Consider the following 72,089-nt stretch of genomic DNA (forward strand, 5'->3'; position numbering starts at 1 on the left):
ATCATTTATCTAACTTAAAATTCCAGCATTCTATAATTAAAATTCAACATTGAATACTCCCCTTTACATGTTTATGCATCAATATCCCACAATTCTCAATACTTGCAAAATAGCCCTTCTTCTATCTCAAGGTTCCAAATTGATCCAATTCAATCTCCAAAACATGTAGAATACATCTAATATCAATTCTAGACCATAGGAAAATTTTCAATAATTTTCCCCATAATTTTCCCTAATGGTCGAATGCTTCTTGATTCCATAGGGTAAACTTTTTATTCAATTTCAAGCATGAATTCAACCTCTTAACATTAAATTCATGCTATTACAATCATCATAACATCAAATTAAATCAAAACTTAACCAATCTCATCAAACCCTATTACGGCTGAACCTAGTACATGGCTTTACACAAAAGTTTAATCATCACACATGTTTTAGAATTAATCTACAACATCAAAAACATAAGAATCTTCCATCAAATCTTCAAAATCAAACATGTCATTCATAAACCATAAGCTCCAATCTCATCATATAAGCATGATTTCCATGTGTTTTTTATACCAAATGATAGACAATTTCATTTATATTAATTCACTATCTAATAGCTTAATCCAAAAATCAATCATGTAGCTTTAAAAATCAAAACAAAAATCCTTACCTTGTAGCTATGGTGAATTCAGCCAAGAGGATAGAGATGAGCTAATTTCTTGATTATTCTATAATTATCATCCTTAACAGATGACCTTAATATAATTTAATTAAAGTTAAAATTCAATTAAATGAGAAATTCCAAAATTACCATTAATGAATATTGATAATTACCTTATGCCATTGCAATATCTTCCATTAAAATATTCCTTAGTCAAAGATAAACCAATTTGACTTTGACTTTCTAATTTGGCTATGGAATATTTGAAAATTAAATTTTAGTCACTAAATTACCCAAATATGAAAAATTAACTTCAATTCCACTGATTCATGCTAAATTTCTCTGATCTAAATTATGGAAATAATATTTCCTGCCTTTATCTAGAATCCTTCAAATTTTCGTAAAATTATTTTTTGATCCGATTATTCGATTTTACACCAGACTTTACTGCTTTATAGCTTTTAATACAAATCTCGTATAAAAATTCTAATTCCCATGAAAATTCTAATTTCGAGACATACTATCCATTTACAGACTAAAATATATAACTTTTAAAAATTATATTTTTGGTCTTTGAACTTTTCAAAATTTATATTTTGGCCACTAAACTCTCAAAACTTACGTTTTGGTCACCACCCAAAATTTTGGGGTATTACACATCTTTTGTTTTCGTGCCCTTCTTATCTCATGTCTTGTTTCTTCATTTAAAATCTCATAAGAAATGATTTCTTTCTTGAATTATTGTTGCGGTCAGATATAGGAACTTGAAACCTCTTTTATCTTTTAAATCAATTACTCTATTAGAGTTATTTCTTCAAGACCCTATGGCCAAAAGATGAATGGATGGTTTGCTTTTCAAGGTAAGCTCTTATTATCTTCGTACCAACTGCATGGGCGCCTTGTGTCATTAGGTTCGTGTTCAGTTTATGTTTGAAAGAGAGCTTTAGAAGCATCATCCCATGCCTCATAAAGGATAGTCCCTTAGTGAGCTCTTCCGTGAGTGAATGGAAGTGTGGTTCTGCCCATGACATTCCAAATAGCAAAGTTATTTTCTCAATGTCTTCTTGATCTGAATCTTGTTATCTCAATATGATATGATTTTTTAGTAATGTCCCAATGCGGGTATTTTCATGGCTCCCTTGGTGCTAAAATTTTCAATTTTGAATGATCTCATCCTCAGTCATTTATTAACAACTCATACCATCAACTTGGGTCAACAAAACTATCATCAAATGTTTTCTTCCTTCTTATTCTAATCTAGTAGTTTAAGGGATTCTTTTTATGAGGTCTCATAACTAGATGGACAAATAAATGTCTTGAATCTTTGCTATGAGTTTAGATACCAGAAAATCTCGAAATAAAGTATGCCCCTTCTTATGAAGACGAAGGTATGCTTCATGATCGATTATTGATGTTGATGATGTCACAAAGGAGTGTGGGAAATTTTATGTTTAGTCTTTTGATCTTTCAGGCCTTTTAGTTTCAAAAGTCAGAAAATATCTTCACGGCTTTTAGATCGTCTATTCTTCATGCTTTGACTTTTTATTTGATGTCCCACTTCTTCAATTGGGGTAAAATGAGCCTCATATGATTCAAGGACCTTATTTATTCTCAAGAGACCATCTTGTTTGAAAGTGTTTTCCCTTTCTATTATTTTGAAAAAAGATGAAAGAATTTTATAAAAAAATAGTCTGTTTACTTCAAGCCAACAATTGAAGCAAATCAACAATTCAATGAATATCGAGTAAATCAAGAACTTTATTATTATTATTATTATTCAATAATTATAGCCTTTTGACAAGTGTTAAGATCAATGGGTTGACTTTTGATTGACTTCTTATTTTTATAAAGTTTCAATCATCGAGATATCCTTCATTTCTTTGTCCTCATGAACATTGTGACATGCCATTTTATCTCAGCTTAACATTTCAATTGGATGCAAATAAAATGAAACAACTAGTATATTCAATTGTTAGACCTTTTAGAGCTTTTTTTATTTCAGTTCTTTGAAATCTTCCATTTGTTCAAGCTTTATAGACTCCTTTAGCGGAAGTAATGCATAAATATTGGTAAAAACAAAATTCCAGAGTGGTTGTGTGAATTGTTTAGAACATGTGTTTCTCAACTCCCTTAGTCGGCCTAAACTCATTCTTAATCTAAACTTTAGGCTTTACTGATTTTATTTAATTCAGTTTGATGTTTTTTCATTTTGGTTGTATTGTGTTTTCATACTTGAGCATACGAGAGTATGTTAAATTTACCATAACATTATGAATGTTCAACTTTAGAATATCTTAAAATTGTCAAGAAGAACTTGTTATAGTTTGTGTGACATTGATAATCATAAAGTTTCATCTTTATATTTCAATTCCCAAGAAACTTACCTAAACTAAATTCATCTACTGATTCTGCTTCCACTTTACTACTCTTGACCATATATTCTTTATCATACATCTCTTCCTCCATATGGCCCGTAACAAACTTATATTAATCTTTTTTGTTGTTTTTGTTTTTGTTGCTTGCATAGCTGTTGATGGTTGTTGATGTGATTCACTAGAACTGATTGAATGCTCAATGAATGTTGTTGTGATCGAGATGAGACTGATTGACATCTCTTCCTCCATGTGACTTTGTTGGCGTGTTGTTTGTATTGAGTTAACCGATAGAAGGAATTGGCCAAGAGGGGGTGAATTGGCAATAAAAGTTTCGGTGGAAGCTTTTGCAGAAAATTGAAAATATTTTCACAGAAATTTAAAGTGGTTCGACTCTCTCAACCAAAGTCTACGTCCACTACCTTAGCTATCCACACTAAGGATTTTCCACAAAATCACTAATTTGTCTTTCTTTTTAGGACAAAGAGTAACCTTACAAATCCCTCAAGAATTATACCCCAAATTCTTGAGAACACTCTCTACCAAAGAGAACAATACATATTTCGTAAACTTACAGAAAAACCTCAGAAGGTAAGATGTTTGCACAATTCTAGAACAAAGAAAGAACACTCAAGAATAATACAATTGAGTACAATAAGTGTTCTGGAAAGTAAAAATGAATATTGAATAAAATCAGCTTGAAAATGCTCAAACTTAAGGTTTGATGCTTTCTCTTTGATTATCTCTCAATTCTTCTTAATTGTTGTTGATCAATGGCTTCTAAGTTTGTTTAAATACTCTTTTGTTTAAATACTCTTTGGATCAATTATGACATTGGGGATCATTGGTGGAGTCAATAGAGCCGTTATTGTGTGAAAATAATTAATAAAATAGCTTGGAGCATGGGGGTATCGGTACCCCATCATAGGGTATCGGTACCTGCCGTGTAAAATTCAAATATTTCGACCGTTATAAGACTGGGGGTATCGGTATCTCCTGGGGGTATCGGTACCCTCCGAGCATTCTGTTATTTCTTGGAGCCAAATCTTAGATAGGGGTATCGGTACCCTCTGGGGGTATCGATACCCTCTGGGCAATCTGCCTTTTTCGGTTTGAGATTATTAAGAATAGATTTTTGGCTCGATTAAGGCTCGAAATACTTTGTAAAATTTGTTTTAAAAATATTTTAAGATTAAAACACAACTTTACACTTAAGTAAGGATTAAAATTGTCATTTAAAAACTTGGAGTAATATTTTGATATTCAAATAATTGAATCGAATATACTATGAAAATGATTTGTAAATCTTAAAATTTATACTTAATTTGTTATATCGAAACATCAAAATGTTTTCAAAAATCTCCCTCTTTTTGATATAACAAAATATTTTAGTAATTTTAAGATTTTCTTATTTAAAATCATTTTAGAAAAAACTTTTTGAGAAAATTATTACTCCCCCTTACTATAACACTTCCCTTACTATAACACTTCTCCCCCTTTTTGTTAAATAAAAAAGAAGATTCTAAAAAGTTAAAAACAAGTTTTTTCCAATTGATTATAATCAGATATAGCTTAAGCTGCTTAGATCACAATCAAGAGAAATGTTAGCCATTAGTTGCATAATTCAATATTCAAAAATAATGTGAAATGGTAAATTGGTCATATTTACTAATATGTAAATGATGTAAATGATGCAAAACATAAATCAAACATATATATAAATAAGAATTTAAGTTCAAACATCCAAAACAAATTCAAACATTCACAAACATCCAAAATTTTAAAACAATAAGTTCTAAGTCCCATACAAGAAAACTAAAGCAAGGCAGGGTTCAAGCATCCGTAGGAGGATCGGGAGGAGGAAAATGAGCTCGCATAGCATCCATCTCATGTGTGAGCGCATTGATTCGATCGTTTTTTATTTCATTATTTGTGCGCATCTCCCTTAAAATTTCCAATTGTTGAGTCCCCATAGCTGTTAAATGGGACTCAATAGATGCAAACCTTAGATCGAACGTTTCCATAAATGACTGAAAAAATGGAGGCATTTGTTCCTCTTGCTGTGCCGGAGCTGGCTCGTCCTCGGATACGGCTTCATCAATATCTTGCATTAGTTGTTAAAGCTCGGGATCATCGTCCGTAGCTGGTACCGGTGGAGCTCTTGAAGAACTAGCTCTCGGTGTTTGCTCAGCGGATCGAACCCATTGCTCGGTTTTCTTATCCTTTATCCATCCCGATTTCTTTAAAGATGTCAAATTGATTTGATTTTTGAGAGGGATGGCTACATCGAGACTTACTCTAAGCTCGGTTTTGAGAAACAAATTACTAAAAAGACAACCATAAACTAGAGTTTCACAAACTTTCTTATTAGGAACAAGGTTTACGGTTTCTACGAGTTCGATGAAGATAATCTGAGGTAGGTTAATTTTCCTATTATTTTGGATACAATGTATCCACCAAAGGTCTAAGGCTCTAAAAGTGAAGTATTTCCCTCCAGATGGTCTAAACCACCAAGAGATCATCAGATGAAGGAAACAATCTTGGTGATCTAATACACTCGCACTAGACTTGACCTTGTAAGGAAAACCTACTGTTTCTTTTTTATATAAGTCGTCATTGTATAAACCAAATGAGTTTGCTATATACTGAGAGTCAATATAGATGAATCGTCCTATAAGATAGGATCGTATTCCTCTTGTTTCAGTTTTAGCTCGATTTTGAATACAAACGACTTGAATAGAAAATTTGAACAAGTTGTTGGTAAACTATTGGTTCGAGATGAAAAAGTTTATCAAATTTCCAATATTGAAGAGTAGGAAAATATCTAAAGTTTATTGCTTCCATAGCTCGAAGAGAAGAAATACGTTCTTATCAGATTTTGTATGACTCAAAATACTGAGAATACCTAAAGAAGAGATTTTGTCTACGACCAGGTTCGTTAAAGCACGAATTACGAATAGTCATATCAGGATCATCAGGATTAGGAATTTGTTGAATAGGAGGTGGATTTAGAGGTAGGTTAGGTGGTTGTTTGGAACAACTAGAGGATTTCCTAGGGCGTTTTTGAGACATGAATAAGAAATCGGAAGAGTAACCTCCAAATTTAAAACATATGTATACAATACAATCAATTCCCAAAACTCAAATGAGTCCTTAAAATTTCAAGGTTCTCTAAAATAACCCTAATGGGAAAATTTTGAAAAACTATGTTTGAAAATAATGTTTGAAAATCAATATATAGTTTTCAAAGATAACATAATTAAATAAAAACATAACAATTTGAAAATCAAAAACTTTTTTTTATTTCGAAAATTAACAAAATTTGATCAAATCTTGTGTTTTTGATGAAATTAGTTGTAGAATCTAGTTTAGAAACATTATAAAATCAAAGCCCGATATATAGTTCAACCTAGAACTAACCAAAACTAGTCCTAAGTTCAAAAATCAATAAAATAGAGTTTTTTTTTTGAAAAGTTACCTTAAAATTTAAAGATTGAGTGGATTTTGATATTGTTTGCACGAAATTAATGATGCTAGCAGGTTTAGGAGTTGAAAATTGAGTGAAATCCGTCATGAAATCGTTGATTTTAAGCAATGTATAGATTAGGGGTGAGAGAAAGAGTGAAACGGTGAGAGAGAGATAAGGAGAGGATTTTGGCAAAATGAGGTTCTTGGGTGTTAATAACCAGAACCCGTGGAGAGTATCGGTACCCTCACATGTGGTTATCGGTACCCATTCAAAGAGGGTATCGGTACCCATACAAGGGGGTATCAATACCTAGCGCTTAGAAAAGTTAAAAATTTGTGTTTAATCATTAAAATAGCCAAATTAATCTTTTCTAGTTGTATTGGCAACTCATATTACAAAAATTAACTATGTTCCATCAATCAAATCTATCCTTAAATTTTATTTGAACATATAATCAATTTTCACTAAGAACCATAAACTCCTCCTAACTAATAACAAAGAATGCAATCAAAAATATTATTTTTATAAGCATTTTCATTTCTAATTAAAAGTGCTAAAATTATTTTAAACACTAAGTGAAAATAGGTCAGTTAAACCTAATTCTCTCCTAAGTGTCCAATACATCTCTTTATATAAAGGTTTTGTAAAAATATCCGCTAATTGGTACAAAGTATCAACATATTCTAGAACTATATCTTCTTTTGTGACATGATCTCTAATGAAATGATGTCTAATTTCAATGTGCTTAGTTCTAGAGTGTTGGATGGGATTTTTAGTGAGACAAATAGCACTAGTATTGTCACACTTGATAGGTATGGTACCTAGTTAAATTTCATAATCTAAAATTTGTTGTTTCATCCATAAAACTTATGCACAACAACTACCCGCTGAAATGTATTTTGCTTCAGTGGTAGATAACGCAAAACAATTTTGTTTCTTTGAAAACCAAGAAATCAACATATTTCCTAGGAATTGGCAAGTATCGGAAGTGCTTTTCCTATCTATTTTGCATCCTCTATAATCCGTATCAGAGAAGGGATGCAAGCTAAAGCTATAGTTTCTAGGATACTATAATCCTAAACTAGGAGTGTCCTTAAGGTATCTAAAGATTCTCTTAACAGCTAGTAAATGTGATTCATTAGGGCATGATTGAAATCTAGCACATAAGCAAACACTAAACATAATGTCTGGTCTACTTGCGGTTAGAAAATGCAAAGAGTCAATTATTGACCTATATAATTTAACATCCACACATTTACTGTAACACCCATAACAATTCCATAATATACTCGAAACTCATTTTCTACCAAATATTTAACACTTAATAATTCCTTTTTAAAATTGGAACCAATTTTTCCAATTTACTCAAAATGGTCCTTCACCATTTTATTACTTACATTCTTAATACCAATAATTCCAGCATTGAATTTATTTCCATTCAAATGCTTTTAAAAAAGCATAACTACATTTAAGTACCCCAACTATGCAATTATTGTACTTAAATCCCAAACCTTTTCAAACTTCCAAAATAGTCATTTATCACATCTAACACTCATTTCAATTCTAAAACAACATTTTCCAGCAAAGTATATCAATTATTTACCACTTACACAACAACCCATCAATTTTCCAGAATTTATGAATTGATCCCCAACTTTTCAAAACTAACAAATTTATCCCCAATTTTTTTCTAAGGCTTATAGAATATTTCCTTCATCATTTCCAACCCATATATAATTTTTCCATAATTTTTCTCACTCAAACCATTCATGGCCAAAATTTAAAGAACAAGTTCTAGAAAGATTATACATGTTCTAATCATCTTTCATGCTTGAATATGAATCAACAACCTCTAAATCATCAAGATTAATCATCAATTTCATGATCCCTAATATGAACACAAACCCTTAAATTTAGGATCTTTGAAATTCAGCAAGATTAGAAAGCAATATTGGTATCAAAATGATAGCGTTTTTCAGTTAGATCATTTTCCTATCTCACGACATAACTCCAATTCCAAAGGAATTAGCTCAAAAATTGAAAATAAAATATTTTTCTTACCTTCAAGCTTTCTGACGTCCATGGAGAAGATAAGAACACTTTGGCATGATATGTTTGATTCATATCATGCTTATCATCCTTTAATTAATCATTTAATGAATATTAAATTCATTAATTTGGTTAAATACCAATTTAACCTTAATGAAACTTTCTAATTACCATAAAACCAAGATACATATCCTTATCATCTTTTAAAATGATATAAATATCAGCCTTGTCATCTTTCAATAGTCAAAGATGAATAAATTAGTTTTCCACTTTACCGTTTTGCCTTTGTAATTTCCAAAAATTACAATTCAGTCACTTTAATCAAACAATTCAAATTAAACATGAAATTAAATCATTAAGTATTATTTTCCAACATTTTAAAAATGTAAAAATAATATTTTTATTTCTTATTTCCGTGACCCATTTGTATTTTTTTCTAAAATTACATTTTGGTCCCTAAACTTTTTAAAGTTTATGCTTTGGTCACCAAACTTTACCAAATGTATAATTTGATCACTAAATAAATCCATTTATGGAATAACATTCTTTTTGAGAAAAATTACCACTTACTTCCTTAAACTTTTCCCAATTTTCTACTTTGACCATCAAACTTTAAAAATTTTCATTTTGGTCATCGTCTAAATTTTTGGGGTATTACAATTCTCCCCTCCTTAAGAAAATTCATCCTCGAATTTTAAGACTTTCAATAAAAACAATAACTCCCCTTTTATAAGGATTAAACTTTCAATTATAAATTTTGTAACCTTAATTTAGGGTTATACAAACTGGTAAGACATGCCCTCGCCTTATGCGAAAACCTCTTCTGGTCTTGCCAACTTCTTGAATTCCGATTTTCCCTCTTTAATTTGGGAATTTTATGAAGATCATGGTAATCATTAGATTTGGAAGATATTTAATCCAAATCTTCAACCTGATACGAAAATGTTATGAATATTATTTCTTCATATCATCCTCCCATTCACAAGTAACATCATCGACAATATGATTTTGCTAAATCACTTTAACTAGAGGAATCATATTGTTACGCAGTTCTTTGATTTATCGAACTAAGATCCAAATTGATTCTTCTTCAAAAATCAAATATGGTCAGATTTTAATTTCCTCTGATGCAATGACATGTGAAAGCTTTGATCGATACTTTCAAAGCATCGACACATGAAAAAAATTGTGTACTTTGTCCAACTCTGGATCTCAATTACCTCTAGAGTTAATTTTAACCGATAATACATCAGTCTAACTCTTTTTAATATCTCATAAGATCCAATAAATCTTAGACTTAATATTTCCTTTGTATTTTAAGCACAAATTTTTTTTCCAAGGAGATACTTTAAGAAAAACTTTATCACCTTCAATAAATTCAATCTCTTTTTTGCTTCATGTCTGCATAAGACTTTTGCCGATCAAATATCATCTTGAGATTATCTTTCCTTTATCTTCAACCTATTTCAATAAATCTAGGCCAACAAGATTTCGATCTTTTACCTCGAACTCATTCAATGGTGTTCGGTATTTTCTCCTATATAAAGCTTTATACGGAGCCATCTTGTTGCTCAATTGATAATTGTTATTGTAGATAAATTCTACTAAAAACAAATACTTTTTTCCCCTTGATTTCTTATAATCCATCACACATGCACTCAACATATCTTTTAATATATATGAATAGTACTTTCTGACTTACCATCCGTCTGTGGATGAAAGTCGTACTGAAATTCAATCAAGTACCCAAAACTTTATGCAATTATTTCCAAAATCTTTAAAATGAATTGTGGATCCCTGTCGGATATAATGGATACTGATACTCCTTGAAATCGAACTATATCCTTGATATACAACCCTGTATATTGATCCAATGCATAGTCTATTTGCATCGAAATGAAATATGCCGATTTAATTAACCGGTCACTATCACCCAAATGAAATCCTTTTTATTTGATGTCAAAGTTAGTCCTGTAACAAAATCCATAGTGATTCTTTACTACTTCCACTCTGGAATATAAATCACTTGCAAAAATTACGAAAGCACTTTATGTTCAGCTTTTATTGTTTGACATGTCAAACATGTAGCAACAAACTCAGTAATATTTCTTTTCATACTTGGCCACCCAAAATGACTCTTTACATCTTGATACATTTTGTTCCCACTTGTAGGCATAGTCAATAGACTATAATGTGCCTCAGAAAGAATATCTTTCTTCAACTCATCATCATGAGGAATACAAATTCTTTCTCGATAAAATAGACACTCATCAGAGTTAACTTCAAAGTCTTTAGTCTCGCATTTTTTTTCACAAGTGAAATATATATATTTTTTTTTCATCTCTCATTTTTTTCTCTTTCTCTTTCTCCTTTTCTTTTCTTTTCATTTTCTGTTTTTTTTTCCTTTCTTCTTTTTCTTTTCTTCTTTTCTCTTTCTGTTTTTTTTCTATTTATTTTTTTCCTCTACGTTTTCTTTTTCTTTTTATTCTTTTTTATTCTCTTATACCATATGCCGAGACTACATGACTAAGAAAATCAACTTCTAATAGTCAAAACTCACACTTTGACAATTTAGCATATAACTTTTTATCCTTAAGTATTTCAAATACAATACGAAGATAAACATCATGTTCTATCTTTATCTTCGATTATATCAACATGTCATCATTGCAGACAACCTCATATTAATCCAATTAGAATTGAAATACTCGATTCATCAAATTCATGAATGTTGCTTGAGCATTTGTCAAATCAAACGGCATTACTACAAATTCGTAGTGCCTATATCGTTTTTTGACAACTATCCTTGAAACATGTTCCTCTTTAATATTTAACTGATGATATCCCATTCGAATATCAATTTTAGAGACAATTGCTGCTCTTTTTAAGATGATCAAACAAGTCATCAATCCTCAAAATAGGATATTTGTTCTTGATAGTTACTCTATTTAACTATCGATAATTTATGCATAATCGCACATATCCATTTTTTTTATAACCAATACCGGTTTACCCCAAGGTATAATATTCGGTCTAAAGAATCCTTGATCTAGCAGTTCTTGCAATTGGTTCTTTATTCTCTTAACTCAATCGTAATCATTCGATACGAACCCATAAATACAAGATCAATGTCTTGATAACCACTAATATTGAATTCCACCTCTCAATCTGGAGGTAACCCATAATAATAAATCTAAAAAGACATATGGAAATTCGCAAGTTATGGAAATATCATATGATCTTACTTCAGATACTTGAGTATCTATCACCTTAGTTACAAAAGCTATGCATCCTTTTTACATCATGTTTATCGCAACCATTGCTAATATCACATTGTGAGGATTTCACCTTTTTATCAATCTTTAAAAAATTTAATTTCTCCGTATTTTTCTGAATTAATCGCTTCTTGCGACCATTAACCCAACCTTAAAGAAGAGACAATCAACTCATGATCAAAATGATCTTAAATTCGTTAATGATAATCCCATCAGATTCATCAATAACATAAGCTCCTGAATCTTTATTGGACATTTATTAATTGTCCATCTAACCCTTGTATCATGACCGTGACCTATGGGTCTTCCGCTATAATATCACTCGATATCAAGTAGACTTGAATATTTCTACTTTGGAAATCCTTATTTCATTCTTAAGGAAATCTGTATAATTTTTCCAAATCCAAAAATAATATTTTCAAACAGTTGAAACATTTTCAATCTCAATTGAAAGTCTCAATGTTCACATCGTTCAATAAGAAACTTGATAAATTTGTAGCAATAACTTTATAGCAGTTAATGCTAAAATCACACTAGTAAACAAATTTACTCTTTTTCTTATCATTACGAACTTGTTACTTTTCAAGTTCTTGAGAATCCATCTCATTCTAAACAATAATTCATTGTAACATGGAATGCTAGACAATCCATTTTCGCATATTTACCTTCACAAGGTAACTCTATCCAATTTAATGGACTTGATATCTATTCTCAATCCAACTCATAACCATTTGATTCACTATTAACTCAACTTTCTTTAAACTTTTAGCGGAAATCATATTTACCGCTTACCCAATTTCTCTTACTCAAATCAACAATGCTTTAAACAATTTAATGCTTAGCTTAAATATTTCTCACTTATTTAAGCTCACCTGGAGAAACATCAGAATCATCACAGATTCAAAAATCTCCTCTGGATCTTCATCCGATTCGACTTTACTTGTAAGTCGTTCAATTTTTTTAAATGATTCTTCCCATTCAGAAACTTCATTGAAAGTTGGGCATTTCTTCCACAAAATGGAGAAAAATCCTTTATAACATCCACCCTTCTAAGGTGTTTTACATAAGTCATGTCGGTCCCTTTTTTTCGATTTTGATCTCGACCTTCTTTTCAACAATTTTGACTTTATTACCTTTGTCTTTAATTCCAACATCTGAACATAGTCAGAATCATCATACTTTAGTAAAGAATAACTTTACTCCCAATAAGCATCATCACAGTATATATACAACTATGAGTAATTTTTGACATCCTAGTGGCATGTATATACTTTTTAACTCAAAACAACCTCAGTTTAGTCCTAGAATCGGCTAAACCTGTAGCTCTGATGCCAATAAATGTAACACCCATAACAATTCCATAATATACTTGAAACTCATTTTCTACCAAATATTTAACACTTAATAATTCCTTTTTAAAATTGGAACCAATTTTTCCAATTTACTCAAAATGGTCCTTCACCATTTTATTACTTACATTCTTAATACCAATAATTCCAGCATTGAATTTATTTCCATTCAAATGCTTTTACAAAAGCATAACTACATTTAAGTACCCCAACTATGCAATTATTGTACTTAAATCACAAACCTTTTCAAACTTCCAAAATAGTCATTTATCACATCTAACACTCATTTCAATTCTAAAACAACATTTTCCAGCAAAGTATATCAATTATTTATCACTTACACAACAACCCATCAATTTTCCAGAATTTACGAATTGATCCCTAACTTTTCAAAACTAACAAAATTGTCCCCAAATTTTTTCTAAGGCTTGTAGAATATTTCCTTCATCATTTCGAACCCATATATAACTTTTCCATAAATTTTCTCACTCAAACCATTCATGGCCGAAATTTAAAGAACAAGTTCTATAAAGATTAAACATGTTCTAATCATCTTTCATGCTTGAATATGAATCAACAACCTCTAAATCATCAAGATTAATCATCAATTTCATGATCCCTAATATGAACACAAACCCTTAAATTTGGGATCTTTGAAATTCAACAAGATTAGAAAGCAATATTGGTATCAAATGATAGCGTTTTTCACTTAGATCACTTTTCTATCTCACGACACAACTCCAATTCCAAAGGAATTAGCTCAAAAATTTAAAATAAAATATTTTTCTTACCTTCAAGCTTTCTCACGTCCATGGAGAAGTGAAGAACACTTTGGCATGATATGTTTGATTCATATCATGCTTATCATCCTTTAATTAATCATTTAATGAATATTAAATTCATTAAATTGGTTAAATACCAATTTAACCTTAATGAAACTTTATAATTACAATAAAACCAAGATACATATCCTTATCATCTTTAAAAATGATATAAATATCAGCCTTGTCATCTTTCAATAGTCAAAGATGAACAAATTAGTTTTTCACTTTACCGTTTTGCCCTTGCAATTTCCAAAAATTGCAATTCAGTCACTTTAATCAAACAATTCAAATTAAACATGAAATTAAACCATTAAGTATTATTTTCCAACATTTTAAAAATGTGAAAATAATATCTTTATTTCTTATTTTCGTGACTCATTTGTAATTTTTCTAAAATTACATTTTGGTCCCTAAACTTTTCAAAGTTTATGCTTTAGTCACCAAACTTTACCAAATATATAATTTGATCACTAAATAAATCCATTTATGGAATAACATTCTTTTTGAGAAAATTATCACTTAATTCCTTAAACTTTTCCCAATTTTCTACTTTGACTATCAAACTTAAAAATTTGCATTTTGGTCATCGTCTAAATTTTTGGGGTATTACATTTACCTCATTCATCTTTGTCAAGCTTTGTTGATGAGATCATTAGAGTAGCATGATGTTTCCCATTTTCCAATCCAAATTTCTTGAGCATATCCTTGTCGTATTTTGCTTGATTGATGAAGATACCATCTTTTCTTTGCTTGATTTGGAGTCCCAAGAAAAATGAGAGCTCCCCTATCATGCTCATCTCGAATTCACTCTGCATTAGCTTAGAAAATTCTTGGCAAAGAACATCATTAGTAGAACCAAATATTATATCATCAACATAAATTTGAACTACTAATAAATCTTTACCTTTATGCTTTAAAAACAATGTAGTGTCAACCTTCACTTTTGAAAAACCCTTTTCAATTAAAAAGTTTGACAATCTTTCATATCAAGCTCTTGGAGCTTGTTTTAAACCATAAAGCTTTTCAATTTAAAAATATAATATGGAAATTTTGAATCTTCAAATCCAGGAGGTTGTTCCACATACACTTCTTATTTTATAAAACCATTTAAAAATGCACTTTTAACATCCATTTGATATAATTTAAATTCATTAAAACATGCTAATGCTAATAACATTCTAATTGCTTCCATCCTAGCTATGGGAGAATATGTTTCATCATAGTATATGCCCTCTTCTTGAGTATAGCCTTGAGCAACAAGTCTAGCCTTGTTTCTCACTATATTACCACTTTCACCAAGCTTATTCCTAAATACCCATCTAGTACCTACAGTAGATTTATTACTAGGCCTTTCAACTAATATCCATACTCTACTTCTCTCAAATTGATTTAACTCTTCTTGCATAGCCATAATCCAATGTTCATCATTTAATGCTTTTTTAATATTCTTAGGCTCTATGCATGAAATAAATGCAACATAATTACATATATTTCTAAGAGAAGATCGAGTTGTTACCGCTTTGGATGGATCACCTATTATTTCACCATCCTTGACATAGTTGTACTCCCTTGGGTAAGAAACTTCCCTTTCTTCAATGATTAGATTCTCGAGAGGATCTTGAGTTTCCTCATCTTTCGTTTCTTCCTTTGATGATGGTTCTCCAACGTCATGTCTAACATCACTTGTGTTTATAATACCTACATCATCATTCACACAAGAATCCTTCCTCGGAAGGGGATTATCATTGAAAACAACATGTATAGACTATTCTAAAACTAAATTTCTTTTATTAAATACTCGATAATATTTAGAATTTAAGGAATAACCTAGAAAATTCCTTCATCACTTTTAGCATCAAATTTGCCAAGATTTTCTTTACCGTTGTTTAAAACAAAACCTTTACATCCGAAAGGATGAAAATAGATAATGTTAGCCTTTTTATTTTTTAAAAGTTCATATAGAGTTTTCTTCAAAATAGGCCTAATCATTACTCGATTAATAACATAACAAGCGGTATTTGTAGCTTTCGCCCAAAAATATTTTGGCAAAATTATTTTCACAAAGCATGGTTCTAGCCATTTCTTCTAGAGTTTAATTTTTCCTCTCAACAACTCCATTTTGTTGAGGGTTCTAGGTGCTGAAAAATTATGGCTAATACCATTAGAATTACAAAACTCAGTAAATCCAAGATTTTCAAATTATGTTCCATGATCACTCCTAACACTAATTATGGAGTAACCTTTTTCATTTTGGATTACTTTTGAAAATGTGATAAATTTTTCTAATGCTTCATCTTTAGTACTTAATAATAGAACCCAAGTATATCTATAATAGTCATATACCAAGACAAATGCATATTGTTTTCCTCCCAAGCTAGTGGTTCTAGATGGCCCAAAAAGATCTAAATGAATCAATTGTAATACTCTACTAGTGGATACGTCATTAATGGATTTAAAAGAAACTCGCTTTTTTTTCCTTTAGCACATGCATCATAGATTTTATCAATATCAAATTTTAGTTTAGGCAACCCTCGAACTAAATCTCCTTGAATTAGTCGCTGTAAAACACTCATACTAGCATGTCTTAGTCTCCTATGCCATAACCAACTATCATGCTCATCCTTAGTAACTAGGCATAAATTAATCATATCTATATAATCTAAATACAACATGTATATGTTTCCTATTCTATGACCGACAAGCATAATCCGATTAGATGCAATGTCAACAACTTTACAACCACTAGTCTCAAACATGACATTGAATCCCTCATCGCATAATTGACTAATACTCAATAGATTATGCTTTAATCCATTCACATATAATACATTTTTAATTTGTATGGAAGAGGTATTACCTATAGTACCTATACCTTTAATGTGACCTTTTGAATTATCACCAAAAGTCACATCTCCTCCATTTTTGGCGTTAAGCTCTATGAACCGGCTCTTGTCTCCAGTCATGTGTCTTGAGCATCCACTATCAAGGTATTATGAGTTTGAATTTGTTTCCCATTCCTTGTAGCAATGCTCATTTTCCTACAAACATACAATAATTTTTATTTTTGGTACCCAAATTCTTTTTGGGTCCATATTCATTAGTTTCCAAAATCCTAGTCCCCTTAGGTATCCATTTGTGTAGGATATCCTTATCTTTAGTAGTAATGAGTCCTTTAGGAACCCATATACTTCTAATGATTTTACCATTTGAGGTTCTTTGGGGACCTCTATGATTGTAGCTTTTAAAACTTTTTCTAACAAAGTTGATTTTTAAACTTTCTCCATTTTCAAAAAGTTTTGGATCAACTTTATTAAAAGAACCTTTAAGATCATCGATTTTCTTTTGATGATCCTCATTTACTCTTGAAAGTAAGTTATGCAAATCGGTGTTTTTCTTTTTAAATTCATCTAATTTGATTTTCAATTCTTTGATCTTACTTTCAAGATCATTGTTGGTTTTGGACATAAGACTATTTTCATTTTTCAATTTTGAAATATCATTTTTGTATTTTGAAAATAAAGTCTTATAATCCGAAGCCAACTCATTATAATCCTCTAATAACTCATCATAAGATAAATCATATGAATCAAATGAGTTAGAAGCTACCTGAGAATCCTCCCCAGATGCCATCAAGAACAAGTTTGCCACTTCTTGTTCATCTTCATCAGAACTTTCTTCATCACCCCATATAGCCATATGAGCCTTGTGCTTCTTTTTTGGATTGACCTTTTTTCTTCAATTGCGGGAAATCATATTTGACATGACCCGGCGTTTTGCACTCATAGTAAATAATAAGGTCTTTCTCATTCGGTTCATTTTTGAAGCCTTCGTTTCGTTTGAATTTTCTTCCTCGATTGGGCCTCATTAATTTTCTGAACCGTTTGGCAAATAATGCCATTTTCTCGTCATCTTCATCCGAATCACTCTCATCCTTTGTGGATTTAAGAGCAACTCCAACGTTCTTCTTCTTCTTCGTCTCTTTCTTTATCTCGTTTGTCTTTTTGAGGTCTAACTCATCTTGAAGCATCATTTCATGCGAGAGGAGAGAACCAATAGCTCATCGAGGGTCAAGGATTTTAAGTTCTTAGCCTCGATGATCGTCGTCTTCTTTGATTGCCAAGATTTTGGAAGAGAATAAACTAACTTCCTCACAAGCTTCTCATTTGGAATGATCTCTCCAAATAATTTGAGACCATTGAAAATCGTGGAAAATTTATCCGTCATAGCATTGATATCTTCATCCTGAAATTTTCATAGGTATGAGTTAGAAGACTAATTTTGGATTCTTTTACCTCGTTTGTGCCTTCATGAGTGACTTGTAGTTTATCATATATTTCCTTGGTGGTTGTACAAGATGATACTCTCTCGTATTCATCCAGTCTAAGAGCACAAAATATAATATGGATAACTTTGGAGTTGAGCTGGAATATTCTTGTCTCTCATTCACTCCACAATCTTGGATGAGTGGAAGTTTTGATATATTTGTCTTCTATGATATTCCATGCTCCCATGTCACTTGCTTGAATGAAGTATTTTATTCTTCCGATAAGCATAATTAGCTTTATTGAAGAAATGAGGCTTGTTGACGGGCAATGAATCAGACCGAAGTCGTGGTTTGAAGTGGAGGCCATTGATGACTTGATTATCGATATAACTCTTCCCGAATCAACTCAAGAGGCGATTAAACATTCAAATGAGTGAGGCTCTGATACCAATTGTTGAGTTAATCGATTGACGAAATTGACCAAGATGGGGTGAATTGGCAATAAAAGTTTCGGTGGAAGCTTTTACAGAAAATTGAAAATATTTGCACAGAGCTTTAGAGTGGTTCAACTTTCTTAACCAAAGTCTATGTTCACTACCTTAGCTATCCACACTAAGGATTTTCCACAAATTCATTAATTTTTCTTTCTTTTGAGGAGAGTAACCTTACAAATCCCTCAAGAATTATACCCCAAATTCTTGAGAACACTCTCTCCCAAAAAGAATAATACAAATTTCGTAAACTTATAGAAAAACCTCACAAGGTAAGATGTTTGCACAATTCTAGAACAAAGAAAGAACACTCAAGAATAATACAATTGTGCACAATAAGTGTTCTTGAAAGCAAAAATGAATATTAAATGAAATAAACTTGAAAATGCTCAAACTTAAGGTTTGATGCTTTCTCTTTGATTCTCTCTCAATTCTTCTTAATTGTTGTTGATCAATGGCTTCTAAGCTTGTTTAAATACTCTTTGGATCAATTCTGAACGTTGTGGGATCATTGGTGGAGTCAATAGAGCCGTTATTGTGTGAAAACAATTAATAAAACAACTTGAAGAGTGGGGGGTGGTATCGGTACCCCATCATAGGGTATCGGTACCTACAGTGTAAAATTCAAATATTTCGACTGTTATAAGACTGGGGGTATCAGTACCCTCCGAGCATTCTGCTATTTCTTGGAGCTAAATCTTACATAGGGTATCGATACCCTCTGGGGGGTATCGGTACCCTCTGGGCAATCTGCCTTTTTCGGTTTGAGATTTATTAAGAAAAGATTTTTGGCTCGATTGTGGCTCGAAATACTTTGTAAAATTTGTTTTAAAATATTTTAAGATTAAAACACAACTTTACACTTAAGTAAGGATTAAAATTGTCATTTGAAAAACTTGGAGTAATATTTTGATATTCGAATAATTGAATCGTATATACTATGAAAATGATTTGTAAAATCTTAAAATTTATACTTAATTTTTTATATCGAAACATCAAAATTTTTTCAACAGTTTGACTTGTTTGAAAGAGGGGACCATGCCTTGGTTGTTGTTGGTAACCTTTGTGACTTCATCATGGATGGGGAATCACCCTGGAATCTGGAAAGTCATCTTGGCAGAGGAGAAAGCGGCTAGGGTTCCTTAGGGTTTCGTTTCAGCCAAGGATGAGGGTCGTTGGACTTATTTCATATATAGGGCTTGGGTTTGTGGGTTGAATTGGTTGATTGTTTGTGTAATGTAAATGGATTGTTGTTTAGGATATTTAATGAATATTTGGTTTTAAAAAAAATGGGTCTATAATGGCCTGTAAATGTAATTTAATTTGGGTTTATCGTTTGTAATTAGTATCTAATGACAAAGCTTTAATTTGAATCTCAATTTGGGCTCCAAATTAGGATAACCCAACCCCCAAAGATCACAATTAAGCAATGATTTAAATTTATCACCAAATTTCTCAACGTTGCAAAATTAATAATTTTCCACTGAACCCCTTTACTCCAAAGTGGCCTCCGATCACCTTTAATTCGATTTGGAATTTTTTTGACAAAATTAGGACATGACACACTGAGCTGAAATTTTAAAATTATTATAATTTTATATTCTTTTATGTATTTTTTTATTAAAAATTTGTTTTTGCCTCTCTAAAATTTTAAAAATTCATTCTATAACATAAAATCTGATGTTTATCTCTGATTATATTATAATTATAATCTGGGAGGAACTGAGAGTGACTACTGGCCTCAATTGCCCTCTAAAAGTTTTAAATTATCATATTTTTAGATTTTTTATATATTTTATGTTGATAATATACTTTCATCCCTTATAATTTTATAGCTATGTTCCTTTTAAAATTTTATAAGTTCACTCCTTGACATAAAATCATGAATATATTCTTTATTGTAATAGTAATTATATTTCTATATTTTTAAAAATACACCATTTTTTAAAGTTATGGTACTATATAATAATGGTTTTATATATAAAAGAAGAAGAAGAAGAAATGCTCGTATATATTTAACAAATGGAAGAAATATAATTGTTACTATTAATTAAAGCTTGAGGTATAGGGGTTGCATTGAAAATAACTAGTAGAGGATTCCTTGTGCAGATAACCAAATATTATGCTAGCGGAATACATTATCAGATATTTATATTAAAGAAGAACGCTACTTTTTTAAAGACATGTCATCCACGGTAATTATTATTCTATTCTTCCAAGCCAAAACAAAATTCACAGTATATTAGCATGAATCAAATTAATTTTATAGTTAAATAAATTATTTATATTCTTAAAGGTTACATATTTGAACATTAACGATCATAAGAGTGATTGAATGTTTATTGTCAAATGATTAAAAACACTTAGAATATATATTATTTTATAATCACCTTTATAACTTATCAAAAAATTCACCATATATTAAATAAATTATTATAATTTTTATAATATATGTACGTACGAGTAAAGGTGCCTGAATCAAGTATTAATTGTTATATAATGTTTTCGTACTTAATAAAAATATCATCATTATAACAATCAATGTGTAGCGTTTGTAACAATCTATTAGTGCTAAATTTCAAGTTTATCAAACATATCGGCGTAGCATGGAATTATTTTATGTGAGAATCTGAAAGGAAGTGTTATTTACTCAGCACCGAGATTTGAACGGTGAAAACGTATAATGATGATAATGTCTAGGTACATTGGTGTGTGCCCAAAAAATTAATGAAAGTCGGTCAACTCAATTTCAGACCACATTAACCCCCAATATATTCTTTTAAAAAAAAATAAATTTGAGGCAATCCTACCAACCTTCAATTTGCAAGTTCATGTAAGATTCTTTTTGTCCGCATGAAGAAAGAATACTAAATAATGGTATTTTAAAGATCTGTACGGTGATTAAATTAATATTCAGTCAATAATTTTATTCATAGTTGATTATTACATAAATTTAAAATTTTCAATCAATTGAGACCTTTTAACAATTGGTCCCATTTTCCCAAGAGTAGGGTCATTATAGTAGGATATCCCCACGCTCATATAGCATGTTAACCATATATAACCCAGGAAATGACATTGACACACACACTGAGAAAGATGTTAATGACTCAACTCTAAGTTGACTTCCACAATGCCTCCAAACTAGTTTTCATTTTAAAGAAATAATTACATTCAGAATCCACCTTTTCTAATTTATTTATTAGCTCCCTTATAAAACTCAAAACTTTTCTAGATTTATATTAGGGATAACCCTTTAATTAATGAGATGACTTCATTTATACATTTAACCAAAATTTTAAACTTAACTTTAATGTGAAGTGGACCACCAATATATATATATATATATATATATATATATATATATATATATATATATATATATATATATATATATATATGTATATAACTCACCAATATTATAATAAACTAGAAGAATGAACCAATTTATCTTAATAGTTAAAAAGATAATTATTATTCCTAAAAGTCCTAAATTTGAGTATGAGTGTATGAAAACAAAGATGTTTAAATTTTCATTGTATATAAAACGAAAAAAAAATGTAGCAAAAATAATTTATGGGCTAAACCCATAAAAATAGAAAAGTATAGGACCAATTGCAATCATTATGGAACCAAAAAATAGAAAGAAATTACAATTTCGAAGCAAATAGGATTTATGGGCTAACACATTTCTAAGGCAGAATTTCAATAAAAGGATCAGGCCACATTTGTAGAAGGCGGAATTTTACCTTTGTCAGATAGAAAGGCTTGGAATTCATTAATTATCAGATATATAATTAATGACAATAAGCAAGTTTCCATGCATAATCTACAACACATCAAAATTAAAGCTATCCAAAGAAACCACGTGACTTAGATGTTGCTACGATAGTAAAAGTCCAAATCCTGAGCACCTAATTGCCTTTATTGCAAGCTTCAAAATGGGGAACCACTACACTCCTAACTTCCACAAGCCATGCACTCTTCTCGATTTGTAAGGGAACACACAATTTGTGCCACTTTTGTGTCATCATCTTCTACTTTTGGCTTTTCCTATATTATTTACCAGAACAATAACACAATTTAATATCAATAGAACTCGCAAACTGACCATTCTTGATGCTACATGGATAGGTACACATTACCTTAAGCATCGATGTATGAACAGTGAATTTAATTGCATCAGCTGCAGCAAGAGATCTTAAATAACACATTCCTGTCTTCAGACCCTATATATAGAGTGAAGAGCATGAGCAAAAGCAATGAGTCAGCAACCATTATGCAACTACTGGCATTTTGTTTAATCAAAATAAACATCAAGTTTTAATATCTTGGACCAAGCATAGAAGTGTAAGGATGTAAGTTTTCAAATTTTGGTTGGTCCATATGTATATTTAAACTTTGGCTCTGATCTATGTAGCATCCCCGACCGACAGCCATGTCAACCAAGGCTTTTTGCTTAATTTCCCAAACAGTCCGGGTGAACCAGAAAGAGATGTTAATTTCACACTAAAGAGAGAATGAAAGAAAGCAACAAGAGCCTGAGGATTGAATGGAAGGTCAAGAGAAAAACATGAATTGAAACCTGTAAATTGCTTTCAGTTCATGAGGTATTTTTGGAATATTTTGGACTGAACCATCAGCATGTATGATCTTGTTCTTAATGACAGACGTCCGAAAACCCATCTCGGTTAAGTCATGAAGAAGATGCTTATTCACCACCACAAACTCTCCACTGAATGAAAACAGGAAATGAGTTTAAGCAATGGACAACAAATAAATAGTAGGATACGCAAAGAGGAAGCCAGGATAGACCTCAGAACTCTACGACTGTAGATATTGGAAGTGTAACCCCCTAGACCCAGCCTATACGTTTCGACTAAGTCTAGCGGATCACATCCATAATTTTTAAAGGCATTTTCCGAAACCTTTATTCAATCAATGTAAAATCACATTATAAATACATTTATCAAAGGATATAATAAATTATGATAAAATCTAACTCATGAATATAAAACTAAATAGTTAAAACTTTAATTTTTAAAACATGTCATAAAATTTGGATCACCATAAACCAAATATCAGTAGTGAAAACAATGTTCATTTCTGAAACAAATACTTCAAATAAAGACCCATGTTACCAAAATAAAGTCAACTTGAAATATAAAAGCATTACAAATAGATGCACTTCAAGATATATGTTGATCCTCCAAGTGCTTGATCCGGGGTATCTAACCAACAGTATCTGAAAGGGGGAAAACATTTTCGAAAAGTGAGCTAGGCTCAGTGCGTCCCAATAGTATAATAAAATCATAGTAGGTACAATAAACGAGTAATGATTCATAAAATCATCATAAAATTTAACTTTTGAAACTCATAGTATAAAACCCTTCTCCTGTACACCATCCGCAGTTCCCCAGAACTGCGTCCAATAGGGCTTTCCTTAAGCACACAGCAAAAAGGAAGCCAACCTAAGGATAGGCTTTGGGGCCTGTATCCTTAAGTCCGTAAGTCTATAGGGCTTACCCTAAGCATACAGCAAAGGGGGCCAACCTAATAGAGCGTCTTGGGGCTCGTGAGCCTACCCAAGAGTCTATTAAGTCCGTAAGGTTTACCAGCTTGATCAGAGCTATACCTCCGTAATTCAATCCAACCCAAAATCAGTATTTCAAAAATACTATTTATGCAGTAAGCATAATTTCCATAAAACAGTAAACACCGTTATTATTTATCAGTGAAAACCAATAGTCATATATATCAGTCATTGTCCATAAACCATCAATAAACAGTAAATCATAGCTTTCAATGTACCATATTTCAAAACATATAAAACAATTAAATAGTACTTAGGGAACACACCTCGATAATATGATCAAATAGTAGATCTAGTGATTGCTGGCCTCCCCACGCTCTGCCACAGTTTTCGAACATAATTTATAATAACACTATATTACTAATGGGTAACATAATTAATCTCTAAAATCATAAAATTTACGGGTCTTACGGGTGAATACTGGCACACGTGGTTTAACTGATCTAGAAGACCTGGGTCGAGCTGTCGAACGATCCGGAGAGTCTCTTGTTCCTTCAAACAATAATAATTTATCAGCCCCAAGTCTTACTTAATTGTTCAAAGCTAAAATTTTTAAGTATATAAGCATTCAACGGGTTTGACCGACGATTTGGAGGCCTTCGGGTTCGAATTTGGCGAAACGGACTTCGGAAACGGTTTTGGGACGTCCGAAACTGTCAAAATAAGTATACCCGGAAAAAGTCAACGGTCGTTTACTAGCTGGTCAACGCTGGTCAAAGGTGCTCACAATTAATAGTTAACTTTTACAAAATAGCACCTTAAATTAAATTTATTTACAAAATTAGCACCCTTTTAAAATTAATTACGAAAAAGCATCATTTTTTTCAAAATATTTACGCAACTAACACCTTCATAACAGTATTTAGGAAACTAACATTTTTTAACAATATTTACTAAAATACCAACATAACCGAAATTAATTACATAATAGTCACTCTTTTAAAACTATTTATCAATAATCTAAACTAACAAATATAATATGTTTTCAATCTAAACACTGAAATATTATTCAGATTAAATGATCTGACTTTACCTACAACGAACAGACGAAACAAGACGGTCGTTGAAATGGTCGGAATCGACAAAATTAAAAACGACGATCGGGGTTTTGAGTGTCTATTTACCTTCTCTATTTGGCCTAGCTATGACCGATTTCGGAGCGAGATTGGTCGGAATCGCTTCACGGAGGCCGGGTGCATCCGATGTAGGTGGTGGTGACGTCCACTGCCGACTGGAACAAGGAGGAGGAGAAGGAGGGGCGAAAACTAGCTTAAGTGAGGGAAAATGAGTTTAACACTCGAATAAACTGAATCTGCAAAACATGGGTAATCACCCATATTTTAAAACCAATAAAACCCTCTATTATTTTAAACATTTAAAACAAATATATTATTGCTTAGTGATTAATCCACTATCTGCACTAACATTGTTTTAATGTATAAAACTCATAGTGATTAATCCACTATCTACCACTAACATATTTTAAACGTTTAAAACCCCATGCCCCATTATTTTACTCTAGTGCTCTATATTTAATATTTATAGTGTTTATTATTTTATTTATAATGCTTATTATTTATATATATATATATATATTTTTCTAGTGGAAAATTATGGGCAGAGTGTGACAATTCTCCCCCTCTAAAAGAAATTTCGTCCTCGAAATTTACCTTATGAAAATAACTGAGGAAACTGAGCCTCCATTGACTCCAATGTCTCCCAAGTAGCTTCTGAGGGGCCTCTATTACTCCATTGAACTTTGACCATTGGGATACGTCTATTCCGAAGAACTCGATCATCCCTTTCTAAGATCTGAATGGGCTCTTCCTCATAGGATAAATTAGGTCTCAGCTCTACCTCTTCAACCTGAATGATGTGACCTGGATCTGGACGGTATCGCCTCAACATAGACACATGAAAGACATCATGAATACGACTGAGCTGGGGAGGCAACTTCAGCTGATATGCAACAGGTCCTACCCTCTTCAATATACAAAATGGTCCAATAAATCTTGGACTTAACTTTCCCTTACGCCCAAATCTCAGTACTTTCTTCCACGGGGATACCTTTAAAAAGACCTGATCTCTAACCTCAAACTGTATATCCTTCCTTCTCTGATCTGCATAAGACTTCTGCCTATCAAATGCCTCTTTCAGACGGTCATAGATCAATCTGACTGTGTCCTCCGTCTCTTGTACTAACTCAGGTCCCAAAGTCTTCCTATCACGCAACTCAGTCCAACAAATCGGAGTGCGACATCTACGCCCATAGAGTTCTTCGTATGGTGCCATACGAATGCTGGTCTGGTAACTATTATTGTAAGCAAATTCAGGCAACGGCAAAATGTTCTCCCAGCTACCACTAAAATCAATTACACATCCCCGTAACATATCCTCTAGAATCTGAATTACTCTCTCAGATTGACCATCAATTTATGGGTGAAAGGATGTACTATAATCCAATCTTGTTCCCATAGCCGTATGTAGCGCCTTCCAAAATCTCGAAGTAAATCTCGGATCTCGATCAGAAATAATAGAAAATGGAACACCATACAATCTGAAAATCTCACCAGTTTGTCCAAAGTATAGTTTACCCGCACATGAATGAAGTGAGCTGACTTTGTAAGTCTGTCAACAATTACCCAAACTGAATCCTTTTTCGAGGGAGTCATAGGTAAGCCAGTAACAAAATCCATTGTAATACGCTCTCATTTTCATTCAGGAATCTTGATAGGCTGTAGCAAACCTGACGGGTGTTTATGTTCTACCTTAACCTGTTGACAAGTCAAACACCTAGCCACAAAATCTGAGATATCCTTCTTCATGCCGACCCAATGATATCTCTCTCTTAAATTCCGATACATCTTATCTCCACCGGGGTGCATAGCATAAGGACTACTATGAGCCTCAATAAGGATAGTCTGCCTCAACTCAGCATCATCAGGCACACAATATCGACCTTTGAAGCATAACACTTCATCTTGATCAAGGGCGTAATCTAAGCTTGTCCCTTGCTCTACTTGCTCAAAAATGGAAAGCAATGAGCTATCAAGGGATTGTTTAACTTTGATTTCATCAACCAAAGTAGGCTTAACTTGCAATTCTGCTAACAGAGTGCCATCGTCATATAAATTCATCCTGGCCATTAAAGACCTTAACTCCGATACTACTTTTTGACTCAAAGCATCTGCCACAATGTTAGCTTTACCAGGGTGATAATCAATCACACAATCATAATCCTTCAGAAGCTCTAGCCAGCGCCGTTGTCTCAAATTAAGCTCCTTCTAGGTCAGGAGATACTTTAAGCTCTTATGATCAGTGAAATTGTAACACTTCTCTCCGTAAAGATAGTGTCTCCATATCTTCAAGGCAAAAATCACTGCTGCTAACTCCAAATCATGAGTTGGATAATTACACTCATGCGGTCGCAGTTGACGGGACGCATAAGCCACCACCTTACCTTCCTGCATTAGAACACAACCAAGTCCTGAGTGTGAAGCATCACTATACATTGTAAAATCCTTCCCGGATTCTGATTGAATCAACACTGGTGCTTGAGTCAACACTGCCTTTAATTTCTCAAAGCTCTCATGTTGTGCCTCGCCCCAATCAAATGACACGTTCTTCCTTAACAACTTTGTCAAAGGAGCAGCAATGATCGAGAAACCCTCGACAAAACGTCTATAATATCTAGCCAAGCCCAAGAAACTGCGAATCTCAGATACGTTCTTGGGTCGTTTCCAGTTCATAATAGCCTCGATCTTGCTTGGATCGACCTGAACACCTCGCGCAGAAATAATATGCCCCAGAAACGACACTTCTTGAAGCCAAAACTCACACTTGCTTAGTTTGGCATATAGACGATGCTCTGTCAAAGTCCGCAGAACGATCTTCAAATGTTCGTCATGCTCTGTCTCAATACGAGAATAGATCAGAATATCATCGATGAAGACGACCACAAATTGATCCAAATATGACTGGAACACACGATTCATCAAATCCATGAAAGCTGCAGGAGCGTTTGTCAATCCAAAAGGCATTACTAAGAATTCATAATGACCATATCTAGTGCGAATGGTCGTCTTTGCAACATCGGATCCTTTAACTTTCAATTGATAATACCCCGAACGAAGATCAATCTTAGAAAATATTGTAGCTCCTCGTAACTGATCAAATAAGTCATCAATCCTCGGTAATGGGTACTTATTCTTGACCGTCATCTTGTTCAACTTCCAATAGTCAATACATAGCCTTAGCGACCCATCCTTCTTTTTCACGAACAGAACTAGAGCTCCCCAGGGTGAGGTACTATGCCGAATAAATCCTCTATCGAATAATTCTTGCAATTGGACCTTCAACTCTTTAATTTCCTTTGGAGCCATGCGATAAGGTGCCATGGAAATAGGTGCAGATCCCGGATAAGTCTCAATCTCGAACTCTACCTCTCTATCAGGAGGTAACCCAGGTAACTCCTCCGGAAAGACATCAGGAAACTCGCTAACTGTACGAATCTCCTTGATCGTGGACAAGGAACCTTTAGTGTTCAAAATACAGGCAATGAAAGTCTCATATCCCTTCATGATCATACGATGAATTTCCATAGCTGAAACTATATTGGAGAGATAGCCACGCCGTTCACCAATTAACACAACAGTACGACCATCTGAAGTCTTCAGAGTAGCTCTTTTGTATTCGCAATCCAGATTTACCTTGTGTTTAATCAACCAATCCATCCCAAGAATTAGATCGAACTCCTCCAAAGGAAGCTCCATAGGATCAGCGAGAAAAATTTCTCCCTGAACCTCCAGAGGACAACGCCGAAATACTTTATTCACTAATACTACCTGTCCTACTGGACTCGTAACTGTAATAGTATTTTCAGTGTTCTCAATCGGAATCTGAAGATTTCTAGATACTGAACTCGATACATAGGAGTGGGTGGAGCCATTGTCCAGTAATGCAAAATATGGAATAGAATAAATAGTAAATGTACCTGCAATAACCTCAGGCTCATATCTATCAACCCGACGTCTGGTGGCATAAACCAAAGCTGGTTGTATAGCCTCAGAAACTATTGGCTCTCTATTCTGCTGAGGTCGGACTCTACTATCTGCTCTGGATGCTGATCCGGAAGGTCTTCCCTGACTACGACCTCTGGCTGGAGTCTGAACTGATGCCTGGGAACGTGCAGGAGTCTGAGTAGTAGTCCGCTCAGACGAAGTTAGCTGTGGACAATCCCTCAATAAATGACCACTAGATCCACACTGATAGCAAAGACCCATCTTCTTACGACACTCTCCTCTGTGTCGACTACCACAATACTCACAAAGGGACCCTTGATAAAACGACGAGGAACCACCTCGACTGACAACTGAAGGTGAAGATACTGCAGGCCTAGAACTGGTATTGCTTCTCAAAGGACCCGAAGTACGAGTCTTCTTTCCAGGACGTGCGGAGAACTCGTTCGGGCCAGAAAATTTCCCAGGCCGCTCTCGATCAACACGGTCTCTTACTGGAGCTAAGGTCTCAACCTCCTCAGCATCCTTCGCTCTGCCCACCAGCACGTCAAAAATCTCATCCTGATGGGTCACAACCTGCCTACGCAGCTCGTATCTGAGTCTAAGGGCAAATTTACGGCATCGATCTCTTTCGGTAGGTACCATACTGAATCCATACTTCAGCAACTTCAAAAAATCGATCTCATACTCGAAAATAGTCATGTCTCCCTGAACCAGATCCTGAAACTGCTGTCGCCTCTGAGCTAAATAACGCTCTCCCAGAAAACGGCTCCGAAAGCGCTCCTTAAAGAAATCCCAGGTCAAACGATCGGTAGGAACACTACTAGTCACCGACTCCCACCAGGTGTGGGCATTGCCATCTAACATCGCAACTGCACCCAGATATCTCTTAGTTGGGTCTAAACCCAACTGATCCATGTGTCTCTCAGTATCCTGGAGCCAATCTTCCGCTTCAGTAGGAACTCCACCAATCTGTCCCCCAAAAGTTCTAACTCCATTGGCAATCAGAGTCTATAAAATAGGAACCTCGGAAACAACGCCAGCAACTCTTACCGCTCCCTAAATCAACTACAGAAATTGTCTACAAAAATTCTCATCCAAAGCAACTTTGGTAGACTCAGACTCAATATCAGTCGCTCCTATAATCGGTGTAGTCATGCCAATACCAGCGGCAGGAGGCAAATTCGTCAGGGTCGTAGGAGCAGGATCACCTGTCGGAGATGAGGGATCTACACGAATCTCATCGATTGGGTCTGCGAATCTAGCTACTCGACCTCGCCCACGACTAGTTCGACGTCCACGTCTAGTACTCATTTTGGTGTTTACTACAGAAGATGAAACCTAGAGTTAGATAAGCACTTGGAGTCTCGAACACAATTTAAATCATAAAAAAAAACTTTGTGACATGGCCTTAGTAACTTGTTTTGTAAAATATTTCAAAACAGTATTTTTAATTTGGACTCATACACAGTCTGAGGTTTAAAAACCAAAAGCTCTGATACCAATTAAATGTAACCCCCTAGACCCAGCCTATGCGTTTCGACTAAGTCTAGCGGATCACATCCATGATTTTTAAAGACATTTTCTGAAACCCATATTCAATCAATGTAAATCACATTATAAATACATTTATCAAAGGATATAATAAATTATGATAAAATCTAACTCATGAATATAAAACTAAATAGTTAAAACTTTAATTTTTAAAACATGTCATAAAATTTGGATCACCATAAACCAAATATCAGTAGTGAAAACAATGTTCATTTCTGAAACAAATACTTTAAATAAAGGCCCATGTTACCAAAAAAAGTCAATTGAAATATAAAAGCATTACAAATAGATGCAATCCAAGATATATGTTGATCCTCCAAGTGCTTGATCCGGGGTATCTAACCAACAGTATCTGAAAGGGGGAAAACATTTTCGAAAAGTGAGCTAGGCTCAGTGCGTCCCAATAGTATAATAAAATCATAATAGGTATAATAAACGAGTAATGATTCATAAAATCATCATAAAATTTAACTTTTGAAACTCATAGTATAAAACCCTTCTCCTGTACACCATCTGCAGTTCCCCAGAACTGCGTCCAATAGGGCTTTCCTTAAGCACACAGCAAAAAGGAAGCCAACCTAAGGATAGGCTTTGGGGCCTGTATCCTTAAGTCCGTAAGTCTATAGGGCTTACCCTAAGCACACAGCAAAGGGGGCTAACCTAATAGAGCGTTGGGGCTCGTGAGCCTACCCAAGAGTCTATTAAGTCCGTAAGGTTTACCAGCTTGATCAGAGCTATACCTCCGTAATTCAATCCAACCCAAAATCAGTATTTCAAAAATACTATTTATGCAGTAAGCATAATTTCCATAAATCAGTAAACACCGCTATTATTTATCAGTGAAAACCAATAGTCATATATCAGTCATTATCCATAAACCATCAATAAACAGTAAATCATAGCTTTCAATGTACCATATTTCAAAACATATAAAACAATTAAATAGTACTTAGGGAACACACCTCGATAATATGTTCAAATAGTAGATCTAGTGATTGCTGGCCTCGCCACGCTCTGCCACAGTTTTCGAACATAATTTATAATAACACTATATTACTAATGGGTAACATAATTAATCTCTAAAATCATAAAATTTACGGGTCTTACGGGTGAATACTGGCACACGTGGTTTAACTAATCTAGAAGAGCTGGGTCGAGCTGTCGAACGATCCAGAGAGTCTCTTGTTCCTTCAAACAATAATAATTTATCAACCCCAAGTCTTACTTAATTATTCAAAGCTAAACTTTTTAAGTATATAAGTATTCAACGGGTTTGACTGACGATTTGGAGGCCTTCGGGTTCGAATTTGGCGAAACGGACTTCGGAAACGGTTTTGGGACGTCGAAAACTATCAAAATAGGTATACCCGGAAAAAGTCAACGGTCGTTTACTAGCTGGTCAACGCTGGTCAAAGGTGCTCACAATTAATAGTTAACTTTTATAAAATAGCACCTTAAAATAAATTTATTTACAAAATTAGCACCCTTTTAAAATTAATTACGAAAATAACATCATTTTTTCGAAATATTTACGCAACTAACACCTTCATAACAGTATTTATGAAACTAACATTTTTTAACAATATTTACTAAAATACCACCATAACCGAAATTAATTACATAATAGTCACTCTTTTAAAACTATTTATCAATAATCTAAACCAACAAATATAATATGTTTTCAATCTAAACACTGAAATATTATTCAGATTAAACGATCTGACTTTACCTACGACAAACAGACGAAAGAAGACGGTCGTTGAAATGGTCGGAATCGACAAAATTAAAAACGACGATCGGGGTTTTGAGTGTCTATTTACCTTCTCTATTTGGCCTAACTATGACCGATTTCGGAGCGAGATTGGTCGGAATCGCTTCACGGAGGCCGGGTGCATCCGATGTAGGTGGTGGTGACGTCCACCGCCGGCTGGAACAAGGAGGAGGAGAAGGAGGGGTGAAAACTAGCTTAAGTGAGGGAAAAATGAGTTTAACACTCGAATAAACTGAATCTGCAAAACATGGGTAATCACCCATATTTTAAAACCAATAAAACCCTCTATTATTTTAAACATTTAAAACAAATATATTATTGCTTAGTGATTAATCCACTATATGCACTAACATTGTTTTAATGTATAAAACTCATAGTGATTAATCCACTATCTACCACTAACATATTTTAAACGTTTAAAACCCCATGCCTCATTATTTTTACTCTAGTGCTCTATATTTAATATTTATAGTGTTTATTATTTTATTTATAATGCTTATTATTTATATATATTTTTTTCTAGTGGAAAATTATGGGCAGAGTGTGACAGGAAGTATATGGTTCAAAGCAAGCACTCGTTATTTCAAGGATCTGGCTAGTTGAAGCAGTTGGCATAGGTGCTACCAAAAGTGAATTTCTCACTCCATTCTTAGCTATTCTGTTCATAAGAGTATTCCAGTCCCACCGGTTTAAAGGAGTAACACCCCACATATCCGGCTGAAGAATACCCTACAATTTAACAGAAATGAGCATAACATGTAAGCAAGAATGAGCATTTAGCAAGATATTGCAATCGCATTGAAATTTTATAACCAAAATACTTGCATGCATTAAAGAATTACCAAAATCACATAGCTTACTCACAGGACTCCCATTATATGTCTCATAGGTTCCCTCTTTCTCAGCTATAATAGAAGAAGCTTTCAGAGCATGGTAGTCTATGGTCTCAAATATGCCCTTGTTCAGTTGCTGAGCCTGAAATTCAAAACCGCTGAACTATCAGACAACAAATTCAAATTGAAAGGCATATCAAAATTCATATAATTGTGATCAATATACCTCAGGTGAATCAAAGGCCATGCCTAGTAAGATGAAAGTATCTGCAATCCCCTGAACTCCAATACCAATAGGCCTATGACGTAAGTTTGATCTTTTGGCAGTTTCAACCAGGTAGTAATTTACATCGATTGTTTTGTTAAGATTTCTTGTAACAATCTCAGTAACTTGTCACAACAGTCCAAAAAAAAGGACATCACAATCATTGTCAACAAATAATACCAGTGATATCAATTACCAACAGATACATTCATGATTTAATCAAAGTGACACACAAAGATGGATGAGTGAATTAGCAAGGTAAAGAACCAAACCTCTGCCAGTTTGTCTAAGTTAAAATATCTATTGTGGGAACCTCTACTACCAACAAGCCTCGATGGATGAGACTCCAGTGGAACCACCTGCAGTAGATATCTATAAGTTAACTAAATTAACATGCAGAATTAGATAGAGCAACTATGTACAGAATAAGCACCATTTGTAACCTACATTTTCCCTCACATATCTTGGTAGTGAAATAGATGCCAGATTGCAAACAGCAGTTTCTGTTGGACTTGTGTACTCGATTATCTCGGTACACAAATTTGAAGACTCAATGGTGCCAAGATTTTCCTGGTTGCTTTTTCAATTGCAAGTACCCTGGAACAAAAGTGCGGGAAACAAAGGGCTAAGAACTCAATACTTATCTGAGAACATAAATACTCCATATAATATAAAGCTTCTTTGGACAAATCACCTTAAATAACATGTAAGGGGTCCCTGTTTCTATCTGGGATTTCAGGATCTCAAACCACAAGTTTTGTGCTTGGACTACCTTCTTTGACTTGCCCTAAATATTTAAAACATTTAGAAATGAATTCTAGTTGGGAGAAGAAAATATAAAAGAAGCATTAATGAGAGATAAGACGGTATTAACCTCTCTTTCATAATGAATATAAAGCTTCTCAAATTCTTCACCCCAGCAATCTGCCAGTCCTGGAACTTCATTAGGAAAAAATAACGACCATTGCCCTTTACTTTGAACCCTTTTCATAAAAAGATCATGCACCCAAAAAGCATAAATTAGACCTCGAGCCCGGTGTTCTTCCTAAAGAAGCAATTTTTACACATTATTGGATATTATAAAACACATTAAATGCATCAAAGACAACTATTTTAATAAGGGTATATTCAACCATTGTCAGAAAACATAGCATAGAAATGTACAACAATACAAACATACCCTTCCTTTTCCCCCCCCCTCGATCAACATAACGAGCAGTGTCATTGAATACCCGTAACGTAGGAACAATACCATTAGATGTACCATTTGTTCCACGAATATAACTGCTCATAGCTTGAATATTGTGAACTGAGACACCAATCTCTCCAGATGATTTGCTGATGATAGCACACTCCTTCAAAGTGTCATATATTCCCTCAATATTGTCTTCTCTTATGCACAACATGTAACACACTACACCAGTACGACACACAGTCAACCAATGAGAGTGCCACACGGAACCACCGGAGTGGCTAACCAACAAATTTCCTTATCATACTCACTTGAAATTAAAGCTTCATGTGTAAATACTTGCAATAAAATAGAAAATAAAATCCATGTAAAGATAGTTTACAGTCGGGAGCTCCCATAATTACAAAATAAATCAAAAATATATAGACTATGTATTTAAAACAATTTACGACTCAAATTTACAAAATAGAGCTTTGAATATTCATGCCCTTTAGAAATTTGAGACGTACTCTGCTCTGTTGTTTGGTATGGATTTCTTCTAGTCAAAAGGCTCCTCTACTGATCTTCACCTAATATGCGTAAGGAAACAAATTCCAAACGTTGAGCTAACTAGCCCAGTGCCACACTAACAATTAAAATATACTAATATGAGTACATTTATAACATGCTTTAATAACTGAAAATAATACCATGCATATCAAGGCAATATTAGTGAGTATCCTTGCGATATTCCCTCTCCACTCTATGATAGACATCATGGTGCGGCTGAGGGATTTATGTATCTCGGAGCTCACGCACTCCTCTAGTTTACCGAGGATGTGGCCCTCGGAATCACTGCATTGGACACCACACCCCCAACTAGGCCACCCCTTGAGAGTGTCGGACCTTGCGCCCTAGCTAGTCAATTTTAAGGGCCTTGCGCCCTACCTATGGATATCCGGACTGCATCTATACTTTCGACACCCTAAACTAGAGGAACTCAAGTGTCCGAATTATTTCCCGAGCATCAACCAAGACTAGTTTTATGACACCCTAATTATTTGGCTTCTATGTTTGAATTAATCATCGTGATATTTCAACTTGTAGTCTTATTTGATGATATATTGAAGTATTGGGGTACCTCGGGGGAATTCTAATTCCCTTAAAAACGATCATTTTTCCCAAAACAGACTGAAAGTATCGATACTAGCCCAAGTATATCGATACTTTATATAAAAATTGATACTTTTAAACCTTATGTTCTGCCTAATTTCGATATTTTCTGAGAGTTTAGAAACTATGACTCAAAGTTTTGATACTCTTGAAAGAGTATCAATACTTCTGCCTAGAAAATATGTTTCTACCTAGAAATGAAGAACAAGTATCGATACTAACCCAATAATATCGATACTTGATCTGCATAAGACTTAAAAACAAACACAAAATGCTATATCATTACATTAACACGACCCACTAAAATTATAAAGAAGTTGTAAGTGTGGATACCTTAATTTCTAGGCTAAAGCAAAGCTCAAACTCACTCAATGGAAGCTTTTTCCTTCCCCTTTGTCTTGGAGGCTTCACCCACTTCTTTCACTAATCAAGATAAGAAAAAAGAAGTTTCTAAATAATCTATATAATGAAAATAAGGATTAGAATACTTCCAATAACCTAAATCCAACAAAAACAACCTAGAATCCTTGGATTTATTAAACCTCCCAAAAACCCATTTTGGAAACCATATAGGAAAACTTGCAAAAATGGGGCTTCAATTAAAGCTTGAAGAATGGTGATTCATAATCTTACCTTGGCTCAAGCTAACTAAGATTGGAGTGCTTGAAGATTGGCTCTTGAAAAGAAGGGAAATGGAAAATGCTATAAGGAAAAAGGAGAAGAGTATTTGGTAAGATATTTTTTTTGGGTTTGGTTCACGTGAATCTAATATAAAATGGAGGAAGTTTTCAGCTTCTCTTAAAAATGGGTAAACTACTCTTTAGGTCCCAACACTTTCAAGCCAACAAGAAAATCATCATCTTTCCTAATTCTTTTGGGCCCAACTCAGCCCAATTCTCATTAAACTTGGTCCAAACTATTTTAATAAATCTTTTGGGCTCTGAAAGGAGTCTCGGGTTAACCCGAACTACTAACTCGAGTTTCAGGGCGTTACACTACAAGAAGCAACTGCTCAACTACAAGAACACAAGTTAAAGAACCACATATGTATGTAAAAGAATTTAATGAACAATAGCATTAAAGTCAAGCAACTTCCTTTCATGTGTGTACAAAGATCTTACATGAGGTCTTGGAGTTCCATCATTGAGAAGTGTGGGAGAAGCATGAGCAAACCATCTTTGATACATCATGTGATAAGTTTTGATAACAGAATCAATGTCATCCTTATGAATTCTAATTGTAACGCTCATTAACATGTGTTGAGGCCTTTCTATGACCTTCCCTTGGACTTTCAAGAGGTAGGGCCTCTCAATAGTTTTGAAATCAAAATAATCAAAGTCTCGATCTATATGATCTCACTATCACTACAGCAAAATGGGTTTTTAGCGGCGTATTTTGAACAAACGCCACTAAATACTATACTAGTAGCGATTTAAGCACAAATGCCTCTAAATACTCGTACTTTAGTGGCATTTTTTATATAAATGCCACTAAATACTGTACTTTAGTGGTGTTTTTATACAAACGCGGGCTGAAGACTTGTAATTTAGTGGTTTTTTTTTATATAAACGCCACTAAATGTTGTACTTTAGTGGCGTTTTTATACAGACGACGCTAAAGACTCATACTTTAGTGGCTTTTTATACAAACGCCGCAATTTATCAGTACATTAGTGGCATTTGTATTTACAAACGCCGCAAGATTATAGTTTCTAAGTCTCGCACCCCTTTAACCCTTTCTCAGTTTTTCCCCCTCACCTATTTTGTTACTTGATACAAATGGCAAGTCTTGTAAATTTCTAAAGGTATATTTGATGGATTTTTTTTATTACCCGAATGTATCTTTTATTTGTACTCAAATTAAATTCAAATTCACTTTTTTGGTGTTAAAGCGTAAATTTGCCATGACTGGCTATAGGTGAATATTGACATTTACCACTATAATAATGTTACTAACGATTTATAAAAATAAAATTTAAAAATTATATATATATAATTACACAAAAATAAAAATTATGCATTATTATACATTAAATATACCAAATTTAAATGCAATTTTATTTTTATTAAGTATACTGAATTCTAGTAAATGTTGGGTCCGTTTGTTTCACTGAAAATATTTTCCGGAAAATGAAATCTGGAAAATGAATCACATTTCTGGAAAATATTTTTCAGTGTTTGGATGGTACATTGTAAAATATTTTACACTATTTGATTAATTTTTCTGAAAACAGTTTTCAGAATCTGTTTTTAATAAAAAAAACATACATATTCAATATGTTTTTATTCTTTACCTTTTAGTTTTATTAAAGGTTCATTTTATTTTTTATATAATTATATTTTATAAAAATTTGTATTTTTATAAGTACATTAAACTAAATATTTAGATGAGATTAATAATTTATGTTGATTATGTTATAAATACACTATTTTAGGTTTAAAATCTTCATGATGTTTATTCATTCATATTTTTAGAAATAAATTTCAACGTATAATTAATTTTATGTAGGTTTATTTGATATAATATTAATAATTTATTAAAAATATATTATAAAAGTTTATAAAAATTATGTAGGTTTAATTAATAGTACACAACGTTAAAACAATAATAGTACATAACATTATTATAATAATAATAGTGTTAAAATGTATACTTAAAGGATTTATCACATTAAAACAATAATAATATCCAACCTACAAACAACTTTCAAGGCAATACAAGCAGCTGTATATGCGTTTTCGTTGAAACATTTGTCAATCTTATTGACGTTTTTAGCCTGAATGGCCAGAGCTTCAATAAGACACTTGTCCATTGCAACCGACCAAACTACATTTCTTCCTTTATGCTTCATCTCACCCCTTCTCGGCGCAGGCATGACATAGTGGTCCATTCCTAATGCAGGAAAAACAACATAACCGTGTAATAGGAGTGTATTCGGTTCGGTTCAGTTCGGTTTTTTACTAAAAATTGAATCGAACCGAAATAAACGGGTTTTCAATATTTAAACCGAAACCGAATAGTTAAAAAACCAAAAAAACCGAAACCGGGTTTTTCGGTTCGGTTCGGTTTTTTTTACGGTTCGGGTTTTTCGGTTCGGTTCGGTTCGGTTCGGTTTATCGGTTTTTCAATAAAAAAATCACTTGAAACTATAATTTTTTTTACAAAAATTGCCTATTCGGTTTAATATGGAACAAATGGGTTCCATATGGAAAACCCGAACCGAACCGAATCAAAAAAATGAAGTCTTTAAACCGAACCGTTTAAAGCCAAACCGAACCGAACCGAACCGTTTTACTCGGTTCGTGTCGGTTTTCTCGGTTTCATTGCTCAGGTGGAATATAAAACATTGCTCAACAGAAACTAAATATAGGTAAAATCAAGGAACATGATACCACAATCATACAAGTGAATAAGAAAAAGCGATGATCATTTAAACACATTTTGAACTGAGTTAGAGAATAAGATGTATATGTAGATTTGTTTTGTTCTGATACAGGACAATAGAGCGCACAACAAAGACCTAGAGTCTCATTATGTTCTGATCATATAAATATATAAAACAGCAGCAATGACCTGAACAAATGGCACAATGGCATATCGGCAAACATTGATTTGTAAATATAGCAACTGCTATGCCCCGAAAAAGCAATTCATGCAAACCTCGCAGTCTAGTCAATACTAGTTCATTTAAAAGAGGAACTAAGAAGACAAACTGCAAATTTATAAACTATTCATCACAAAACTTAGGTCAGTCAGGCATAAAAAGACAAAGCATAAATGTGGCTCGGATTATATGACAAACACGACCAGTGTCATCCTGTACAAATTGGATGCTTATAGCATTGAAAACCATGAGTAAGCAGAGGGGCTTGGGCCCAACCACAGGCCTGAACATGAAATTTGAACAAAACACTGAACACAGGATAAGATGTGGCTAGAATTTTAACAAAAAATTGAATACAAGATCAAGTAATCTTAAGTAAACAGATTTGTTCTTAAGATGACTAACGTAAAACAATAAAAGATAACAGAAAACCTATATAATCATACTTCATAAAAGAGATAAGATATGGCTGGAATTTCGCCATTCAAATCCAATAAACTGAGGACCACAGATGAAGCTCAAAACAATCACTTGACCACTTTTAATATATCTCATTAAAAAAAAACAGATTGGAAGGGAGGGAAAAGGACCAAATTCTTCCTTTTAACGCATATGCGGAAACATTTCTCTTTCTGCAAGATAGTCAACTATCAATGATCATTGCTATGACCAAATGCTCTCTATTACCTCACTTCAACATTGTTTAACCCTCCCTCTTTGATTACTAAGTTCATGGTGGTAAAAGGCAAGGTTAAGAGGTTGAGGGTTTGCAGTAGATGGTGAAAGAAGTTAGAACAAGCTGGAGGGAGTTTCTAACCAATCTATGCCCTGCCCAAACTCCAAAAATATATACACAAATAAGATCCAAAACTGTTGGCCATAACAATCTCCAACAAAACAGTGCATATCATCAACAATGCCGCTCATAAAAAATGCAGAGCGCATTTAAGATTATAGTAATTACATGTTCTAAGGGATATCTAATCCTCCTTTTTGATAAAATTCATGTACCCCATGTCACAATGCACTAAGAAAATCGAAAGCACTACTATGAAAAATGTTAAAATATTTTAGGCTTAACCCTTATGCTTGATTTACATGAAAAAACGGTACACATGGCCAACCCTTGACTGTACGGCATCTAGGCTCCAAATCAGTACATGCTGGAACATATAAAAAGAGCCTATACCAACACATACTTCCTAAGATTTAGAAGCTAAGATAAAAACAAAACATACAGAGATACAAATAGACATACACACAACAATACAACTCAATTCAACCTGTAACTGGTTTAACACTACCCTAAACCATGATCAATGCAAGAAGCACTTCACAGTAGCAAGGATTTCCGATGGTGTTCAACAATCAGTATCAACACACAGTGTTGAGGTCATACTAGAATCTGATAGAACAACAATTTGATCTACATAAATATTTTAAAATTTTAGAATTCCATTCCCCAGACCAAAAAATGATAGAACATCAATTTGAATTAAGATAAAACATTAAGAATATATTAATGCTTACCAAAATAGGGGTTCTAATTGAAGAAACAACCAATGTACAATCACTTAATACTACATCAAGAAAAATTTACGAACTAGGTTTCAATCATTCGTAACAAAATAAAAAAAGATGGCAGCTAGGAGCTCAACCAGGGCAATGATCCAACAATCTTGTTAGTCATCAAGGATTGTACTCTTCTTGAATTCTTGCCTAAGCACACCAACCTAGTGCCTACCTATATGCAATAAAGAATTTAAAAATGATCATGTTTCCAGTATCGATAGGAACACATTGATGCTTGTAACACTGAAGAAGTCACTTCAAGAAACTAGATATCACTTTTAAGTCAGAATCATATCCCAGAACTTAAAATTAGTTTAATTCAGAAGACTACTCCCATTGTTAGCACCCCACATGACTAATAACAACACAGACAAAGAAAATGAGAACAATCAGAGGTGAGTATATCAAACCTGAATCTTCAGAACCCTTGTCTCCGTCGCTAACATCGACATCAACAGCCAGATCAGTTGAGCAACCTAAACATAAATAAATAAAAACACAATTTACAAAAGAAAAATGCCAGAAAAAAAAAGTTAAAAAATTATTAACTTTGACCAAAAATGTGTAAGGAACTAAATAGAATAAAGGAGACAATTATAAAGAACATCTCATAAATTCAAATCCCCCCAAAAAAAATGCTTCGGGTTTTTGAAGAAATAGAGACACTGGAATCATTGCTGGAAAGCTCAAAGGGGAGATCACTGGAAGTAAAGTTAGAGTTCAGACGAATCGGCTCCGGCAACTCTTCCATTTCCCCAAAGAGTGTATGAAAATGAGGGAGATTCCGGGGGAACTTGGAGATCGCGAGGTTTTTCGGTGTGGAGCAGGGACGAGAGAACGAAGGAAAATGACTTACCCTTTTCCAAACGGTAAGTCATTTTACCATGTTTTGCTTTGAGTTTTCAGTTGACCGGAAAACTAATTCCATTGGCTTTTTGTTTTACGGGAATCAAACACAGAAAAACGGGGAAAATGTTTTCCCCCAACCAAACGGACCCAAATTACATAATTAGAACAAGAAAGCCTAATTACAAATTAGTGTCATGGATCATGACCTGGATCGCCGAGTCGAAAAGTATCCACAGTCGTTGATGAATAAGATATAATCTAACCGTCCAGATTTTTGCCATTGAAAACTTTCCCCCGCGCGTGCTCTGATTTTTTTTTAAATATATTGAAATTTATTAATATATACTACCAAAACCATTTTCCCTTAGCATTGATCAAAAATCCAATCAACAAATTCCGTTGGTTTTCATTGCAACCAAATATAGTCTTCCGATCATTGTCAGTTAACCCATGGCTCGTAAAAACAAACAACCAGGAAATCAACAAGAGGGAAGGTGCCACGTAAGCAACTGGCAACCAAAGCCTCCAGGAAGTCTGCTCCGACCACTGGAGGAGTAAAGAAGCCACACCATTTCAGGTTCGGGATGGTAGCGTTGAAGGAGATCGGGAAGAACCAGAAGAGTACGGAGCTGTTGATCCGTAAGCTTCAAATCCAGAGACTGGTGAGGGAGATCGCTCAAGATTTCAAGACGGATCTGAGGTTCCAAAGCAGCGCCGTAGCGACTCTTCAAGAAGCTGCGGAGGCCTATCTGGTGGGTCTCTTTGAAGACACCAACCTCTGTGCTATTCATGCCAAGAGAGTTACCATTATGCCCAAGGATATCCAGCTGGCAAGGAGGATCAGGGGAGAGAGGGCTTGATAATGTATATCAATAGTATCGTTTATATGTTACAGTGTAAGATGTATGCTTCTGGAATCTACATTTTTAGGTTTCCATTAGGTGTAGTTCTCATCGTTTAGGGGATTCTGCTGTGTTAGAGATGAAATTAGTGTTTGAAAAATATATGCAACTACTTTTACTGGTTTTAATCTTCATTGAAATCCGTTTAGCTCCTTATTTGATTTGTGTTTTGATCAATTGATATATCTTCAATTAGCTGTTCTTATGGACAAATGTGTATCAATATAGTCAAAATTAGTTTGAGATTCTAGCTTGTAGAAGCAAAATTATTATGTTTGAAAGAGTAGAAAACAACATTTGAAAAATTAGTTTTAATTCGCGGCGTTTGTATAAAAAAAAAAAGCCACTAAATACATAGTTAATACCGCCGTTTTTGAAAAACGCCACTAAAGTCTAGATCTTTTGTGTCGTTTATACAGAAAGTGCCACTATATACAAAGTCAATAGCGGCGTTTCACATTCACAAATGCCACTATATGACATAACATTTAGTGGCGTTTTTAGAAACAAACACCACTATATGTCAAAACATTTAACAGTATTTTTGTTGGGCAAAATGCAACAAAAGAAAAGATAAATAGCGTCGTTTGGAGAAAACAAACGCCGCTAAATATCATAACCTTTAGTGGTGTTTATAAAAAAGAGCTGCTAAAAAACATAATCTTTAGCGGCGTTTGTGAACGACAAACGTCACTACCTTTTGCGGCGTTTGTTTTTGCGCCACAAAAATTTTCAACGGCGTTTAAAAACGTTGCTAACAACCTGTTTTGTAGTGTATCCAACAGAGAAGCATTTGATGTCACTTCCTTTCACAGTTTTAGCTAGATAACACACGTCCACTTTACAAAATGGATCACTTCCATTCAAAATTCCAATTCTACAAACATGTCAAGATCTGGTAAGACCAACACAATTTTAGCATTGACCAAGGGAAAATAAAATTAATTCACAAGCTAAATGGTTTGCTTTTTGAAACTAGACTTTTCAATATGAATCAAAAAAATCATCAGCAATTTGTGTATATAATTAAACCACAACTTAGCTAAAAAGTTTATCATAATTCAAAATAGAAAAGAGTTGATAAGAAAAGGAAAAGATAATCATATTAATTTCACGATGATCTCATAAACATCATCATTATTTTAATCCTACATTTATAAACCGCACATTCTCTAAACATCAAAGAAATTAAATTAAATGGAAAGCACTTACGTCTTAGAGAACGACTTCCTAGTATTCTTGTGTAAATATGAAACAACAATCCTCGCCGCCAACTGCAATCATACATACTAATTAGTAAAAGTTTCGCATGGATTTTAATATTGTTATTCCAAAGAATAAACAAATAAACTTACGGAAGCATAATCAGGGTGGTTAGCGGTCATAGCGGCAGAAGTTTCAGCAGCCAACACATCAAGCTGGCTGGTAGTAACCCCTTTGTAAACACCATTGCAGACTTTCTAAGCCACAAGGACCGGATCACAGTGGTCGATACTAAGTCCATAGATCAGCTTCTTCAACCGCGCCGTTATCTTGTCAAAATGAAGTGCCTGTTGCCTCCCGTCTCTCTTAATCAAATACATTGTTAATCCTTCTCTCTTTTTTCTCTAAGTAATTTCGTCGAATAAGTTTCAGGATTGCAGAAAAAGAGTCACCATAAGCGTGATTTATCTAGTGTGATCAAAGAAACATGTGGATTTAAAATTTGGGAGTTTGGATTTGTTTTTGGTAAACTATACTATTAACCACCTAACTATTTAGCCCTTTAATTAAATTAAATTAAGAACAAATTGAGAGAACATATAAATATTAAGAGGATTAAATGTATAATTATGCCAATTTTTTATAACTGCCACGTCAGCACTTCCTTCAACTTTAACAGTTACTTGATAACAATTAAATACGTAGGTGGTCTGATTGTCAAAATCGAAAGATCGGTGGCAAAAGTGAAAGGACTAAATAGTTAGGTAGTCAATGTCATAGTTTACCCTTTATTTTTTTATTGAGTTTTCCTCTTGATTCGAATTTGGTTTGGGAAATTTGAAAATTTCGTGCCAAAATGGATAACATTTTGAATGGTTTAATACCCACTGGTATAATTGAAACAAAAATCAAAATTTAATGTTATAATCAGTAAAATTGAAAGTTCAATTGTAAAAATAATACAATGTTTAAAGTTTGATGGTATATGATGTAGTTTACGCTTTATTCTTGCACATTTTAGACTGGGTAAAGTATGTAAATGGTCACTAAAATATATTGTAATGATATTTTTAGTCTTTAAAGTTTTGGAAGTTATGAAATAGTCATTGTATTTTATAAAATAGTGATAAATTTTAATAAGTTTAAAACTTTAAATATCGTCTTATACTAATTCGATAAATTTAATGATCATTTTATATTTATTAGGGAAGCACAATAGCCACTTTGTAATTTTGAAAATTTCCGTGACCAAAAATATTACTTTAACATACTTTAATGATTATTTGTGCACTTTAACCTTTTAGATTTAAAAAAAAAAATAACCTATCAAATTTATTTATTTCTTTTATTATAAAAACAATTGGTGGGATGCGGATGAAATCAACTTAAGAATGAAAATCCTCAATGAAACACAAGTTTGAGTTTGAATTGAGAAACAAAGAATTTGATTAAAGTTTTATTTTTCCTTCTTAGGAACAATAAGATATTCTTTTCTTAATCAACGATTTTATTTTAATTTTTTAAAAGAAAAATAGGAAAAAAATACACCAATAGACATTAATATTTTGTGTAAAAGATCGCCACTAAAATTTTAAAAATTACGTTATTATCATGAACGTCATTTGTTTATCAATAAATAATTATCCCGATATTATTTTTATTAGAATAATTATTTGACACATTAATTAAAAAAAATTAATATATGATTTGATCACTATAAGTAAAATATCATTAAAAAATTTATCGAAAATGTCTTACTGGTTTTATCACTTTATTGATTGAATAAAATAATTAAAAATGTTCTTAAATTGTTAACATGAAAATAAAAAATTATGATAAACATCAATATAATCATTATTTTTTAACTATAAATGACCGAAAGAAAAATAAAACATAAATTAAGTAAGATTTTGAAAAACAATGTTGGGTAACCAAAATAGAAATAAATTAATAGTTAAATGATTAAATAATTAGTTTGCACAATTTTTTATCTTGAGAAATGATTTTTGAAGAAATTTTGTGTGTAGCTCAAGTAACTCAAATGTGACATAATCGAACTCATCAGATGTTTAAGATCTAGTTTGAATGTTGCTTTATAAATTTAAATTTGGCTCAAACTCAAATTTCAAACATAAGTTTAAGTTGACTTTGAATAATTTGAATAGTTTAAAATTCAAAGAAAAATCATTTTTCTAATTAACTCGAGTTTTTTTTTCACCTCCAAGCTCTAACTCCGTCCCAATTTTTTCCTCGTTCATATACTGATACGCACTATTATAAAATAGGGTAAATTACGCCAGAGACCACCCAACTATAGCTTCTTTTCATTTTGACCATTATTTTTGAATTCTTATCCATCAGACCACATAATTATTTAAATGCATGCAATCGAACCACTAATTGTTAACGGTTAACGAAAGTGCTGATGTGACAGTTAATAAAATTAATATAATTAAACATTTGATCTTTAATATTTTTATATATTATTTTAAATTGGTCATAATTTTAATTTAATAAATTTAATCTTCAATTAAATGATGAAATATGACACTACTATATTAGAAGATATTTTATTAATTTTAATTATTTTATTTATTTTATTTTGCATTCAATCAGATGCTGACATAACTGGATACAAAATGTTGAAAGCATACAATATGCTATTGTGGGGGATCAAACCAACAGATTTTATGTGCTATAGCCATGCCCAAACCACTAAGCTAATGCCCTCCATTAGTAACAAACACAACGTCTTATATATAATTTATTATAACTAATGGCAGAGGAAAAAAAAGGAAACTAACATTTTTTTCAAAAAAAGAAAAGAAAAGTAATATTTAGATTTTTATATTTATTTTTTATATATATTCATTAAATTATTTTTAATATAATTAATAATTTTTATAACTATATATAAATATTATTAATTATATTAAATAAATTAAAATTATACTTTGATTATATAAAAATATAATTTAAAATATGAATTCAAGCTTTGATAAAATAAAATTGCTAAAAATAAACCTTTGTCTTTCCTTAGCTTCTCTCTTCCTCCTTTGTCTTCCTTTTTTTCCCTTTGAGTTTGTATCATTTTTTATAGATCATATCAACTTTTTCTTCTTTGTTTTTTTAGCCAACGGTGACATCAGCTTTGATATTAGTTGTCGACCGTCGATTCTCTTTTCTCTTTGTTTTTTCTTTTGTTTTTTAATAAGAATAATTATGCCTATGTTGCACGTTTATCTCTATCTTTGTGGCACATTTTTCAATTTTTTCTCGATCGTTTAGGGTTGGATTTTATGATGCCACGACTGATCAAGATGGTGTTATTCAAAATCTTATTGATCTTCCCTGCAATGGACCTTTGGATTGAATTTGGATGCGTGATTTTGTGTTTGTGGATAGTTTTTCAAGACGCTCGGCTCTGATATGCAGTTCTCAGTGGTTTTTCAATATCTTAATTTCTTTTTGTGGTTTGTTTACCGATGCAATCAATTTTATTCGTATCTATTTTAGTCTCTTAGTTGGGTTTTTTAAACATTTTCCATGTATGATCCTTATATGACATAACGTGACTAGTTTCAATGTTATAGGAAAAGTCCAAATCATGTATTTAGTTTACGATGATAGTTGTAAACTCTTAATATAATTTCGGATATTTCACTTAATAATACTAGTGACTTCTATTAAAAAAATCAAGCTTGATAAAATTAAATTTTAAATTAATTTTTATACATATTAAATTTATTATTTTAAATTTTATATTAATTATATTTTAAAAAATATATAAAATGTATATAGTTATAAACCATTAATTAAATTTGCTTAAAAAATTTTGATGATAGATCCATATTAATGTTTTCGTTATAATTCAAGTTAAATATATTTTACTGTAGAATCTATGGCAAATGTTAGTCTTAGTTTAGCGAATTAGCGGTTGGTGCACGCCTATTCACTCAAGACTCGAGTTCATAACTTTGGAAATGCATTTTTCCCCCCTTTCAACTTAAGATGGTCTTCAGCTAAAAAGATAACATATATAATGTTGCAAAATGATGTCAGTTGAAGAGCTTAGCCTAATGGTTCAGGCGGTGCTAACAAGAAAGCCAGGTTGCTGGTTCAATTCCTTCAATTTTAATATTATTTCATTATTTAATTTTGTATCAAATAAGATGATGACACGTGTCATCACCTAATTGGATGCAAAATAAATTAAAATTTAAAAAATATCTTCTAATGGTAGTGCCACATTTTATCATCGAATTGGAGGTTAAATTTATTGAATTAATTAAAATTATGACCAAATTCAAATAATTTATAAATATTAAGGACCAAATTTATAATTATATCAATTTTATTAACTGTCATGTCAGCACTTCCGTTAACTGTTAACGGCTAGTGGCCTGATTGAATGCATTTAAATAATTAGGTGGTTTGATTGACAATAATTCAAAAATGGTGGTCAAAATGAAAAGGGATTATAGTTGGGTGATCTCTGGTATAGTTTACTCTATAAAATAAAGTAAAACTTATAAATAGTCATAAATGTTGAGTTAATCGATCGAAAAATATAGCCAAGAGGGGGTGAATTGACAATTAAAATTTCGGTGGAAGCTTTTGCAGAAAATTGAAAATAATTGCATAACGATTTAGAGTGGTTCGACTTTCTCAACCAAAGTCTACGTCTACTACCTTAGCTATCCACACTAAGGATTTTCCACTAATTCACTAATTTGTCTTTCTTTTGAGAATAAAGAGTAACCTTACAAATCTCTCAAGAATTATACCTCAAATTCTTGAGAACACTCTCTCCCAAAGAGAACAATACAAATTTTGCAAACTTACAAGAAAATCCTCACAAAGAAAGATGTTAGCACAATTCTAGAACAAAGAAAGAACACTCAAGAATAATACAATTGAGCACAATAAGTGTTCTTGAAAGCAAGGATGAATATTGAATGAAATTTGGTTTGAATTTGCTCAAACTTGAGGTTTGATGCTTTCTCTTTGATTCTCTCTTGATTCTTGTTTCTTGTTATTGATCAATGGCTCCAAAGCTTGTTTAAATACTCCTTCAATTGATTCTGAACGTTGGGATGATTAGTGTGAAAACAATTAATAAAATCAGTTGGGAGCGTGTGTGCATCGATGCATAGTCAAGGTGCATCGATGCATCAAGTGTAAATTTCAAATATTTCGACCGTTGGAACACTTAGTGCATCGGTGCACTAAGGGTGCATCGATGCATAAAATGCATTCGATGTTTCAAACAAGTCTGGGTGTATCGATGCATGGTCTGTGCATCGATGCATAAAATGCATTCGATGTTTTCATAAAAACCTGAGTGCTTCGATGCATGGAAGTGCATCGATGTATGGAAGTGCATCGATGCATGGAAGTGCATCGATGCATAAAATGCATTCGAAATGGTGAGTGCATCGGTGCTCCCTTCACAAATTTTATATTTGGCTCGTTTTTTGTTCGAAATACTTTGTGAAAATTGTTTCAAAAATATTTTAAGTATAAAACACAACTTTACACTTTAGTAAGGATTGAAATTGAACTTTGAAAGACATGGAGTAATATTTTGATATTCGAATAATTATATCGAATATACTTAGAAAATCTTTTGTAAAATCCTAAAATTTATTTATCTTAATATGTTATATCGAAACATCAAAATGTTTTCAACAATCTCCCCCTTTTTGATATAACAAAACATTTGAGTAATTTTAAGATTTTTAAGAAAATCATTTTTGAAATCAAATTTGAAATTACTCCCCCTTACTATGATACATCTTCTCCCCCTTTTTGTTAAATCAAAAAGACTCTAAAAGGTTTTTAAACAAGAAAAGAAAAATTTAGCCAAATGATTTTAGTTAATATAGCTTAAGCTGCTAAGATCACAATCAAGAGAAAGATTATCCATTAGTTTCATAAAACAATATTCATACATAAAATGTGTAATGGAGAATTGGTCATATATGTCTAAATGATGCAAAAATTAAGATAAAAATTCAAACACACCAAATATGTATTAAGCTCAAATATCCAAGCATCCAAAACATAAATCCAAACATATAATCATCCAAAATCAAACAATCCAAGAACATCAAAATGTTTATCAATCCAAGTTCTAAATCCAAGAAAGCATGGCAAGTAAAGATCTACTCCATCAGAGGATCGGGAGGAGGATAATGTGCTCGCACTTCAAATATGAGAGCATCCATACGTTCACGCATCTCCTATTGAAACTCAGTCAGTTGAGATTACATGGAAGCAACCCGTAGATCAAATGACTCCATAAATGATCGAAAATATGGAGGCATTTGTTCCTCTTGTTGTGCTGGTTCTGGTGCGGGCTCATTGTCTGGTACATGATCGTCAATATCTTGTATTAGTTGTTGAAGCTCAGGATCATCGTCAGCAGCTGGTGCCAGAGGAGGTGGAGCACGAGAAGAGCTAGGTGCAGGAGGAGTTCGTGAATAACTGGCTCCCAGAGTTTGCTTATTGGGTCGAAAAACCCATAGACCAGTTTCCTCATCCTGTTTCCAATCAGCTTTCTTCAAGGAAGCGAGATTGATTTTGTTTTGAAGAGGAATGAGAATATCAAGAGAAACTCTAAGATCGAGTTTGATAAAGAGATTACTAAGTAGACACCCATAAACTAAAGTTTCTACATGCTTGGATGGGACTACATTTATGGTATCTACTAGTTCACTAAAAATGATTTGTGGCAAATTTATCTTTTTATTATGATGGATACAATGTATCCACCATAAATCTCTGACACGAAGAGTGAAGTACCTACCTCCGGATGGTCTAAACCACCAAGAATCATCAAATGAAGGAATCGATCGTGATGAGACCGTAAAGTACTAACACTAGCATTAGGTTGATAAAGAGATGCCACAATCTCTTTCTCATTATATAAACCATCGTCATCCAGTCCAAACTGTTTAGCGATAGTCTCAGAGTCAATATAAACAAATTTCCTAAAAGATAGGATCTAATTCCTATAGTCCCAGTTTGACGCTCGTTTTGGACACATACCGCATTAGAGTAAAAAATGCGAACTAATTGTTGATAGACAATGGGCTGAATTTGACACAATTTATCAAATTTCCAAGAAAAAAGAACTGGGAGATATGTAAAGTTAATATCTTCCATTGCTTGAATGGAAGGGATACGTTCCTCTCGAATTTTGTAAGATTGAAAATGACTAACGAACCTATCATATAAATCAACTCTACGATGATCGGGTTGGTTGAAGCAAGAGTTAAGAATGGTTAATTCGGGTTCGTTTGGTTTTGGATTTTGTGGTGGAGGAGGAATAGGAGGGCGGTTAGATCGACTTGAAGAGGACCTAGGTCGTTTTAGATTAGACATGGATTAAGGAATGGAATGGGATAGGTAACCTGCAATTTAAAAAAAACATGTATGCAATATAATCAATCCCAAAACTCAATTGAGTTAGCAATATTCAAGGTTCTTTAAACTGAATCCTAATGGGCAAGATTTTGAAAACTATATAAAATAATATTTGAAAATTATAATACGTATAGTTTTCATGAAAACAATACAATTAAATCAAAAACATCAATAATTTTTGATTTTTTTAATTTAGAAAATTCAAAAATCAATTGAAAATTTGAGTGTTTTTGACTTAATTGTTTGTAAAATATGGTTTCTAAACACTAAACAATCAATGCCGATGAAATTTTTATCCTAGAACTAATTAAAACTAGTTATAAATAAAATAGAGGTTTTTGAAATAATACCTTAAAAAATTGGATTTAAGAGAGAATGTGATGATGTGTTGCATGATTTGATGATAGAAGCAAGATTACGAGTTGAAAAATGATCGAAATACGTAAAAAATACGTTGATTTGATGCAAATGGAGAATTTAGAGAGAGAGGGGACGATCGGTGGCTTGAGAGTTTTTTAAGAGTGTTTGAGAAAATAAAGAAGAAATAGGGTTATTAACCAAAAACCCGATGGATGCATTGATGCATGGCATTGTGCATCGATGCACATTCAAGGAGTGCATCGGTGCATCTTCATGATGTATCGATGCACATTCAATGGGATGCATCGATGCACTATGCACAAAAATGTCAAAAATCCGTTTTAAACACTTAAAATGCGAAATAATTAGCTCTAGTGGTATTGACAACTCATATATTGAAAATAATCATGTTCAATCACTCAATTTTATCCTTAAACTACATTTGAACATATAATTAATTTTCACTAAAGATCATAAAATCCTCCTAACTATTAGCATGGAATGCATTCAAAATTTTTTATTTTATAAGCATTTTCAAGTCTAATTTAAAAGTGCTAAAATTATTTTAAACACTAAGTGAAGATAGGTTAGTTGAACCAAATTCTCTCCTAGTGTCCAAAATCTTTCTTTGTCTAAAGGTTTTGTAAAGATATCCGCTAATTGGTGTAAAGTATCAGCAAATTCTAGAACAACATCTTCTTAGCGACATGGTCTCTAGTCTAATTTCAATATGCTTAGTTCTAGAGTGTTGGATGGGATTTTTAGAGACAAATAGCACTAGTATTGTCACACTTGATAGGAATGGTATCTACTTCAATTCCATAATCAAAAAGTTGTTGTTTCATCCATAAAACTTGTGCACAACAACTACCAGCTGAAATGTATTCCGCTTCAGTGGTAGATAATGCAACACAATTTTGTTTCTTTGAAAACCAAGAAATCAACATATTTCCTAGGAATTGGCAAGTACTAGAGGTGATTTTCCTATTTATTTTGTATCCTCCATAATCAGCATCAGAGAAGGCATGCAAGCTAAAGCTAGAGTCTCTAGGATACCAAAGTCCTAAACTAGGAGTATCCTTAAGGTATCTAAAGATTCTCTTAATAGCTAGTAAATGTGATTCCTTAGGGCATGATTGAAATCTAGCACATAAGCAAACACTAAACATAATGTTTGGTCTACTTGAGGTTAGATAAAGCAAAGAACCAATCATTGACCTATATAATTTAACATCCACACATTTACCTCCTTTATCTTTGTCAAGCTTTGTTGATGAGCTCATTGGAGTGACATGAGGTTTCATATTTTCCAGTCCAAACTTCCTGAGCATATCTTTGACGTACTTAGCTTGATTTATGAAGATGCCATCTTTTCTTTGCTTGATTTGGAGTCCCAAGAAAAATGAGAGCTCCCCCATCATGCTCATCTCGAATTCACTTTGCATTAGCTTAGAAAATTCTTGGCAAAGAACATCATTAGTAGAACCAAATATTATATCATCAACATAAATTTGAACTACTAATAAATCTTTACACTTATGCTTTAAAAACAATGTAGTGTCAACCTTCCCTTTTGAAAAACCTTTTTCAATTAAAAAGTTTGACAATCTTTCATACCAAGATCTAAGAGCTTGTTTTAAACCATAAAGAACTTTTGTCAATTTAAGAACATGATTTGGAAATTTTGAATCTTCAAAACCAGGAGGTTGTTCCACATACACTTCTTCTTTTATAAAACCATTTAAAAATGCACTTTTAACATCCATTTGATATAATTTAAATTCATTGAAACAAGCAAATGCTAATAACATTCTAATTGTTTCCATCCTAGCTACGGGACCATATGTTTTATCATATTCTATGTCCTCTTCTTGAGTATACCCATAAGCAACAAGTCTAGCCTTATTTCTCACTATATTACCACTTTCATCAAGCTTATTCCTAAATACACATCTAGTACCTACAATAGATTTATTACTAGGCCTTTCAACTAATGTCCATACTCTACTTATTTCAAATTGATTTAACTCTTCTTGCATAGCCATAATCCAATGTTCATCATTTAATGCTTCTTTAATATTCTTAGGCTCTATGCATGAAATAAATGCAACATAATTACATATATTTCTAAGAGAAGATTGAGTTGTTACCCCTTTGGATGGATCACCTATTATTTCACCATCCTTGACATAGTTGTATTCCCTTGGGTAAGAGACTTCCCTTTCTTAAATGGTTGGATTCTCGAGAGGATCTTGAGTTTCATTATCTTTCGTTTCTTTCTTTGATGATGGTTCTCCAACGTCATGTCCAACATCATTTATGTTTATAATACCTACATCATCATTCACACAAGAATCCTTCCTCGGAAGGAGATTATCATCGAAAACAATATGTATAGACTCTTCTACAACTAAAGTTCTTTTATTAAATACTTGATAAGCTTTAGAATTTAAGGAATAACCCAGAAAAATTCTTTAATCACTTTTAGCATCAAATTTGCCAAGATTGTCTTTACCGTTGTTTAAAACAAAACATTTACATCTAAAAGGATGAAAATAGCTAATGTTAGGCTTTTTAATCATTACTCGATTAAAAAGTTCATATGTAGTTTTCTTCAAAATAGGTCTAATCATAACTCGATTAATAATATAATAAGCGGTATTTGTGGCTTCTGCCCAAAAATATTTTGGCAAATTGTTTTCACAAAGAATGATTCTAGCCATTTCTTCTAAAGTTCAATTTTTCCTCTCAATGACTCCATTTTGTTGAGGGGTTCTAGGTGCTGAAAAATTATGGCTAATACCATTAGAATTACAAAATTCAGTAAATCCAAGATTTTCAAATTCAGTTCCATGATCTCTCCTAACACTAGTTATATAGTAACATTTTTTGTTTTGGATTACTTTTGAAAACGTGATGAATTTTTTAATGCTTCATCTTTAGTACTTAAGAATAGAACCCAAGTATATCTAGAGTAGTCATCTACCAAGACAAATGCATATTGTTTTCCACCCAAGCTAGTAGTTCTAGATGACCCAAAAAGATCTAAATTGATTAATTGTAATACTCTACTAGTTGATACATCATTAATGAATTTAAAAGAAACTCGCTTTTGTTTTCCTTTAGCACAAGCATTACAGATTTTATCATTATCAAATTTTAGCTTTAGCAACCCTCTAACTAAGTCTCCTTGAATTAGTCGTTGCAAAACACTCATACTAGCATGTCCTAATCTCCTATGCCATAACCAACTATCATGCTCATCTTTAGCAACTAGGCATAAATTAGTCATATCTATAGAATCTAAATACACCATATATATGTTTCATATTCTATGACCAACAAGCATAATCCGATTAGATACAATGTCAATGACTTTACAACCATTAGTTTCAAACATGACATTGAATCCCTTATCACACAATTGACTAATACTCAATAGATTATGCTTTAATCCATTCACATATAAAACATTATTATTTGTATGGAAGAGGCATTACCTATAGTGCATATATCTTCAATGTGACCTTTTGAATTATCACCAAAAGTCATTTCTCCTCCATTTTTGGTGTTAAGCTCTATGAACCGACTCTTATCTCCGGTCGTGTGTCTTGAGCATCCACTATCAAGGTACCATAAGTTTGATTTTGTTTCCCATGTCTTATAGCAATGCTCTTTTTCTTAAGAGTTTTCCCCGATAGCCATCAAGCACAAGTTTGCTACTTCTTGTTCCTCTTCATCGGAGCCTTCTTCATCGCTCCATGTAGCTACATGAGCTTTGTGATTCTTCTTTGATTGGCCCTTTTTCTTTAATTGAGGGCAATCGTATTTGACATGCCCCGGCTTTTTGCATTCGTAGTAAATGATCGGGTCCTTCTCTTTTGGTTCAATTTCGAACCCTTCATTTCGTTTGAATTTTCTTCCTCGGCTGGGCCTCATTAATTTTCTGAACCGTTTGACAAATAATACCATTTCCTCGTCATCGTCATCTTCATCCGAATCACTCTCATCTTTTGTGGATTTGAGAGCAACTCCAACGTTCTTCTTCTTTTACTTTTCCTTTGGTGTCTCATCAATCTTATCGAGGTCTACCTCATCTTGAAGTATTATTTCATGAGTGAGGAGTGAACCGCTTAGTTCTTCAAGGGTTAAGGACTTTAAGTTCTTAGCCTCGATAATTGTTGTCTTCTTCGATTGCCACTATTTTGGAAGTGAGTAAACCAACTTCCTCACAAGCTTTTCATTTGGAATGATCTCTCCATATGATTTGAGACCATTGGCAATCGTGGAAAATCTATCTGTCATAGCTTTGATGTCTTCATCCGGTTTCATCATGAGATTTTCATAGCTATGAGTTAGAAGACTAATTTTAGATTCTTTTACCTCGTCGGTGCCTTCATGAGTGACTTGTAGTTTGTACCATATTTCTTTGGCGGTTGTACGAGATGAAACTCTTCAATATTCATCTGGTCCAAGAGCACAAAAAATAATATGGATGGCTTTGGAGTTGAGCTGGAACATTCTTGTCTCTCATTCACTTCATAAACTTGGGTGAGTAGAAGGTTTGATGTATCCATCTTCTATGATATTCCATGCTCTCATGTCACTTTCTTGAATGAAGTACATCATTCTATTCTTCCAATAGGCATAGTTAGCTCTATTGAAGAAAGGATGCTTGTTGACGGGCATTGAATCGAGAACGAAGTCGGAGTTTGAAGCGCCGACCATTGATGACTTGAATGTTGATGCAACTCTTCCCGAATCGACTCAAGAGGTGATTAAACCTTCAAATGAGTGAGGCTCTGATACAAATTGTTGAGTTAAGCGATCGACGAATATAGCCAAGAGGGGGTGAATTGGCAATTAAATTTTCGGTGGAAGCTTTTGCACAAAATTGAAAATAATTGCACAACGATTTAGAATGGTTCGAATTTCTCAACCAAAGTCTACATCCACTACCTTAGCTATCCACACTAAAGATTTTCCACAAATTTACTATTTTGTCTTTCTTTTGAGTACAAAGAGTAACCTTACAAATCCCTCAAGAATTATACCCCAAATTCTTGAGAACACTCTCTCCCAAAGAGAACAATACAAATTTTGCAAACTTACAAGAAAATCCCCACAAGGAAAGATGTTTGCCCAATTATAGAGCAAATAAATAACACTCAAGAATAATACAATTGAGCACAATAAGTGTTCTTGAATGAAAGGATGAATATTGAATGAAATTTGGCTTGAATTTGCTCAAACTTGAGGTTTTATGCTTTCTCTTTGATTCTCTATTGATTATTGTTTCTTGTTATTGATCAATGGCTCCAAAGCTTGTCTAAATACTTCTTCAATTGATTCTGAACATTGGGGATGATTGGTGGAGTCAATAGAGCCGTTTAAGTGTGAAAATAATTAATAAAATCAGTTGGGAGCATGTGTGTATCGATGCATAGTCAAGGTGCATCGATGCATCAAGTGTAAATTTCAAATATTTCGACCGTTGGAACACTTAGTGCATCGGTGCACTAAGAGTGCATCGATGCATAAAATACATTTGATGTTTCAAACATGTCTGAGTGTATTGATGCTTGGTCTGTGCATCCATCGATGCATAAAATGCATTCGCTGATTTCATAAAAACCTGAGTGGATCGATGCATGGAAGTGCATCGATGCATAGAAGTGCATCGATGCATAGAAGTGCATCGATGCATAAAATGCATTCGAAATGGTGAGTGCATCGATGCATCAATGAGTGCATCGGTGCATTCATTCACGAATTTTATTTTTGGCTCGTTTTTGGTTCGAAATACTTTGTGAAAATTGTTTCAAAAATATTTTAAGTATAAAACACAACTTTACACTTTAGTAAGGATTGAAATTGAACTTTGAAAGACTTGGAATAAATTTTGATATTCGAATAATTATATCGAATATACTTAAAAAATCTTTTGTAAAATCTTAAAATTTATTTATCTTGATTTGTTATATCGAAACATCAAAATGTTTTCAACAATCTCCCCCTTTTTGATATAACAAAACATTTGAGTAATTTTAAGATTTTTAAGAAAATCATTTTTGAAATAAAATTTGAAATTACTCCCCCTTACTATGATACATCTTCTCCCCCTTTTTGTTAAATAAAAAAGACTCTAAAAGGTTTTTAAACAAGAAAAGAAAAATTTAGCCAAATGATTTTAGTTAATATAGCTTAAGCTGCTAAGATCAGAATCAAGAGAAAGATTAGCCATTAGTTTTATAAAACAATATTCATACGTAAAATGTGTAATGGAGAATTGGTCATATATGTCTAAATGATGCAAAAATTAAGATAAAAATTCAAACACACCAAATATGTATTAAGATCAAATATCCAAGCATCCAAAACATAAATCCAAACATATAATCATCCAAAATCAAACAATCCAAGAACATCAAAATGTTTATCAATCCAGTTCTAAATCCAAGAAAGCATGGCAAGTAAAGATCTACTCCATCAGAGGATGAGGAGGATAATGTGCTAACACTTCAAATGAGAGCATCCATACGTTCACGCATCTACTATTGAAACTCAGTCAGTTGAGATTACATGGAAGCAACCCAGATCAAATGACTCCATAAATGATCGAAAATATGGAGGCATTTGTTCCTCTTGCTGTGCTGGTTCTGGTGCAGGCTCATTGTCTGGTACGTGATCGTCAATATCTTGTATTAGTTGTTGCTCGGGATCATCGTCAGCAGCCGGTGCCAGAGGAGGTGGAGCACGAGAAGAGCTAGGTGCAGGAGGAGTTCGTGAAAACTGGCTCCCGAGTTTCTTATTGGGTCGAAAAACCCATAGACCAGTTTCTCATCCTGTTTCCATCAGCTTTCTTCAAGGAAGCGAGATTGATTTTGTTTTGAAGAGGAATGAGAATATCAAGAGAAACTCTAAGATCGAGTTTGATAAAGAGATTACTAAGTAGACACCCATAAACTAAAGTTTCTACATGCTTGGATGGGACTACATTTATGGTATCTACTAGTTCACTAAAAATGATTTGTGGCAAATTTATCTTTTTATTATGATGGATACAATGTATCCACCATAAATCTCTGACACGAAGAGTGAGTACCTACCTCCGATGGTCTAAACCACCAAGAGATCATCAAATGAAGGAATCGATCGTGATGAGACCGTAAAGTACTAACACTAGCATTAGGTTGGTAAGGAGATGCCACAATCTCTTTCTCATTATATAAACCATCGTCATCCAGTCCAAACTATTTAGCGATTGTCTCAGAGTCAATATAAACAAATTTTCCTAAAAGGTAGGATCTAATTTCTATAGTCCCAGTTTGACGCTCGTTTTGGACACATGCCACATTAGAGTAAAAAATGCGAACTAATTGTTGATAGACAATGGGATAAATTTGACACAATTTATCAAATTTCCAAGAACAAAGAACTGGGAGATATGTAAAGTTAATATCTTCCATTGCTTGAATGGAAGGGATGTGTTCCTCTCGAATTTTGTAGGATTAAAAATGACTAACGAACCTATCATATAAATCAACTCTACGACGACCGGGTTGGTTGAAGCAAGAGTTAAGAATGGTTAACTCGGGTCATTTGGGTTTGGATTTTATGGTGGAGGAGGAAAAGGAGGGCGGTTAGATCGACTTGAAGAGGACCTAGGTCATTTTTTATTAGACATGGTTTAAGGAATGGAATGGGATAAGTAACCTGCAATTTAAAAAAAACATGTATGCAATATAATCAATCTTAAACTCAATTGAGTCCGTAATAATTCAAGGTTCTCTAAACCGAATCCTAATGGGCAAGATTTTGAAAACTATATAAAATAATATTTGAAAATTATAATACGTATAGTTTTCATGAAAATAATACAATTAAATCAAAAACATCAATAATTTTTGATTTTTTTTTAATTTCGAAAATTCAAAAATCAATTGAAAAATTGAGTGTTTTTGACTAAATTGTTTGTAAAATCTAGTTTCTAAACACTAAACAATCAATGCCCAATGAAATTTTTATCCTAAAAATAATCAAAACTAGTTCTAAATAAAATAGAGGTTTTAGAAATAATACCTTGAAAAATTGGATTTAAGAGAGAATGCGATGATGTGTTGCACGATTTGATGATAGAAGCAGGATTAGGAGTTGAAAAATGATCGAAATATGTAAAAAATACGTTGATTTGAGGCAAATGGAGAATTACAGAGAGAGAGAGGGACGATCGATGGCTTGAGAGGTTTTTAAGAGTGTTTGAGAAAATAAAGAAAAAATAGGGTTTTTAACCAAAAACTCGACAGATGCATCGATGCATGGCATTGTGCATTGATGAACATTCAAGGAGTGCATCGGTGCATCTTCATGATGTATCGATGGACATTCAAAGGGATGCATCGATGCACTATGCACAAAAATGTCAAAAATCCGTTTTAAACACTTAAAATGCGAAATAATTTAGCTCTAGTGGTATTGGCAACTCATATATTGAAAATAATCATGTTCAATCACTCAATTTTATCCTTAAACTACATTTGAACATATAATTAATTTTCACCAAATATCATAAAATTCCCCTAACTATTAGCATGGAATGTATTCAAAAATGTTATTTTATAAGCATTTTCAAGTCTAATTTAAAAGTGCTAAAATTATTTTAAACACTAAGTGAAGATAGGTTAGTTAAACCTAATTCTCTCCTAAGTGTCCAAAATCTTTCTTTGTCTAAAGGTTTTGTAAAGATATCCGCTAATTGGTGCAAAGTATCAACAAATTCTAGAACTACATCTTCCTTAGTGACATGGTCTCTAATGAAGTGATGTCTAATTTCAATATGCTTAGTTCTAGAGTGTTGGATGGGATATTTAGAGAGACAAATATCACTAGTATTGTCACACTTGATAGGAATGGTATCTACTTCAATTCCATAATCAAAAAGTTGTTGTTTCATCCATAAAACTTGTGCACAACAACTACCGAATGAAATGTATTCTGCTTCAGTGGTAGATAATGAAACACAATTTTGTTTCTTTGAAAACCAAGAAATCAACATATTTCCTAGGAATCGGCAAGTACCGGAGGTGATTTTCCTATCTATTTTGTATCCTCTATAATCCACATCAGAGAAGGCATGCAAGCTAAAGCTAGAGTCTCTAGGATACCAAAGTCCTAAACTATGAGTATCCTTAAGGTATCTAATGATTCTCTTAACAACTAGTAAATGTGATTCCTTACGGTATGATTGAAATCTAGCACATAACCAAACACTAAACATAATGTCCGATCTACTAGCGGTTAGATAAAGCAAAGAACCAATCATTGACCTATATAATTTAACATCTACACATTTACCCCCTTCATCTTTGTCAAGCTTTGTTGATGAACTCATTAGAGTGACATGAGGTTTCCCATTTTTCAATCCAAACTTCCTGAGCATATCCTTGACGTACTTAGCTTGATTTATGAAGATGCCAACTTTTCTTTGCTTGATTTGGAGTCCCAAGAAAAATGAGAGCTCCCCCATCATGCTCATCTCAAATTCACTTTGCATTAGCTTATAAAATTCTTGGCAAAGAACATCATTAGTAGAACCAAATATTATATCATCAACATAAATTTGAACTACTAATAAATCTTTACCTTTATGCTTTAAAATCAATGTAGTGTCAACCTTCCCTTTTGAAAAACCTTTTTCAATTAAAAAGTTTGACAATCTTTCATACCAAGCTCTAGGAGCTTGTTTTAAACCATAAAGCGCTTTTGTCAATTTAAGAACTTGATTTGGAAATTTTGAATCTTCAAAACCAGGAGGTTGTTCCACATACACTTCTTCTTTTATAAAACCATTTAAAAATGCACTTTTAACATCCATTTGATATAATTTAAATTCATTGAAACATGCAAATGCTAATAACATTCTAATTGCTTCCATCCTAGCCAAGTGACCATATGTTTTATCATATTCTATGCCCTCTTCTTAAGTATACCCTTAAGCAACAAGTCTAGCCTTGTTTCTCACTATATTACCACTTTCATCAAGCTTATTCCTAAATACCCATCTAGTACCTACAATAGATTTATTACTAGGCCTTTCAACTAATGTCCATACTCTACTTATTTCAAATTGATTTAACTCTTCTTGCATAGCCATAATCCAATGTTCATCATTTAATGCTTCTTTAATATTTTTAGGCTCTATGCATGAAATAAATGCAACATAATTACATATATTTTCTAAGAGAAGATTGAGTTGTTACCCCTTTGGATGGATCACCTATTATTTCACCATCCTTGACATAGTTGTATTCCCTTGGGTAAGAGACTTCCCTTTCTTCAATGGTTGGATTCTCGAGAGGATCTTGAGTTTCATCATCTTTCGTTTCTTTCTTTGATGATGGTTCTCCAATGTCATGTCCAACGTCATTTATGTTTATAATACCTACATCATTATTCACACAAGAATCTTTCCTTGGAAGGAGATTATCATCGTAAACAACATGTATAGACTCTTCTACAACTAACGTTATTTTATTAAATACTCGATAAGCTTTAGAGTTTAAGGAATAACCCAGAAAAATTCCTTAATCACTTTTAGCATCAAATTTGCCAATAGTGTCTTTACCGTTGTTTAAAACAAAACATTTACATCCAAAAGGATAAAAATAGATAATGTTAGAGTTTTTAATTTTAAAAAGTTCATATGAAGTTTTCTTCAAAATAGGCCTAATCATTACCCGATTAATAACATAATAAGCGGTATTTGTGGCTTCTGCCCAAAAAATATTTTGGCAAATTGTTTTCACAAAGCATGGTTTTAGCCATTTCTTCTAAAGTTCAATTTTTCCTCTCAACGACTCCATTTTGTTGAGGGGTTCTAGGTGCTGAAAAATTATGGCTAATACCATTAGAATTACAAAATTCAGTAAATCCAAGATTTTCAAATCAGTTCCATGATCACTCCTAACACTAGTTATAGAGTAACCTTTTTTGTTTTGGATTACTTTTGAAAACGTGATGAATTTTTTAATGCTTCATCTTTAGTACTTAAGAATAGAACCCAAGTATATCTAGAGTAGTCATCTACCAAGATAAATGCGTATTGTTTTCCACCCAAGCTAGTAGTTCTAGATGGCCCAAAAAGATCTAAATGGATTAATATACTCTATAGTTGATACATCATTAATGGATTTAAAAGAAACTCGCTTTTGTTTTCCTTTAGCACAAGCATTACAGATTTTATCATTATCAAATTTAGCTTTAGCAACCCTCTAACTAAGTCTCATTGAATTAGTCGTTGCAAAACACTCATACTAGCATGTCTTAATATCCTATGCCATAACCAACTATCATGCTCATCCTTAGAAACTAGGCATAAATTAGTCATATCTATAGAATCTAAATGCACCATATATATGTTTCCTATTCTATGACCAACAAGCATAATCCGATTAGATACAATGTCAATGACTTTACAACCATTAGTTTCAAACATGAATTGAATCCCTTATCACACAATTGACTAATAATCAATAGATTATGCTTTAATCTATTAACATATAAAACATTATTATTTGTATGGAAGAGGTATTACCTATAGTGCATATACCTTTAATGTGACCTTTTGAATTATTATCAAAAGTCATTTCTCCTCCATTTTTGGTGTTAAGCTCTATGAATCGGCTCTTATCTCCGGTCGTGTGTCTTGAGCATCCATTATCAAGGTACCATGAGTTTGAGTTTGTTTCCCGTGCCTTGTAGCAATGCTCCTTTTCTTGAGAGTTTTCCCCGATAGCCATCAAGCACAAGTTTGCTACTTCTTGTTCCTCTTCATCGGAGCCTTCTTCATCGCTCCATGTAGCTACATGAGCCTTGTGATTCTTCTTTGATTGACCATTTTTTCTTTAATTGAGGGCAATCGTATTTGACATGCCCCGACTTTTTGCATTCGTAGCAAATGATCATGTCATTCTCTTTTGGTTCAATTTTGAAGCCTTTATTTCATTTGAATATTCTTCCTCGGTTGGGCCTCATTAATTTTCTAAACCGTTTGACAAATAATGCCATTTCCTCGTCATCGTCATCTTCATCCGAATCACTCTCATCTTTTATGGATTTGAGAGTAACTCAAATGTTCTTATTATTCTCCTTCTCTTTTAGTGTCTCATAAATCTTATCGAGGTCTACCTTATCTTGAAGCATCATTTCATGAGTGAGGAGTGAACCGCTTAGTTCTTCAAGGGTTAAGGACTTTAAGTTCTTAGCCTCGATAATTATCGTCTTCTTCGATTACCACGATTTTGGAAGTGAGTAAACCAACTTCCTCACAAGCTTTTCATTTGGAATGATCTCTCCATATGATTTGAGACCATTGACAATCGTGGAAAATCTATCCGTCATAGCTTTGATGTCTTCATCCGGTTTCATCCTGAGATTTTCATAGCTATGAGTTAGAAGACTAATTTTAGATTCTTTTACCTCGTCGGTGCCTTCATGAGTGACTTGTAGTTTGTACCATATTTCTTTGGCGGTTGTACGAGATGAAACTCTTCCATATTTATATGGTCCAAGAGCACAAAAAATAATATGGATGGCTTTGGAGTTGAGTTGGAACATTCTTGTCTCTCATTCACTTCACAATCTTGGGTGAGTGGAAGGTTTGATGTATCCATCTTCTATTACATTCCATGCTCCCATGTCACTTGCTTGAATGAAGTACATCATTCTATTCTTCCAATAGGTATAGTTAGCTCCATTGAAGAAAGGAGGCTTGTTGACGGGCATTGAATCGAGAATGAAGTCGGAGTTTGAAGCACCGACCATTGATGACTTGAATGTCGATGTAACTCTTCCCGAATCGACTCAAGAGGCGATTAAACCTTTAAATGAGTGAGGCTCTGATACAAATTGTTGAGTTAAGCGATCGATGAATATATCCAAAAGGGGGTGAATTGGCAATTAAATTTTCGGTGGAAGCTTTTGCAGAAAATTGAAAATAATTGCACAACGATTTAGAGTGGTTCGACTTTCTCAACCAAAGTCTACGTCCACTACCTTAGCTATCCACACTAAGGATTTTCCACAAATTTACTAATTTGTCTTTCTTTTGAGGACAAAGAGTAACCTTACAAATCCCTGAAGAATTATACCCAAAATTCTTGAGAACACTCTCTCCCAAAGAGAAAAATACAAATTTTGCAAACTTACAAGAAAATCCTCACAAGGAAAGATTTTTGCACAATTCTAGAACAAAGAAAGAACACTCAAGAATAATATAATTGAGCACAATAAGTGTTCTTGAAAGCAAGGATGAATATTGAATGAAATTTGGCTTGAAATTGCTCAAACTTGAGGTTTGATGCTTTCTCTTTGATTCTCTCTTGATTCTTGTTTCTTGATATTGATCAATGGCTCCAAAGCTTGTTTAAATACTCCTTCAATTGATTCTTAATGATGGGGATGAGTTGTGGAGTCAATAGAGTCGTTTAAGTGTGAAAACAATTAATAAAATCAGTTGGGAGAGTGTGTGCATCGATGCATAGTCAAGGTGCATCGATGCATCAAGTTTAAATTTTAAATATTTCGACTGTTGGAATACTTAGTGCATCAGTGCACTAAGGGTGCATCGATGCATAAAATGCATTCAATGTTTCAAACAAGCCTGAGTGCATCGTTGCATAAAATGCATTCGATGTTTTCATAAAAACTTGAGTGCATCGATGCATGGAAGTGCATCGATGCATAAAATGCATTCGAAATGGTGAGTGCATCGATGCATCAATGAGTGCATCAGTGCATCCCTTCACAAATTTGATTTTTGGCTCATTTTTTGTTCGAAATACTTTGTGAAAATTGTTTCAAAAATATTTTAAGTATAAAACAACTTTACACTTTAGTAAGGATTGAAATTGAACTTTGAAAGACTTGGAGTAATATTTTGATATTCGAATATTATATCGAATATACATAGAAAATCTTTTGTAAAATCTTAAAATTTATTTAGCTTAATTTGTATATCGAAACATCAAAATGTTTTCAACAATAAAATTATGGTAAAATAATATTTTTGTCCATTTACCTTTTAAAAGTTATAAATAAATATTAAACATTAGATTTTATTTTAAAAATATTGATTCTTAGCTATTGTTAAGGGATAACATAGCATATTATATATATTGATACTTTTATTTTGATATTTTTAATATTTTTAGTAACAATTCAAAAAGCTAAAAAAATAATTTTTAAAAGCATATGAAATTTCACAACTTATTTTGGAAATTATAACGTTAAATAATTGAATCATGATTTTTTTATTTATCTACGATGAATACAAATGATAATATATGTTCTAAAAACTCTCAACCATTTAATAATGAACGCTTAAATACCCTAAAATCTCTGTTGCTCGAACCTGATACCTCTAAAAATAACAATAATCTTTTTAACCACATATGTAGATTGGTTCGTGCAGTTGAATTACAATTCTTAAAAAATTAATTTTGATTTTTGATAATTAAAATCGTTGGATCTCAAAAATTATAAATTATAAATTTTTTAAATATAATCACCATTAAATAAAAAATAAATTATAAAATAATTTGATAAATTAACGAATTCGTAAAGTTATAATTTTAAAAATGAATGGTGAATTTCTAAATATCTTATTAAAAATTGGTTTTTTAAATTATTACTAAGAAATATTGGAAAATATCAAATTGAGTTTAGTTACAATTAAAAGGACGAATGAGATGTTTTATTTATTAATTAAATTAACATGTCATGTTACCTTTTTAATGGTAGTTATAGATGCAGAATCTATTTTGTAACAAAATTTTAGTTTAATACTCATTATATAACTTTTGAAAGTTCAATGTTTAAAATGATTATTTTAACATGATTTAATGACTATTTAAAAATTTCACCCTATAAATTTAATAAATGCGACATTTATTCTAGAATTTTGAAATTTCTAAATAAAAAAGTATATTTATTAGACAATTAAAACGAGAAGGATAGAGAGATTTCATGTAATGCAAGCGAGTAGAGAGTGTTATGTCTTAATTTGTTGTCTGCTTATACAAAGGATATAGTTTTCCACACGTTTTCTAGTCCAAGACAAAAGCAAAATTAATCAAGGGAAACAAGCTAACCTCAACCTGCACTGCAAACATATTTTCTAAGATGGAACCCAACACCTCCACGCACATTACTACTAGTGTAGCTGTAGCTGCCACTTCATCAATTTTGGGTTTAAACCACATTGAGCTCCTCATATCATATATATATATAGAAATAGAGAGATTGATTATAGTAAAATGTTGAATTAGAGAGGAGTACCATACCTCGTAAAATGATAATTAATCTAAAGACAATAACAGCAGGCGAATTTGCAGTGCAGATGAAAGGAAAATGGCAGCCTAGCCAAACCCAATTTCCCAATCCCACTAATGATTCTTGACCAAATTAAATCTGTCCAAAACTTTATTGATTCAAAGAAAAAGGAAAGATAACGTCGGTTGATCATCAAGCTTCATGGTCGTGAATTACTGATTAATGAATGAGGCAAATCCAGAACAAAACACTGATCAAAAAGCTTAGTTCTACCCCCAACGAACGAGGGTAAAGAAACAAGTCTTCATTTTCACTTTTCCCTTACAAAATCAAAAGTACTAATTACACTTTACAGAATTGATAATATTTCTAGAGAAAAGAACCCATTACGTTAGTGTTTTGTTTCACTACCATAAATTATTGCCATAGCTAACCTTCACAGGCTTCGTCTCCTTGTAAATACTCTTAAGGAACCGATACTTCCTCTTCCTAGTTGGTCTCGAAATCTCTTCTTTCCCAAAAACTTCTTCAAACGCTGCACAAGTTTTCTTCTTCTTGTTGTTGTTGCCATCGCTGTTGATGCTGCTGCTGCTGCAGCTGTTATCTACATCGCTAAGTTGCATCAGCTGTTGAGCGGCGGCTGCCATGTCCGAGTCCGACATCAGCAACAACAGCCCCTGCAACTCAACCGAAGACTCTAAATCCGTCGACATTGAACCTCAACAAAACAGATGGTTGAATGGCTTCTTCTCTTCCTTCGATCTTCTTCTTGTTTTTTTTCCCTCTCTGGTTTGGTTAGTGATGTTTGTGAAGGGGTATTTTTGCTTTTATGGGGTTGGCGTACAGCGTGTTTTAAGTGTACGTATTGTGTAAAGACAAATAGATAGATGAAGTTCTAAAGGAAGAAAATGTAAAAGTGCGGTGTTGTTTCCATGAAGTTGGATGGAAATATCATGGCGGAATTTAAAAAATAATTTATAAATCATTTGATCCAATGCTTCTAACACTATTTTTAGCATACAACGTCCTGAAGGACTGCCCGTTGATAGTTTGACTATTCTAATTGACCCTCTTTTCAACCTATTTCTCATCATGCAAGAGCAACACCTTCACCATTCATACGTACGGGTTTAATCATTAAGCGAGTTTTAAGATTAAAAATTAATATATATTTAAAATAAGTAATAATTTTTAATAATATAGAGTAAGTACAAGACAATATATGTTTAAAATAACTTAACCATACAAATATTGCAAAGTTATCTAATGAAAATAATTTATTATTAAATCATATGATCAAATATAAAAAAATTAACACTCCAATTAAATATAACATTTTCTTGGTCTTAAAAGTGATAAATTAATTGGTCAACATTTTTCTTGGTCTTAAAAAGTGATATTATTTGACCAATTAAGTTTGGAATATAGTTGCTTTAATTCTTGACCCATCAAATTAATACGGTTGATTTGTCAAAGCTTTTGATTGGGGTATTCGTGAAGCAGTGACATTGAAGGTGTCAAATTTGTGGGATGATTTTTAATGGTGTAAAATTAGGGGTTTTTTTGTTCAACAATTTCTCTTTAAAGGAAGGGGAAGATGAATATTGCTCATAACAAATATTAAATCTATAATTTAGGAGAGAAGAGAGATGTCAAATGAAAGCTTTTAAGTTTACTGAAAAAATTAGAGTTTTTTTTGTACTAATCTAAAGTGATTACAAGTGATGATATATGTTTTAATGAATCTTAATCATTTGATAATGAACGCTCAAAACAACAATCATTGGTGCTCGAAAATGGGACTTATATGAACAACAATCATCCCTTTATTCATCGAAGTAATTTAACTCGTACTAGAATTAGAGGTTTTTCAATGTTGTCGTTATTATTTTGGGAAAGATGAATTTTGATCATCCTTTTAATCACCGAAATAATCATACGATGTCATTGAAAGTGACTCATATAGTTTATAAGGTCGTTTAAATGGAATAGACTATTGACTAGACCTTTTTTCTATTCTAAAGATGGCTTAAGATTCACCATATTTTTCTTCTTTATTTTTAATTTTTTAATGAGTATTATTGAATATATTAAATTATTTGGTAAATATGAGTTTAAAAATAATTTTATTTATTGTATTATACATTAAAAGTGTGGTCGGATGCTGCGTTATACTTGTATGAAAATATAATAATTATATGTGAACGTAATTACGAAAATTCTACTTTTTGAAATATGTTTTAGTGTTGGGGTATAATCAAATTTTTATCATTCATGTCATTTTCAGAGTAAAAACTATAATTACACAGTTTTTTTTTTATAGAAAACAACTAGTTTTATTAAAAATATAAAATATCTCGAATTACAATGAAGATTTACGAGCATAACCGTAAATGTAAACTAAATTATAATCACTACATCAAAATTGTTCTACAGCGGTGTTTTTAGCGGAGTTTTGAGAGTAAACACTACTAACTTTAAACATATAGTGGCATTTCCATTCCAAACGCTATAAAATGGTAAATTTAACGGCATTTTTTTATAAAAACACCACAATAGGGATAATCTATAATGGCGTTTGGAATAGAGTAGTGCTTTAGTGGCTTTTTTATATAAACGTCGCAATAGGATTATCTAAAGTGATATTTTTTCAACAAAAGCTGCAATATAGTAGTACTTTAGTGGAGTTTTTATACAAACATCGTAATTAGTAATATGTATTTTTTTTGACCCGAATGACCAAAATATGATAAACTTTAAACAAAAGTGACACTTGGTGTATAGCGGCATTGTTTTGATCAAACGTCGCAAAAAACTCTTACTTTAGTGGCCTTTGTATACAAACGCCGCTACAGACTCAGACTTTAGTGGCGTTTGTATATAAACGGCGCTATAAATTCATACGTTAGTGGTATTTTTATACAAACGCTATTATATACGCGTACTTTAGTGGTGTTTTTATACAAACGCTGTTGAAGACTCGTACTTTAGGAAACGCATCCCAAATATATTAGTAGCGATGTTTATGGAGTAGTGCTGCAATAGGTAGGTACCTTAGCGATGTTTTATTTAAAAACGTCGCTATTGAATATAAGGTGACGTTTGTCGGTAAGCGCCACAATCGACCTGCAGTTTAGTTGCGTTTTAATACCAAACGCTGCGTTTATCATATAACCTAGTGGCGTTTACATAAAAAAAACGCCGCTACGGAGCAGTACTTTAATATATCGGGATCCAAATCCCGACCATCAGGTATGTCGTTGATTTGTTTCCTTCCATATTGGTCTAAGTGTATTTCTTGGAGAAATTAAACCTTTCATTGTCTTTAATCACAACATCATTTGCATCTCTAGATTCTTTGTTTTACCCGATTCCAGTATGTTTTAGGCACTTTCTTTAGGGCCAACCCGGTAAGCCAGGGTCACTTTCTTGAGGGAGCCGATAAGCCCCTGCTGCTGGCCGCACCATTAAAGGATTAAAAACACCATTGCTTATTGCACATGTTCCATTCACATGCCTAATGCACTAAACATAATAAATACAATGTTTTCCCCTTCTATACATTGTTAATGGGAGAAATGTGTTTATAATGATTGTTTAAGGGTTGTTCTTTCTCATTTGATTGGAAAGTCGCAAATGGTGAATTAATAGAGAGGTTAAGCTTGAGAGAAAGAGTGAGAGAGAGTCCCTTTCTTTAGTCATGCATGATAACTTATATACAAACCTTTAGTGTTGGTGTTAAGTTTAGGGTAAAGATAACTATTTGTTGGTTGAGATGTTAAATAGATCTAATTGTCAGATAATAAATTTAACTTATCATGTCGGTCTATCACTGGTCTTGTTACGAGATTGTAGTTGATTGGAAGATAGAAAACTACGAAGACTTCGATAGGTGAAAAAATGACAGAAAAGATGCAGCGGAGGAATTAGTACAACATATATATTATATTTTTCGATAATATTTGATGTCTCATTAGTACATAGGTCATATACTGTGATTGCTGCTAGGACCAATGAGGACACCAAGAAAACATATCTAGATAGAAGAAAAATGCATTTAAATATCCAAAAAAAATGTTTAGAGATCATGTCCATGCACTTATTACCATGTTGTACTATTTTCAACACTCTCCATTGTCTTATTCTCCTAATAAATCAGCAGTTTACCCAAAGAAAAGAAAAATATAATGGGGGGTCGTAGTTGTGAGTATGATTGTTAGTGTTCATAAAGAACACATAGTGACATTCATGCATGGATCATAGGACAAAAACGAAGCTTATTAATGGACTTGTTTGAGCATGTTCCAGACAACTATGACCATGTTCTTGTTCATTATATCTGCAGTCTATATATTTCTTTTCGAGTGTCCCAATCATTGAAAAAATCAGTCTAAAATATATTCACTATATTTTCTATTATATATCACTTGAATACCAACTATATATGTTAGAAATAATTCTGTTTAATTTCGATTAACCCATTTGTCGGCACGTTTATGCTCTTGTTCATGCACTTAGTTTAATTTTGATTAACCTATTTGTTAAGCATCATAAATAGTTGTCAAATTGTAAGCTGTTCTGTGTTTCTATCATTTATAGGTGGATAGTAAGTAGCTTAGGAAACAACCATTTTCCAGCATCTAAGAAAAGATATAATGTGACAGGTTTCCGAAAGGTGATAAAATGTGTCTGTTTTTTTTCATTTTTTCACATGTTAT

General features: G+C 32.8%; 1 protein-coding gene and 2 long non-coding RNA genes across 3 annotated transcripts; 1 reads left to right on the plus strand and 2 right to left on the minus strand.

Annotated features, from left to right (window-relative positions):
- Positions 1-22,630: 22,630 nt before the first annotated feature.
- LOC120199869 lies at positions 22,631-23,471 on the minus strand. The gene is made up of 3 exons (XR_005523490.1): positions 23,328-23,471; positions 22,888-22,971; positions 22,631-22,795 (listed from the first exon to the last, which is right to left on the minus strand). It is a non-coding gene; the product is annotated as an uncharacterized LOC120199869 (long non-coding RNA).
- A 6,211-nt stretch (positions 23,472-29,682) lies between these two features.
- LOC120199868 lies at positions 29,683-40,557 on the minus strand. The gene is made up of 3 exons (XR_005523489.1): positions 40,082-40,557; positions 36,536-36,537; positions 29,683-29,694 (listed from the first exon to the last, which is right to left on the minus strand). It is a non-coding gene; the product is annotated as an uncharacterized LOC120199868 (long non-coding RNA).
- Positions 40,558-42,068: 1,511 nt separating this feature from the next.
- LOC120199858 (histone H3.2-like) lies at positions 42,069-43,020 on the plus strand. The gene is made up of 2 exons (XM_039200849.1): positions 42,069-42,165; positions 42,611-43,020. Exons 1-2 carry the CDS (start codon positions 42,069-42,071, stop codon positions 43,003-43,005), a joined length of 492 nt encoding a protein of 163 aa, XP_039056780.1. The 3' UTR covers positions 43,006-43,020.
- Positions 43,021-72,089: the final 29,069 nt, after the last annotated feature.

The sequence above is a fragment of the Hibiscus syriacus genome, unplaced genomic scaffold (genome assembly GCF_006381635.1).
Source record: "Hibiscus syriacus cultivar Baekdansim isolate YM2019G1 unplaced genomic scaffold, ASM638163v2 tig00005678_pilon, whole genome shotgun sequence".
In the NCBI taxonomy this organism is placed as follows: domain Eukaryota; kingdom Viridiplantae; phylum Streptophyta; class Magnoliopsida; order Malvales; family Malvaceae; genus Hibiscus; species Hibiscus syriacus.

Excerpts from the sequence above, each read along its gene's own strand:
- LOC120199858 (XM_039200849.1), top strand. The coding sequence starts at position 42,069 with ATGAGGGAGATTCCGGGGGAACTTGGAGATCGCGAGGTTTTTCGGTGT. Across the intron at positions 42,166-42,610 it reads GACTTACCCTTTTCCAAACG|AAACAACCAGGAAATCAACA; the intron begins GTAAGTCATTTT and ends GCTCGTAAAAAC.